Here is a 72,089-nt window from a genome sequence, read left to right as displayed (position 1 = left end):
CCTACATGCACTAGCCTGGAACCTGAGGGGTTATGGCCAAGAACTTGGGCTAATGTTATCTCCCACAGTTAAATGGCTGAACAATCATCCCAGTCTGGTCAAGGCTAGTAGGGGTCACCAGATGGCTGAGAGATCCTTGGCAATGGGCTGGGCATTTCAGCACACATCCTTCAGAATAATAATGAGGGGAGAAGGAAATACAAAATACCCATCTCTCCAGGGTCCTGAGCTCTCACCAGATCTCACCAATCAGACCAAAAACTACTTCTTTGTGACACTGATTTTACACTTTTGGGGTCATAATGTATAGTGAGCTATTGGGCATACTGCTAACTGTGCTGCTGGGAAACAGAAAACCCAAAAATTATGTAATTTTTTCCCTCCATCTATCAACACAGGGTATCTAGTTGTTTTCACACTTGTATGGAAAGGAGAGACTGTCATTTTGCTTCTCGTGACTTGCACTTTAAGAGTGTAAGAGCATTTCACAGAGAGAGTTCAACCCATTGTGTTGTGACTCAACCCCAGCCAGCCACTAAACCCCACACAGCTGCTCCAGTCCCTGTGCTATCAGCAGTGTTTCCAGCACAAATCCAAACACAGCCCTGTGTTGGCTACTCTGAAGAAAATTATCTCTATCCCAGCCAAACCCAGCACACACACATGATCCTCCTGTCTTTAATACATTTGGTTCTTTGTGTACCACTGTCTGGTAATCACCATCCAAACCACTCTGTTATATTACATGTGTTTCTCCAAGAGGAAAAAAAAGAAAGGAGAGATATTAATAATGAAGCATTTTAAAGTAGTTAGCATGACACACTTTCACCTAATTTGTAAACCTCATCTGCCAGAGGAGCAGAGTTTCTCCGATGTCAATTCTGAGAAAGTAAAGATCCACTTTCTACTGACAAGATATAGTACATTTTGCTCAAAATGAAGTGGTATTTAGAAATAATCTGTGTATATTTTTAAAAGCATTAAAATTATTTAGTTCAAATAAGCCTCGGTTCAAATCTTTTGCTGTCTTACAGTGCAGTCAAAACCAGCAGGTAAGAAGTGTATGAATTCTGTGTGCTGTAGAAATAGACCCTAGAAAGAGTGTTAGAACTGTGATCTGACCACTCAAATAACCATTCACAAAGCAGGTCTCAGGAATAGGAGATTATGCATGTTCTCAGTATTAATACATTTTTAATGTGTTTCTTAGAAATGCAATGTATATTGAAAGCCTGAGAAAACCTATTCTGTGTTAAAGAACACAGAAGTTAAGAACCACTAAAGAAGTTCCTTCTGTGAATTTCTTTGGACTATGCCTAAGACCCTGAAGCTGAGAATGATTTTTTTGTGCAAGCTGTAGATATACTTTAGGGGTTAAGGCAATTAATCCTTTAAGGATATGTTCCAATCTCAGGCTTTTCTAGTCTATACAGTGTGGAGGAAAAAAATACCAGCACAGTTCATCTCAATTTCTGCATGCCTAAAAAGAGGAATATAATCATGTAGGTTCACCAGTCAGGTTACATCTAAATTCCCCATGGTAAATGAGACTAAAGAAATGCAAACTATTCTAGTGCTGTACAATTCAGATGTAGTGATAATGCCCTGCTTGTTATTACCAACATTCCACAGCAATTAGGGAATTGTGGAAGAATCCTAAATCTATAGGAAGAAAATCAGATTGCCTCGAAGTGTGGTCTTGTCCCATCATGTGACTGAAAGTGTAGGATTAAAAGAATCTCTATCTCAGTGTTTCTCGTTCACTTTTTAGTTCATAATTGAAGGCAGCTTTTTTCAACTGTCAGTTATGCAATTACAACACAGGTTCTTGCCCTCCTGTGTACCCTTCCCAGTCATCCAGGCTTTGCAGCCAAACCCTGCTCTCAGTTCTGCCTGCAGAGACCTATTCCTGTCAGTCTGTCTGTGATATTCCAACAATAGGCAAAGAACAAGTTGCTTAAATGTAAGAGCCATCCACCCTGAAGTGTTGATTCCCTTGAAAATGTGATGTTTCTTTTATCTATTCTGCTTTTTCAGATACAGCATGAAGAAAAAGCATAAACTTGGAAGCTCTGTGGTTTGAGTACATGCACAGAGGTACTTTTAAAACCACAGTTTCAGAGATTACTACTTGATACTAAAAAGAAAACAAAAACCCCAATACATCAACACACAGGGACTGTAAACACTCAGAAATAAATTTTCCAGGTCCATGATAAGCCCTTATACTGGGATAAAGTAATTGAGTAAAACCTCCCCCAATAACTCCTAATAGAAGTAATTTACTAATTAATTATTTTTTTCCCCTGGTAAACTAAAGGGACATAGCAGCGAGGCATTCTCCAGTTCTGTTGTCAATCCCTGCTCAAATATTTAATGTATATCTAAGAAAGTCTTTTTCCTTCACCATCACCCTGCCTGACAAGGAGAAAACCTATTTTCTTCCTCACCCCATGTAGGCACACAGGTGTGACATCCTGCACCTGCACCATCTGTACTAACTGTTGATGTGGAAAAACAGCAAATAAATTGGAACTGTCCTCTGATGATGGCCAGGCACACCCTTAAAGAGCACCCTTCCATAGGAGGGAATCAGGCAGAGTGAGAGCTGAAGGGATGCCCACAAGTGCAGGCAGAGCAGCCAGTAAAGACCATGTCATACAGTTCTAGACTTGCACATCACATGTCCTAAAGAGACCTGCTCTTTCAAATTCACCTGCACAGGCTTGCTTTCTTCTCCTCCAGTACTGCATGAACTCACTCAAGCTTTCAAAAATATTATCTATATATAAAAACAACCTGTGCACAAAAAGTTACTAAGAAAACAATTATAAGAGTACCGAGAAGGTAGGGCTTTCTTTTTCTTAAGCATTTGTGTACAATAAAAAGGACAGCTACTACATGGAAAAAAGACTGTGATCAAAGAATAAGATTAACCTCAATAATTGACAGTCTTACTTGAGGACTCCTCAAGCCAAACAAATAGAGGCACCTCCCTCTATTTCACATCTCACTTTATCCTCTCAGATGGGAGGTTCTGTAGGTAGAATGCCCTTTTTACACAGGGCCTATTAGTACACGGTCTAACACACTTTTTACCCTCTTCTAATTGAGATCTGTAAGTAGTGAAATACAGATTAAGTACACCTCTTTCCATCCAGAGCACTTTTCTGTCAGCTTGAAAGAACTGTCAAAACAGACACCTTGAATTAGCACAGAAGTCATACGTGCTGACATGTGTAATGTAAGCAGATTGTCCCACTTTTCCACCTACTGAATTCTTATTGCCAATCTAATTAATAGCCTCTGATTATTTCAGATGGTCACTTGGCAAGTGACAGTAAAGATAAAAGGCTGGGGCATGTTGTGGCATGTACTTGGGTTTTATCTGCCCCATTTCCAACACACTTTTCTTTGTGTATTTCTCTCCTCCTCTGTCACCCTTGTTACTCTTACAAACATGGCACCTCTGCTTCCCAGACTTTGGGAGCATTGAGACACACAAAACCCGGTTGAATTGGAAGTCAAATACATAATTTTGCTTTCCCTACCTTTTTCAATTTATCACCTCTGTTCTAAGTGTCCCCTCCCTTTTTTGCATCCCTTTTCAGCTCACCAATACTACCTGGTGCTCATTATGCCTGCAGGCTTCCCAAGCAGCCCTTGCCACCTCACACACCACCCACTGGAACAGTGCTGGTCTAGAGGTGACAGTGAGGGCTGAGGGCCATGCTGGGCTGGGCACAATCCATTAGCAGGAGGACAGCCCTCCCCTCATCCTGGAGATCCTGCAGGATGAGTATTTGAAGATACAAGGGGTAAAGCAAACAAAGAGGATGCAGATTTGGTACAATATTTGCTTGTTAAATATTTCGCCATATTCACACATTCTGGGAACAAATAATAGGCACTGAAGGGGCAGGATGGTGGCTCCTTTGCCAAGCACAAAGAGGATATATTTTCCCCTCCTCATTATCCTACTCCTTCACCTCAGACTGAGGCTAAACAAAGCTATGAACAACCATGGTGAAACAACAAGGGAAACTACTGGAGTTTTTGGATGTGAGATCATTTGGAGTTTTTATTTAGCACTGACATATTTTCAGTGATAAGAGAAGATGCACATATACACACACAAAAGAGGTCTCTTTCCAAGAGAAATGATATAGCAAAACTCTGATTGTAATTCAAGAATTAAAGCAGTACGTGTATATGTGATAGATCTCACAGAAGAGGATCTTTTGTGATGTTCTGTTACAAGGAAAACAAGAAAAGCTGCACAGACACGAGAGTGTGGGAGCAAATAAGAGCATTTCTGCAGAAAGGATCAGTTCATGGAGCACTGAGGGCATACCAAAGGGGCTGAGTGGGTCAGAGTACTCTGAATGCAAACGTGCTGGTTGTCAACCTTTTATACCCACTGTTCTTACACTCCTTACAACTGACTCATCTGCATTCAGAAACTAACACTGTTCTTATAAAACATCTGATTCAAATTCCATTTTACTCAGCTGGAAAAAAATAAGGAAATTGTGGAGACATCCCCAAAAGTTAAGTAAGGACCACTAAATGAGCGCAGAGAATAAATCCAGTTTTTATATTCTTTTAATCTGAATTTCCCTTGGCAAGAAAACTGACATAGTATGAGTAATAAGGTTCGTATGAAAACATAGCCCTTGTATTATAAAAATTTATCTTCTTATTTAAAGAGGAATAGCATAGCTGTGTTATTTTGTTTTATGCATACTCTACTAGAGTAGAGCAGAATTCCTTAACAAAAAGGCTCAAGAGTTAAACTATACCAAGCCCAATATTTCACAAAGGCCTCATTATGTTGGAACAGCTTAACATGCTGCTGGCAATAAATAAAATAATTGCATTCAGTCAGAGAGAAAAATAAAGACAGGGGCCCTAAATTCTTTATCAGCATAGGTCAAAAACATTCCCTCATTATTTGCTCCATCCCATTTTCTCTTTAGGAAGTCACTAGAGGGCATCATCACCTACCCAATCCTGCCTGCAGACCAGGTCAGATCGGTCATACCCAGAGAAGCTAAGCTGCTCTCTGTAGGAGTGCCTTCTGCAGAGCTCTGAAAACTCAGATTCCAGTTGTTCCCACAGCCCTTGCAGAGGGGGGTCCTGCAGGGGCACAATGAAAATGGGCTACTTTGGGTTACAGCAGAGAGGAGAACTCTTTAAAATGACACTACTAACAGACCTGCCTATCAACATCCTTCACTACTTTGTGGGATTATTTGTTAAAGTACTCCCGTACCAACTTTTCCAAACTGCCCTGACCATTTGGAAGGACAAAGTGCTGAATAGAACACAAGAACATGAGTAGCTTTGTAAGACCCAGGGCAGGAATCATCTCCCACAGATTCCCCATGGATAGGTCTACTGTGCAGCACTCCTAACATCAACCCAGCTCCTATTTTTCCACAAGGGCTCTTACAGTGAAGATGAGAGTTGAAAGATCTGGGTGTTGCATGAACTAAAGACATAGGGGAGAAAGTCCATTAGCCCCTTTCTTTATTTATCTTTTCTTTCTTGCTTCCTGTGCTTCCTAAAAAGTCCCACAGGTTATCATCTTCACAGCTTTGAATTTTCATCCATAAGCACAGTCCCCACTGTCCCAGAATCCTTAACAATATCACCACTTGCACAGCTTTCCTGGTGGTAAAGCATGCACATACAACCTGGGAGACAGGGAGCTTTTGATCCCTTGAATCTTATTTCAGACAGTGCTACACACACACAAACTCACACAGGGTAAAACCCAGGCACAGGCTACCCCCTGCTTATCATCCCCATGTCCCACTGCCACAGCTGGGGACTCGTGTTCCCCTGTCTGTGCACAGGGATGGCACAGGGAGCACCTGCTGCTCAGCTAAATGCAGGGCAGAAGAGTTTTTGCCAGTGTGAGGCCTCACTGCTGGCATTTTCCAAATTAATCTCTTCTGTGGGTGGAAAGCTGCAGTATCTTGAGAAAGGTCTTCATCCATGAAAGGACTTGGAAGGAAGATCCTTTTTTCAGGAAATTATGGAGTTCAGAGAGACTGTGGACTAGTGACACATTGGCTTATGGCATGTCAAATACACCTGTCTCACCAGGGTCTTCCTAGAGCAGCTTTGGACCACCTCCAGAGCCTGGAGCAGGGCAAAAAGCACCTGAATTTCCAGTGTTGGAAACACCTGTTCTACAAGAAACAGGTCCATAGGTCATAAAGAGTTTGTTTCATTTTGATTTTCACCTGGGGTTTTCCCTTCAAAGGGTGGGTACTGTGGAGCTGTTCTATCTGTGCTAGCTCCCAAGTGCATGCTTCAGTTTGGAGGGAATAAATAAGCAGTAGATGGGTAAAACCCCTGCCCTGCACTCTGAGCCATGTTGTACCTGGCAACATGTGTAAGAGAGCACCTTTGTCATCTTGTTTACCAAAATAGATCAAGTGTTGGAAGTACAAGAGGAACTGGAGGGGACATTGCTGTCTATCACTGAAATTGTGGAGGAGCAGAACTGTAAAAGGCAAGTAAGAGAAGCAGGTAGGTAGGGATGAAAAGAAGAATGGGAAAGCATTGAAACCACATCCCAATTAAAGAGGAAAAACATTCAGACTGAGGCACAAATGACCTCATCATCTTCATTGTCCAAGGCTTGGAAAAGATAACACATTTGTGTTAGAAATATCAATAAACTGCACTCAAGTGGAATCACAGTTGTGGGTATCAGAAACTTCAAATGTGGTTAAATACCTCTGTGAACATTCCATGTAACTTTGTGGGATGAAGGTTATCAATGTATTCATGGAACATCTAGAAGAAAAATCACACTAGAGTAAAAAATTACTGTTTTTTCTATATGTACTGAGAGGTGGACTGGAAAGAGTGGCTCTTACCTTCCTGTGTACAGACAATGGGAGGACACTTGGTGAGTATTATTCACTGAAGCAGAGGTACAGTCTCAGTCATTCTGACAGAAACCCACCCATTCCCAGATCTAGAGTGCTTACTCACAAGCCAGCATTTAGATATGCAAATAACAGCACATTGTTATCAGCAGTTTGTCCAATAATATTTCCTTTGTTTCATCAAAAAGGCGTATCAGTTTTGTGCAGTTGGCAGTGAATATGCAAAGAGGAATTTGAAAAAGCAGGACCAGCCAGAACAGCAGCTTCTGCCAGCCTGATTGCAGGCATGGCTGATGTCAGACCATGCATCAGAAGGTTAGGGTGCTAATGACTTGTTGATGTGCAGCCATCTCTGAGCAGGTATTTTCAAAGTAAGTGTTGTTTTTATACATGTTTCCCTATTACTCATGAGCTGGAAGTTTCAAGGGAAAATTTTGAAAACAAGATAAAAGCTCAAGGGGACTCAAGGGGACTGGGAAGAAGAGAAAGCTTGTCTGAATACTTACATTACCTACTCCAAAACACAGAAATGTGAAATACCATCTCCTTGGTCATAAGCCTGTTAAAAAATCAGAAATATTGGACACTTTTTCCAGCACCTTCAGTCCTGGAATAAGGTTCTTTGGATATTCAGCCCACAATGCGTTTGTGGTTCCTCTGTTTGCAGCCGACTCTGCACTCCTCTGTGCCCAAAGCACATCTTCTCAGCTACAGTAGTAGAATCATCGAATGGCTTGGGACCTTGAAATGTCATTTAGACCAACCCCTTGCAATGAACAAGGAAGAGTAATTTGTTTATATTCATGTATACATAATAAGCTTGCAGTCCTTGAAAAGAAGTTAAAACATATTCAAAAAAAGGGGAGAAATTTGAAGTAATAGATCTAACTAAATTATCATCCTGAAATAATCCAGCTAGTTTATCTTCTTTGGGGTTTTTTGACAGTCTTTCCTTTGGAGATTTGCAAGACAATTTTTAGAGCTTAATTAACTTTTTGCATGAAGATGAAGTCCTTTCATTTTGGAGAATTAATCACGCTTAATCTCCAGACACTAGCCATTATAACAAATCTGTCTGTCCACTGTAACAGCAGGATTATGAAAAAATAAATGGAAAGTGACATTCACATTAGCCTGAGAGTGTTTCTGGCAGTCACCAACTGGCTTTTCTAGTTGCTATGACTTTAACCCATCATCACTTTTTCATTACAAGTACCAGAGCAGTGCAGTAGGTTAGGCTGCCAAGCGGCTTTTTCAGGCATTTATTATGTCAGCAATGTTTATGTTTGAAATTATCAAGCCCCTTCTGAGTGAATTGCTGTCTTAAACACAGGGCTCCATGCTGCCAGCTGGAGACCAGCTGTGTGGGGCTGGTTTTAGAGTCAGTGTGCTTTGGGCACAGAGGAGTGCAGAGTCGACTGCAAACAGAGGAACCACAAACGCATTGTGGGCTGAATATCCAAAGAACTTTATTCCAGGACTGAAGGTGCTGGAAAAAGTGTTCTCACAAGGGACTTTGCATAAAACAAAAATGTGTGTATCTGTATGAGAAGGCAACTGAGCAAAAATACCAATGCAGTGAAATATGTCTAAGAAAGTGGGGGGCAGGGGGTGAAAGGAGGAAGGTGGAGGGGGGAAGAACAAGCTCTCTGTAGATAAAAGGATTAAGAACCATGGAAAATATTCCCATAACCATGCCAAAGAAAAAGAGATACATTGTTGGGTTTTGCACTTCAGCCAGAAATGCAATCAGTGTTTGCAGAATTCATGCAGAAATATGGCTGCCTAGGAGAGTATGTGTTCTGGGGTGATTCATATCAGCTAAATAAAGGTAATTAAAGATATAAAGGACTGAAGCAGTAAAAACAGGACTGAGCTATTTAACCAAGTGTGACAGCTTTGCATGACTGATTATTCATGAACTACTCCTAGGTAGTTAAGAAACATAAAATGTGATTCATTATCTCTAGAAAGAAAACAAGCTATTAAGAAATCTAACTTCGTGGTGTTCCTAAAACTAGTATAAATATTTGAATTTCTGTCTATAAAGTTTCTGAAAAATATGAATCACCCATTCATCCATTCACATAAGGCACATATGTATACATACATCTATTTCTTAGATGGCAGTTAGCAAGTAGGCATGAATATATGCAATGCAAATGCATATCCCAAAAGCCTTATGCAATTAGTTATTATTTCTACCTAGTTCTTACCATCTATTTTTATGGAGATCAACTCTATCAACTAAGGAATGCTAAATCAGCAGCCTTTATAAAAGAGAAATGATCCACCATATTATCCTCTGATCAGGTTGAAAGCTCTACTCTTCCCAGGTATGTAATTGTGCAGCACACTGAATTATGATCATAAAGTGTATTAAAAACTCTTAATTAACTCTTCACATGCAGTAATTTCAGCTCATTTACTTCATTAGTTAGCTGCTAATACTGAGTGCACTGGAAGCACATGTATGTGAGGGGGTTAATGTGAGAGCCACTACAACACTGAATTACTTGCTCATTGCACAGCACCTAGAAAATCCCTAATTACAGCTCACAAGCTTGTAATGAACCAAACATATATAATTCTATGGAATGATCTGTTAACAAAAAAAAAAAGCTTACACTAATTCTTGTTTATTCATCTGGACATCACAGCAGGATAAGAGATAACTGGTCATTTACATGTCATTTGGGCTTTTTGTTATTTTTTTAATTTCCCCTGCACTTCCTTCTGCTAAGCATGACTATTTCTCTTGGGTTGCTGGGATTTTTTTTAACTGATGAGGTACAGTATATAAATATATATTTTAAGGAGTCATGCCATTATAAGCGTGTTTTATTATGAGCCTGCTTTAAATTAAACATAAAACAAACACTAGGAAATTGCTATCAAAGGTATTTGCTATAAAACAATGTTGCTTGACTATAGAGTGCTGTAATTGGATATTGCTATAGTTGCCAGTGTGTTTGCAGTTGAACTATTTGGGTGTTATATGGAAGGTATTTTCCTGGAACGTCCAGCTGAATCAAACAGTAAATTTCACAGGCTAGCTTAAAACAGTTTTTCTTTCAGGGTAAAATAATGGCACAGCTTCTCCAGGTCACTTTTGGAATTACTGCATTTTAGTTAGGTTTTCCTTTATCCTATGCTACTCGTATTGAAGAAGAAAAATAAGATACTTTATATACCAAAAAACCACAAAGAAAAGTATCTTGGTTTGAGACCACTAAGCCACCTCCAACCTCCAAAAACCTCCAACCATACCTCTAAACCCCCCTCATATTGATTTCTACAGTTGTTTTCCAGCTTTTGTTTTGTCAGTATTTCATGAATAATTGATAGTAATATTTCTAATATTCCTAGGTTTGTTCATTGTATTTTGATTACAACTACAACCTGGAAACTTACAAGTTTCCAGGAACAAAACAAAGCTTATATTAAAAAAATACTTTATGGTATATGAATATGGAAATTACTTTTAAAAATTGAGTGGCCCTTTATAAGGTTACTGCTATATCTGACTCCACTGCCCTTACTCACTTTTCTTTGCCACCAATTAATACTTGCAGCTAAAAGAAAAGGACAGATTTTGCAAGGAACTGCAATGTGATGTTTAGCTTTCTCTGCTTTCACTGGCTAAAGATTTGTTTCTCTTACTATAGCCTGAGGACAAATAGTCATCATAACAGCATATATTCTCATTTTCCTCATGGAAATTTTGTGGAATTTAATGTATAATCTTTCTGTAAAAACTTTAAAACCCTTAGGCAGCTCAGCTACAGCAATATCTCTCTTTATGGATCATTAGGGTAAATTACAAAATCTATAAAAAAAATTTGTATTACTTGAAAATATTTTTACTGGACTTTGCAGGATTTCCTCCCTTCATTTGTTCAAGATGACTTATCCACAGAGATTAAATCCAGTTTTGAATCTATGTCCTTGAATGTAGTAACAGCTGTAACACGGTGTAAATGAAATAAAGGCAGATCTACTTTAAGAAAAACACACGTAATTATGCAAAACATAAATTAATGTTATGCTTGTAGGATTAGATGTGGAAGATACTTGTGGAGGTTGTCTATGCTGCCTCTTTTTTGTGAAGGTTTGAAACATCTAGAGATAAATGTAGCCAATACCAAGAACACCATCTATGTTTCATGTGGTACCTGTCACTGGACAACAGATCATCCTGTTTTCTGCAGAGCACCTGCTCTGCATCATCCTCTAAACCTGCTTTGTTCCAAGACATCTTTGTAGCACTGGAACAATTAGCCTCAGTGTTGTTACACTGCAACTTCATCAGCCCAGGAGAGGAAGATACACGATGCAAATGATGACCTGAGGACTCGGGAATTTAATATGCAAAAAAGACCACATGCAAACTTCAGTGGGGAAAGATCCCTGTAATATGGATGAGTGCTGGCTTTAGAGCAAGATGGAGTGATCCTGCTGGAATAAGTCATTGCATAAGTGTGGAACATCCTTCTCTGAACTTCTGGATTCAGACAGCCTGGCTCTGAATGTGCAACACTGACCCCAAAATTTCTTTGTGGATAGTCACAAATACTCTGGAGGAGAGCCAGTGGTCTGGCTTTTAGCTATTTAAGCTATATGACATGAACGTTTTCATTGTGTGATAAAAATTGTTTGTGGCATCTAATAAACTCATCTGGTTCATGTAGGTATTCACTGCTGTTATTATTCCTGTGGTTAATAGTAGCAGTGCTAATAACAATCTGCCAGTCTTAGTAGAGACTGGGCTTTGTAAGGGGAAAAAAAAAGGCAGAACAAGTCTCAAAGAATTTATGCTGGAAATGAAATTTCAAAATCTATTTATTTATTTATCTGAGGGGTCACGTGTCACACACTGCTGCCACACACTGTTTTAAGGCAGAGTAGCATAAAACAAAAGCAAAAATCAGCTTGTTTGTCTCTACCAGCATATGACCTGGAGAGCATACGAAGCTGACACTCTGCCTTTTCACTGCCTCTGTTGCAGAGCAATAACAGACAGACAGGTGTGGCAGCCCATCATGCTGTTAATCTCTTTTATCAGCCCAGCATGAATGCATAGAGCTCATGAATCAGAGTCCAAAGGGTGGATGTGAGAGAATTATCTTGCTGCTACCTGTAGAAATGGAGGTGGCATTTCTCCTGTAAAGCAGGACCATTTAACCCACACTGGTCCTTGCCCTCCAGACTACAGGGGCCCCTTTGGCTGGGAAAAAGGAGCAGAACAAATTCAGCCCTGCTAGGACAAGGAGCTATTCACTTGGCAGGGGTAAAGAATCTCAAATTCTCATCATAAAGGCAAAAACCACAGTGCTGCAAGCTCAGCAAGGGCTCAGCTAGACAGGCCTGGGGTGCCAAAGGGCCAGGTGGTTTTGTCACCCTGCTTCTGTAGGACTGCAAAGCCCATTCAGTTTGCAGATCCCGCCACGATGTCCCTGCAGGCAAACTAAACCCTGCAGTGCCCAGGACCATTGGCCTCCCTCTCTCCATGCAGACTTCTAGTGGGGAGCAGCCCATCCTAAAACATGCTGAGAACTGCTGGAAAAGTGTGCCAGGGATGTTGTGAAAGTGTGATGGCATAAACCATCAAGCAAGGAGTGTTTCTTCACTGTTCAATTTAGCAGCTCAGATATAACCACAGAGGCCATATGTGTTTACTTCCCATCAGAGCTTCCCAGAATCATTATGTTCAAGTGCCAGGTCTGTGCAGAATTGACTAAATACACCTCTGCTGACACCTCATTCTCTTCAGCAGAATTATAGGAACTTGGTCAGATACAAGAAACATTACTGGCTTGAACTCTCCCAATTCTTGAGACTTTACAGGAAATATTGAATGGGAAAGAGACCAGATACAGTAAAATCTTACATAATTCTCTCTCTCCCCCAGCCTGGGTTAGGTGTGATTTCTGAAGGGCTCCAGACAAAACATTAACTTTTTGCTTTTTTTATCATTACTCTTTTGCTTCAGCTTGAAATTAAAACCAAAAAGGAAAACAAAAGTTTGCTTTTAGAAACAGATAAATACATAATGCTTGAATGGGTAAAGAAAAAAGGGGATTTTTCTTTAACCAACTTGCCAAAATTAATTTTGCAGTGAAATTATTCTTCCCTCAATCCTGCGTTTCCTTCTTCAATTGAACTTACACTGAAATAACACTCTTAATCCCCAAGAAGCATCAATATTTTTGCTGTAAAGCATTGCACAACTTGTGGTATGGACTAATGCCATGCATTAGCCATGAAGCAAGGTTTGACGTAGCTAAAGAACATCAAGTACAATACCACGTTTTATCAAAACCAAACAGCAGAACAATGCACACAAGGCTCTCACAAATATACCAGACCCATCAGATTTCAATCTGATAAAGTCAATACAGAGAAGAAATATAGTGTACAGTCTGTCTTTATTAGCACAGAAACAGGCAGAGCAGTGCCAGTCTCCCTCTGCAGCTGTTAACCCAACAGAGAGCAGGACCAGCCTCTTACACTGAAATAGTGGGAGTTTGGAACTTGGAGATCTGTGGTTTTCCACCAGAGCTCACATCCCTCAGAAATGCCCTGGAAGGGACTTGCTCTCCCCCAGGCAGACAGACCAGGCAGCATTTTGGTTTCCTGGGAGCACCTGTCCAGAGACCTTCAGCAAGAGACTGACCTCTATCCCCATCTCTGCCTGCAGCTGGAAGGGAGGCACCCACATTGTCAATCAGTTTGCTGGCAGGGCATTAACATCCATCCTATGGCCTACTATGTTTTCATGGGTCCCTCATAGCAAGGGAGAAAGAGATTAAAAAAGAATGTGGGGTGCACCACAGTGAAAAGGTGGAGAGCAGGAGAGGCTGAGCCCTGGCCATGGTTGTTGAACCAGGGAGGCTCAGCAGTGCCCCAGCACAGCCATGCCTCTCCTTCCTGCACTGCCTCTCAGCACCAGGAGCACCCAGGGCACTGGGGGTGCATCCTGAGGCACACAGGAGGCAGCACAGAGGGGCCAGACCCCAGCTGCTTTCACCCAGAGCTTGGAGACCTAGCAGTGGTTGCATGGAGTGCTGCATGGGCTGATTGCCAGAGGCTTATCCCGTTTCCCAGGAAGGTTTGGCTGTTGGCCATGTACACACAATTCAAGTGCCACCAGTACCTGGGCACACCAAATGGAACACAGCTGCATGCCCCCCTGGCACATTCTCTAATCACATGGGTTGTCTACCTTGACAAGATGGGTGCATAATTGTCCATGTGCCTTTCATTGCCCAGTACAGAGGCAAAAGATCTGATCAGATGTTTCAGTTTGTCTGTCAGGGTGACAAGCAGTACCATGCAAAATTGTGCAAGCCAGTCCAAACACCAGAAGCAACATCATCCTTAAAACAGAGATCCACCTAATTATGTAAGAGGCTAGCCCTGCTAATTAAGGAGCTACAACAGCCCTGGGCAGCAGGTGAAAAACCACAGGGGATGGATTTCTGCTGCACTGTGCACAGGCAGTTCAGCAGAGCAGCTGTGCTAATTTTGTGGCCATCCTGCTTCCACAAAAGCCTGTCCCCAGCCTGGCTGCTCAGGATGACCCAGGGCACCTCAACACTGCACCCTGTCCTGAGTCACACCTGAGCTGAACTTGTTGGCTCTGATGTAAGGGGAGCCCCAGGACATCACAGTGATTTTCTTGAAAACACAGCTCTTACCAGCATTACCATGTTCCTCACTTTTTCTGCTCATTTTTAGAGAACAAGTATGAGATGCACCTTGCAGAGGGCCTGACTGCACTGCATAACCCTGCACAGTCCATGCTAGGGTACACAGGGTGGGTATCACAGGGTTTGGGTTACACTCCTTAGGGCCCCATCTTCATGGTTTGCATCCTGGCTCATGCCTATGGTGAGGGCCCAGAGGGAGGTGGGATGGAAGGAAAAGCATTGACTCCCAACACTGAAGCTCAAATAACTCACCATGGCCATGTTTAATAAAAAGAAATAAACATCCTCAGTGTTAGGTACATGGTGGTTGAAAAAGTTAGGAAGAGAGTGAAGCTCTAAAGTGAAGATAATTAAAGAAGCAAACACTGCTGAGACTCATGTTGTGACTAGTTTGCAGTAGAGCCAGGGTTTTTCTTAGCCCCATAAATATCCTAATTTACACACCAATCCAAACATCATTTAATGAGATGTATGGAAGTACTGCAAAAAGAGCCTGCCAGTTCTCCTAACTTTGGAGAGTTATACTGCATGACTGATTTTCCCCACCATGTTTGCTCTCTCAATCATGATTGAAGCCAGATAACACAAAAGGTATGTTCAAATGTTTTAAAAATGAAGCTTTTCTGAACCATTATTATATTCTGAAACATTCGTTATAAGTGAAGATTTAGTCTTCCTGAACAGGTTTGTTCAATGTAGCAAGCAAAATAATAATTTTCTCAAGTCTCATTTTAAAGGGCAGGGAATGAACATCTTTTTCATTAAAGAGGAGATTTACAGAGACCATAGGCTGCTCTGATTTATGACTGGGCTGTCTGGTGTATGTTATGGCTTGGATTGACATGAAGCCATTGTAACTTAGAGTAAACTAAAAAGGGACTATAAATGGAAAATGTTTAAAAGGCCATTACATAACTGAATAAATGGGCTGAAAATCTTGTCTGCATGCCTCTCCCACACACATTAGCTGGGGATGACGGTTTCACCTGAGATTGAATCTCATCTGTTGCCGCTATACGGATTGCCAGGCTACAGCAAATATTACTAATCACATCTAATTATTTTTGAAAGAACAGTGGAGGAAAACAAATACAATCAGATAAACTTGCTCCTTTTGCAATTTCACCAAGTTTGCTCTAGCATCATTACATGTAACCTAGACAAGAAAATGTTAGGTATTAATAAAATTATCTTTTCTATGTAGAAACTGGAGGGGACACTTAACCTGGGCACAAAGCTTTGCCTCCCAGGCACTTGGCTTCACACCCGCATTTCAAGGTAAGCATTGGGTTATACCAGCCACCAATAGAGAAATCAAGAATTTTGCAGCTCACATGGAAGGAAATGCAGGATCAGAACTGAGAAAGAAAGCCATCAGGTATGCCTTCTGCCCAAAGCTCTGCCCTGTTACCTCTGGGAACGTGCATGACTGCAGCCTGTAAACCAAGGGAAACAAAGTCACCACAGGAGAAAGCTGCAGCTCCTTTTGGCCACCTGATTCAAAGCAACCACAGCATTGCTGAGCAAGCACTGGGGGACAGGGATAAACTTGTGTGACCTACAGGGACTCTGCCATGGGACCGGCAAGTGCCCAGCCTCCACCAGGCACTGACTCACTGCTGGGATATTGTTCAGAAGCATTGGAAAGGCCAGAGATCCTACAGCTCCCTAGTGACCTGCCCTTGCTTTCCCAAATCTTTCCTCCAAGCCTTTAAAAGCAGCTTTTTGCTGGTGTTTTCTTGGGAAAACCTCTCAAATACTTGATCACCTATGTTTATTTATAAAATTCTTCCACTGTTTCAACTACCTCAAAAATTTCACCCATCTGCCAGGTTTTTGTTTAGACTATATTCTTCTATACGATGAAGACAAATGTATTGGATTAACAGAAACAAGCCACAGGAATGTCCTCATCCTGGCACTGCCTGTGTGGCCTGGGACAGCCCCAGTGCTCCCCTGTGCCAACCTGCAGATCTGCCCTCATTAAAATATGCTGTTCCTCTCTAGGCCAGGCTCAGTTATGTGATGGGTGCTGTGATGATGGTTGTGAGGTGCTCAATTACCAACGAGTCCCATTTAGGGATGGTTTTTTTAATTCAAGTATCCAAGTGCATTGCCCAGCAACTCTGTGCATCTCTTCTTGTCAGCTTCTGGAAAGGGTTTGATGTTTCTCCATCAGTTGTGATGACTGATTCTCCACGTGCCTCTACATCTTCACTTTACAACAACAAAGTAAATCTGTTATCAGCTAATAATTAAATAAATATTAATCTAAGGTGCTTCACATGAATGCAAATAGTTGTTTGTGAAGATTTCTCCCATAACTAACTTGGCACGCCTCTTAATTTTTATTTTTCCTGACATCTTCATTTCACTGACAAATTCACCTGAAATCCAGACTGAAAAGTTACATCACATCCTAGATTCTGTAAAGAATAGAGAAAACTCTCAGTGAGAGAAGTTCCCAGTTTCTCTGCTACAGTGATTTTACAAAGCTCTTAAAACATGGCTGAACTATTTGGTATGGCAAGAGGCAATCCTATTGATTCATGGTTAACAAATTGCCCTCTTTCGAGAGAATCAAGATCAAAGTGTGCTTTCATTAGAAATTTAAAACCTTGGGGGGTGTTGGATAACTGAGCAGTGAGTAATTGGGATATGGAATCTTTCATCTGCAGCAGTCAGCTCCTATTCACAGCTCTCGTGAAGAATCACTAAAACTTCTTGCTGGATGGTGCCTACGCAGGACCATCATCCCTGGAGCACCAAGTTGGTGTCTATCAGGGCTGCCATCTCCAGCAGCATCTCTCCAGACCTCCTCCTGTATCCTGCAGTTGAGAAGGGGTGAGGCAGGAGCTGATTTTAAAATGACAATAAAATCTACATAAGGAAAATTTTACCTTAGCAGTTTCTGGAGATAAAACATTTCATGCCAAAATATCATGACTGCTTCTGGTCTCGAGCAGGGGAGGACAGAGTTATTCACAAGCCATAGATTTTTTTCTCAGAATGATGGAAATATTCAGAGAGTCTTAAAGCTGTATCATAACTATAAGCAGATCATTCTGCCACCCTTCCTACATTGCTGAAATCAAGAGTCAACCCATGAACTGAAACAGCACTTCCTTGAGAATTCATATCTTTGTGATAGCTCTGCTTTCTTTTAGCTTTTAAATTCTCTTCATTGATCTTTTAGGATTTCTGTAACTTTTTTTTCCCCCAAGAGTGAGCACATGCAAATTATTTTTCTGCTCTATTTCCCTCATTAGTAATATCTAACTCTGCAGGCTTGTGTATTTAAATCCACACCTATAGCATATCTTGTGGTCAAGATGCCAACTCTTCTTTCACATACATTTAATTTCCTGGGATGAAATGCTGATTCAAGTGGACTTAATAAAGAAGTAAATAATTTAAGCATGGAAATGAAGCTGTTGCATGTGAGAGATCTTCCCCAGGCATCTCACCAGTGCATACCAATGGTGCAGTTTAATCTCTACATCTTTTGTTTGGTCTGATTAGGCATATCCCAGTTCCTATTAGGCATCAGGAAGAGAGCAAGTTATCCTCAGAAGATAGCAGCATAAGACTGAGTCCTTGATTGCTGATATATCCAAGCCCGACATCATTGCATGTACCTGAAGATGACAGAACCAAGTGCCAAATCCATTTTGCTGTGGTCTGGCAAGTGCAGGAAGATGTTTCCCTCTTGTTAACTCTTGGGTCATCATCTCTCTTTTGATTTTGCACTGGAATTCTCCAAATGCCAAGGTAGAGAGAGCCTTGTTCTAGGTAATAGAATTAACTTAGTAGTGCTAAGTAAATTAGTCATTAGCACTTATCTGTTGTTGCTACGAACTGATCTGATCTGACACCACAGCCAGCATAGGCTTGCTCTTTCTTTGCATAGGATTTTTACTCTTCCTGCAGTGTCGTGCAGAGTGTGCTGCTGACCTGCAGTGTTTGTCTGCTGACTCTCCCAACACAGGCACTGCACATCCTGCATGTCCCAAACCCACATGCAAACACAAAAATTGTTCCTTCACTACAGAGGATCCTCAGATAATTGATCTTAGTAGGCTGCAGCCAGGCTTTTGTTACTACTTTCCTACAGAGCAAGTATAACTCAGCTTAGAAGATCAACACTAAGGCGTTTTGTTTCTATCAGCTGCATTTTGGATGGCTAGATCTCCTTTCCTTGGTGCTTTGTTGATAGTGATATGGAAGTTCAATAATAAGATTTCTCAGCTTTTCTCTTTAGCTGAGAACTCAGCTGAAGACTAAAACTGGAGAGTGAAAACAGAGAATGAAACTATTGCAAAAGAGATGATCTATATGTGAAAAGGGGAAAAAAAAGGGGAAAAAATGGCACAAACTCCTTTAACTTGTTCTGTTTCTTTTGAAACCAATTCCACACATTCACCTTTCATTGGGTGCCTACCAGAAGAATGGGATCGGCTAAAAGTTTCAATTTTCAGGAAACGAAAGCCAACTAGGCAGGCTTATTAACTGGTTGGATGATCTTTTCTGTCAAACCAGAAATGTCTATGTTACCTTTCATTTTTTAAGGTTAAGAACTTTTTCTAACAAATAAATAAATAAAACCGATTTAACCTTATTTTTCTAACACTTTCAGCAAAAGCATTTCACAAGAAATGAGAGCGCTTTGTGACAGCTAAATGAAAGGAAAGGACAATCCCAGAGCAGGGCAGCTGCTTGAACATGGCAGATGCATTTGCATTCAGGGTCTATTCATAGGTCATTGAGGAAGTTGATTCAGCTCAAGTCTACATAGGCATGTACATAAGCATCTCAAAAACACCAACTAGAGATTGCCATTCTTTCGTATATAGAAATGGTGTGAGGATTACTGTACTTCTGTTTCTGACAAAAATATTTTGAAGACAGGATTGAAAGGTATTTTAGGACACTGCACCAGGCTGGGTGATGAAATTGTGTTATATGCATACAGGAAATTTTTTGTTGCATCTTTCTGTAGCTAGGACAGCAGTTATCTGCAGCACATGATGCTGCCAGTGTAGCAGCATAGACCAGTCTAGGTTAATGCTCTCCACAATGTAATGAGAACAACAACCTCTCAATTTCTTTTAACATTTGAACTTTCATTATCACTCACCTGCAGGGAAACAGTACACAGTAAACAATTACCTAGCAGGTTAAAAAGGTGAGGCTCAAACATGACTCAGAGTAGGTCGTTGCGAGCTGTTCTCCCACCTGTCCTCTGCAGCTAGTTTGAATACTGCACATATTTGCATTTAAAAGGTTTGTCCACATGCTACTCTTCTGTCCAAGAAATGCCTATGATTTCTTGCACAATATAGAAAAAATTGACCAAACACAAGAGTGAAATCCTAACAAAAGCCAACTTTATGAACTCTCAATGCATGTAGCTTGGTCAGAAGATTTTGAAAAATATTTTTTTCATGGAGACATTTGTGTTTCATTGGTGCTTACATGATTCATGAAGACATACTGCAGAGTCATAAAAGGCCAAGCTGGAAAAGATCTAAGATGATGCCAGTTCATCCTTCACCCAAAAGAAAGTTCATCTGCACTTCCCTAAGATGTTGGTCTAACTTGTTCTTACAAATGCCTGCTGTTTGGATTCCTATCCACACCATCACAAATCTCTTGCATACATGTAACTCAAATTTCATTCATTATAATTCTGGCTTGTTATTGCTCTTTTTGTCTCACTAGTAATGGGGAAAGATTCATCTTTTTTTGTCTCACAACTTTTTACATGTTTGAAGACTGTTACAATCCTTCTGTAAAATTACCCTGGTTTTCCAAACTTTCTTCATAAAATATCTTTATTAGCTCTCCAGTCCTTCTTGCTGCACTACCGGGTAACTGGTTTTGTTTGGGTTTTTATTTTTTTTAATTTTAAAGGAAGTACAGTGTCCAAAGCTGAACATGTTGCTGCATCTAAAGCTAGTCCCACTTCTGCTGAGTAGGCTGGAAGGGCAGTGTTGTTATCTCACAGCTGTCACACCTATTTATATGTTCTCATCTATTTTTTTCACAGCAGCATGGCACTGCCAACTCGTTTATAACCGGTGAGCCACTGCAACACTGCATTCCTTCTTTTTACAAAACAACCATCCAATAAGTCATTACCACCTCATATTTGTGCAATTTGCATATTTGTGCAACATATTGAGCCATTGCTCTTGCTTTTGTTTGTCTGGAATGGCCTTTTACTTATTTACTTATCACTTCTCTAGCGTATCATCGTGATCCTGAATTTTCACCCTTTCCTTCAAAGGGCTGGCTGGCATGACCTACAAACTCAGCAAACTGACTCTGTTTCTTCATAAGCAAAGTCATTAATGAAAATACTGAATAGTACTTGGCCCATGAAAGATCACAGGGGAGTCACATTTAATTCAACTTAGTTTGACAGTGAATCACTAACAGCCACTCCTGGAGTACAATTTTGCAATGAGTTTGAGCACAGTTTAGAGTAATTTCATTAGGATCCTGTTTTCATGCTTTGTTTATGAAAGTATCTATGAAGCAGTCAAAAGCCTAAACATGTAAACCTTACATGTTCTCTTTCCTGTTTATAAAGAAATGTCAGCCTATCACACTGACACAGCATAACAGTGGTTGGGATTGTCCTTGGAAATCCATTGTGGCTTTACACGTGTTTTGCAAATAGAGTATGGGTAGCAATTTTGGGGAAGCTGCAGTTACACTTTCTGACCTACATTTGACTTGGTCCTCTTCTCCTCACCATCCCCTTTTACAGTACAGTTTCTGCTTTTACATTTTCAGTTTACCATAGCTCTGATTTTCTTCTTTGAACACACTGTTAACTCAAAGATCACCTCAAACACCTTCCCTAAACCACTTGAACAGATTTTGGAAAGACCTGCTGATGTGAAACATTCAGTTCATATTCTTTAGTCATTCCAGTCTGAGGTGTCATTTCTTTTTTTCTGATCTTGATTTTTGTGGGCATGCTGATCAGGAGTCCAACCAAATTTCCAGTGGGAAAGTTTCAAAAGGCTCTCACTAGTCAGATGGGTACAGAGAAAAAAGAAAAAATAAAAGAAATCTATTCCAAACTAAAAAAAAATAGCTTTATATATATATTGCAGTATATTTTGTTTAAACTTTTACAATATTTTAAAAAACAATATGTTAAAATTTTAGCAGTCATAAGTCATGGTTGCTTTTACTTAACTGCAACATGCTTTCTGGATAAAAATTAGGCATAAAACCAACCCAATGCAAAAAACATTGTGATTAATTTAAGAACCTAGTATTCCTTTCCTGTTTTTTCCCCTGAGTCATGCATCAAGAAAAACCTTACTAGCAGAAATTTTCCACTTTCATACCATGCTCAGTTATATAGTTTCTACATGGTGAAATAAAACTTACAGGCCCAAAGTAGAGTTAAAAATTTATGAGAAAAAAACTCCAGAGACCATTACCCGACCTGTCTCATCTGTGGGTTATACTAGGTCCCTGTGGCAAACTATTGCTTTCCCCACAATTAGATCAGAAAATAAAGCTGTATAATAAAGCAAAAGGCATTGCAGAAATGGTCTTTTCAAACATATCATGCTCCAGAAATAATTCAGCAAGAATAGGTGTTGCAGCTGCATCTCCCACACAGACATCTGTCATAAGCCAACTTTGTGCTTCAGCTGCAATCACCTGAAGCACTGAGAAAGATTTGTGGCTGGATACAACATGGCACAGTGATGAGCTGCAGAGTCTCTGTCTGGAATGGTTGGCACCATCCACTACAAGATCCCTCCAAATGACTGAAACCAAAACAGTTCTTTTCATATTCCTGTGCACACAACAAAGTCCTTTAATAAGTAAGCACATAGCACGTCACAGAGGTATGAACACATCACTCTGTTTATCAAAAGCAGAATTTAGGAGAAACACTTTTACAATTACACTAAAGGAAAGAAGAATGTAGCCTCCAACTTCATTATCTCAAAACAATAGCCAGAGGAAAAAAAAATAAATCAGACTTTTCCAGTGAGAAAATGAGAGGACACATCCTGAAATGCTTGGCAATTTTGAATTCCCACTATATAGGACAATTTCTCTGGGAACACACAGATATATGAACACATGTGACAGACAGGTCATGGGTACATTTCCACATGATCCAGATCATAGCTAGGATTTATGCTTTATTGCATTTGGTAGATAAAAACCAACATAACTCCAAAACATCTCAAGATAGTAAAACCTGAGCTCTCCATGCTATCCCTTTCCACTGCAGTGCATTACCTGCCTTTTCACCAGGACATAGCAGGAAAAGGAGGATGGGCACTGTTACTGCAGTATCTTGGCCTCCCCAGCTGTAAAGGGATCCACCTTCTGCTACCCAAACATTTGGACCATAGACCTCTTAGTACCTCAGTCAGGATATAAAAGGACTTGTAGCTGTCTTGCTTCAAATAAACCCATAAACTTACTCAGAGTCATATTTTCTTTCCTAATTTTCCTGGAAGGAAGCAGCAGCATCTATTCCTCACAGGGCAATTCCCCATCTGCCCATGTTCACCACCTGAGGCAGAGAAGCTTTGCTGTCTCCACATCACCTCTGTGCCCATAGCAGATGTCTGGCCTGGACATCACACCCAAAACCAAATGTGTAGTTGTTGCTCAGCATTAGGTAGGAGATGCATTTTTCTGCTTCACTCCTTTGGGCAGATGTGTAAGCCCTGGGAAGAATCTAGCCAAGAGAAATTAATTTGTTGCAACCAAGCCTTTGCAGGGGTGTGATGATCCACTCCACTTGTGGTTTCTTAGGATTTTTTTCAACCAAGCATTTTCAGTGGGCAGAGGAAAGAGGATGTGGGAACTGGCAGAGGAACTGAACTGTGTGGGTTGATTACAGAGTATTTTTTTAAAAAACCCCATATTTCCTAGCATATCACATGAACACAAATAATGCAATCCCAAAAGTTTGAAACTGAAAAAATACGTAACAGCTCACAGCTATCCTATCCTGCTGGCACCAGTCTGTTATCTGCAGTTTATTTTCCATCTTGGTTTTTCATTGATAGGTGATTGCTCACTGCCTCTGAAAATCAGGCCCTACTGGTGCTCAGTGACAGGGCCTCAACCACTTCTCTTAGGAGAGATGAGGTAATTATTCTCAGATATTAACCGGCAAATACAGCATCCAGAGTTCAAAAGGACTTGATGCATCACACTGCAATTTCATTCATAACAGTTATAATAGTTTTTAATTCTGATTGTGCACTGCAGCATAGTGAGCATGGAACAGCTCTGCAGACCAAGCAGCTCCAGTTACTCAACCTGCCCTTCAGAAGGACAAGTCAAGAAGCTATTCCCAAAACTCATCTTTGCAGTTTCTCTTTTTAAAGTTACATTCCACTACTTATATCTCTTTATCTTGGTGATACAAATAAAAAACACCAACATTGTCCCAAACCCATTTATCAGTAGTTTTGATTCCTATTCTTCCCTCACTCCTCAGGCACAGATGTCAGAATTTCAGAGATCCTTGTGACTCATGTGACCTGCTCACCATCCTGTGAGGACACTCACTAGTAGGAGGTATCTTTCTCAAACAAATACCCTGTGTTACTGACTCCCCAGAAAACGTGGCTGTGTTGCTCAGCAGAGGAAGTTTGCAATACCCCTGGATTGCCACATTTAGTGTGAAAAGAGTTTCGTGCCCCAGTCTCACTGGTCCCTGGATATTTGTGCTTTGATAAGCACACAAAACACTCTTAAGGCCAGAGAAACAGCATCATAAAAGTAAAACACAAAATTATCTCATTACCATACAAAATTAAAAGAAAGGCGTTGCTAATTTAGATATTTACACACTTCCTAGGTTCTCACACGCATGCACATGAAGTCTCTCCATGAAGCAGGCGATCACTTGAGGTTTCACAAATTGGCTTACACTGAAAGAGTTGCTAAAGGGGTAGGAAGTCATCTCCCACTCCTGTTCCTCTGACTGCAGGTTTCCAATTGCTCTCTTGAGTTGGGACTAATGATCCTGTGGCCTCAGCATATGGAGATCTAACAAAAAGACTTACCTTGTTCATTTCAGAATAACTTCTGGATCTGGCAGTGCTGGTACAAACACTAGGCAACAAACAGGCACAGAGAAACAAGACAAGGGAGCCAGAGCTGCCCTTTCAGCAGGATTTCAAGTCAGCTTGAACAGGCTATGACTATTATCTGCAATCAAGCTCAAGGTGTTTCACATGGGGGACGATCTGGGACATATGTTTGTGATAAGGCTCAATTTCCAGCCTTGCTTTCCTCCAAGCTGAGGAAAGGCTTGCTGGTGTATGCCCTTTGCGGCGTGGGGGATCTGCTTAAAGCTTCTGTGGTCACAGGTCTCCAGTAACTCTTAACCTTGATATCCAAACAAAATACCAGTTTTTAATAGCTCTCCCACAGTGTTGCTGGCTTTTACAGTGTGACTTCTTTTTCTGAAACATAAAGAGTCCTTAAAAATGCTGATGACCCTTGGGCGTAGCTGCATGGAGTTATTATCTTGTGAAACCATTTATTTAAGGTGACAGCAAAGCTTATTAGCTGGCTTTGTTCTTAACCTAAGTATAAACAAATGGGTTATCCATGCATAGTGAATTAAATTCTTTCTACACACCAGAAAAAAAAAAGTTTTAACACCACCACATAATTTTTCATTGTATGTGTATTTAAAAATTACATCAGATGAAAAGTCTGGGGAAGTAGGAGGGCAAAGTGCATGTGTGTGTCAGAGTGGCAGCAAAGTAAAAAATTGGATTAGCTTTATCATCTAACGCTAAACTTTCTTGAAAGTAAATATAACTTTTATTAACCCTTCACCTCCAAACCTACTGGAAAAAATACAAAGTGTCCATAAGACAAATATGACTGCATGGCAGCTGCTGGGTTTGCCATGTGTCCCCATGCAGAGTGCCCTTCTCCATGAAATGCCTCCTGGCATGCCGGTGTTTTCAGTCTGAACATGCTGAAATGTTTCACTCATGAACTATAAAATACTGAAAAATATTGGTTTGGCATGAATAACTGGTGATTCATCAGCATTTGTAATTGTTTGGGGGTATGGAGGTAGTCTTGGATTATTTGTATTCTGATTTCACATGAGAACATTGATATGAAACAGCAATAATTGAATCTGATAAGCTCTGGGGAGCCTTTCCCCAGGAGAGGAGGTACGATTTAGAGAGAGATACAGGAGTACAGAGGGAATTCTAGAAGGATGCACGGGGAGTTGCAGGTTGCCTCACATCACAACTCATAGATTTTATATACTCCTAAAATGAGTGATCATCATCTCAGGCAAAGCTAATTACCTGAGACATTATGATTCTATCTGCTGTGAGCAGGATGAAATTCAAGGTGATGTGTTCTCTTTTTTTTTTTTTTTTTAATTAATTGTATGTCTATTTAAGCTTTCTTTGAAAATACATGGATCTTAGACAGCATAAGATTCCAGTCTATGAGTATTTGGTGATGAATGTTGTTTCTCCTTCTGTCAGTGTTTGGGCACAGGCTTCACAGGATGACTGTGTTGAGAAGTACCACAGGCTACAGGAGGCTGGGCAAGATCAGACCTGTGGTGTGAGCCTCCATCCTCTCTGAAATCCAGTGACTCCCTAAGACAGCCCCTGGTTACAGATTTGGGTTGCACTTTTGAATCTCCCCACTTTGGCAAATTAACCACCCATAAAGACATGAACTAGAGCCAGAGGGTTTGGTCTTAGAACTCAACAACTCAGAAGACAAACACTTTATATCCCCTTCCAGGGAAAGAGCAGTTTTGATGGGTACAGTCAGTGATGTTACAACCACACCGCTTGAGAAAGGGATGTGAGAAAAAAATGGAGACAGAAGTGGACAAATAGAGAGCAAAGCTAGCAAGACTTGAAGAAGGGAGAGTCCCCTTCTCCCAGACCATTTCTCCAGCTGGCACCTGTGTCTTAGCATCCTCATGTCAGCAACACCTCCAGGAACTTCAGCAGTGCCAGTAACCCTCTGACCTTTCTGCAGCACTCACAAAAGCATTTGCAATGCATTCTTAAAAGTCTCCAGCCCCTCTTTGCTTTGGCACATCTGAGAAATGCAGATGAAGGTGTACAGTGGCTCTAGACCTCAGTACAGGGAGAGCCCTGCAGTCTCCAGAGGCTCTGCATGGACTCAAACACAGCACTTCTCCTGAGCCCTGCAGTCTCCAGAGGCTCTGCATGGACTCAAACACAGCACTTCTCCTCACCTCTGGCTGCTATGAGGCCATCCTGTGCCGTTCCCTAGTGAGCTGTGAAGTACAATAATCCCCTTGCCACACAATGCTGAAGGCTTCATTATTGTCCAAAGCTTTCAAAACACAGGCAGGAGCTTTAGGAAACAGGTTTTAAGGTGTTGAATTCAGCCTCTCAACATACTCAGGTATAAGAAGGGGGCTTTCACAATCTTCATGCTCTGAAGGTCTCTTCACCACTCCTACAGAGGGACCGGGAGGCTCCCTCTCTGCAAAATTCACAAGATGTGTCACTGATAGTGGCCAACTTCACATCTTGTTCCCAGGGACAGTATAAATGCTAAATAAGGGACCAAGAATTTAGAAAGAACAAGCTACAGTTTGCCTATTTGCTTTGAAATACCTGCTACAATACAGATCATCCATCTCCTTCTTCATTCCCCATGTTGAGACTGAATCTTATTGTTGAATTTCAAGCCAAGATGAAAGCAAAGAGGATATCATATCCTACTGAATACAGAGGGGAGAAATTCTTCAGCAGAAATAATGCTTCAGTCATTTTTCATAATTAAATTTGTTTTAGGTACACAAGATGATGCAGTACACAGAGGAATATTGCTATAATTTCTTGTTCTTCTAAAAGTTATAATTAAACTTGTAAACACTAATTTGTGTTTAATTTTTGCGACCAACTTGTGATGGAAAGACTATAAATAGACTGACTTAGATGTTATTAAATTTTTTTGCACATACAGCCTTTGTATTTCCACACAGAATTTTTGGTGCATTAAGACCTGGTCATTGACCCAGTCACTTCTTCCTGCTTTATTTGTTTCTTTCCCTATCATTTTCTTTAACACCGAAGTGACTGAAGGAGCTAAATATCTGGGGAAAGGGTGGTTGTTGGAGAAAATTCTTGGCTTGCTCAAAGTTTAGGACTTAGACTGCATTGTGCAAATCTTCATCAGCAAGGGAGCAAATACTGAAAATCCAGAGAGATAACCTTTCTTTCAAATTATTGTAACTAGCCCATTTTTTGGAAGCTATTATTATTGGTAACTCTTAATCATCTTTTTTTTTGCTAGTATCAGATTTCGCTTACCTGAAGCAATTCTCACTTGTCCTTGATGCAGACATACACCCAAATTTATATCACGTTAAGATGTAGGTAGACTCTGTTTACAGCACTCCTCTTAGTTATTCTCAATTTACATAGGATTTGTAAACTGAATTTTGCTTTGAGTTTTTATTTCACATGGCCTTAGACTGCAGCTGAAAGCAGCAGCTTTCTTCGATTTTAAGTGACAACCAAAGAAGAGTTTTGGTTTGTTTTAATTTTTTTTTAAATGGGGGTGTTGGGGGAGTTTATTAGGTGTGTAATAAACTTTTGTCTCAAAATTTGGCCTCAAATATTTGTTTGTCTCAAATATTGGCCTCAGCTTGCTAGAAATAAAAGCTCCAATCACTTACTGGAAAACCAGCTGTGCTCATTTAAATCTCAGTCTGAACTTGCCTGAAATCTAGTTCCAATTCCTTTTGAAGCCTAATTTGGGACTCCCAAGTTCTTAAACTATGACCACTCTTGGGACACTGATTTTGCATGCTAAACATGGGGTTTGTACTTGGGTTCAAAATTCAAACCCATTCTCCTATTTATGTGGACATAATATTGGAGCCCCTTTGAAATTCCAGGTTCAAATATAGGTTGGTTCAATATAGACTGAACACTTCCAGAGGCACCATCCTCAAACACCCATATGCATCATTTCAATGGCAGGGGAACCACTCACTTAAAATTCTGCACGGTTGCAGATTAGAGCATGATGATGAGGCTCGTCCTATTGCAGTGAAGCTCCTGACTGAGATTCCAGCCCAACTCCAGATGTGATGGCACAGCAGCAGGCTCAGCTCTGTGTGTCAGACTGGCTGCTCTGCACCACCTTGTGCTGCCAGCCCGGGACACCCAGCAGGGCACCACAGGGGCTGCAGGGTGGCCGCACAGGGCACCCTCGCACCCAGCTGGCACAGCCACAGCCCCCAGACTGCAAATGCCACAGGAGGAGTCTGCCCTGACTTGCTTTTAGCTGTAGGCATTTTCACTCTTTTTACCTCAAACTGCAGAGTAAATCAGGAGAGATGTCCCCTTTTCATAGCCACCATTTAGATGGAAAATAGCACAAAGGACAGGATTTTTTCGTTTCAGCTGCTTTGACTCAGTAAAGGAAATGCTCGGTTTGAGTAATGGCATCCTTAATCAGCCTAGCCCTTGCGCACACTTCAAAATACCTTGAAGTTAAATCAGTGCTGAAGTAAGGCCTTTGTTAAGTTTAGCAGCCAAACAAGAAAGGCAATCTAGCTGTGTTGACATAATCCATTATTTCAGTGAGGCCTGTGAGACATAAAACAGGTTTGGAAACTGGGTATCTTCACAATAGATCAGGTCTTCAACATATCAGTAAATTTAAGCTATTCGATTTTGTTGTAGTTACGGCAGTCCTTTCATAAATATTAAAATATTATTCAGTACTGAAAGAATTCACATTAGTCACTTCCAATCACAAGAAATAAAAAAGGGAAGATAAAAATTAATCAAATATATTCTTTCATTAGTGTTTTATTTGAATTTATATCATATTCACAAAAATAGAAACAGTCTTTAGAACCATTTTGTGAATACATTGTCTCCAAGCTGAGATTTACAATGGCAATAGTGAAATATCTAACTTGGATTTGTTTCCATACGTAGACATTGAAGACGGTGCTGTGAGAAGCAAGCAGGAATTATGCAATGTGCTGCAGAAAGAAACATGAAAATGTAACTAAACATTTTAATGTCTATGTAGTTCAACAGCCTACATACATTTTCTCAGGATGTTTTTAGAGCAAGTTGCTCTAATTTTGTGCAGAAAATATTGAGAGTGCTCATGCCAACCCTTTGACGTTGTGATTTGCATCTGACTGTATAAATACAATATACTTTCCTATCTAGAGCTTTATACATACGAAAAAATATAGTACAATAAAAATCTATACACATGGTGCTACCAGTTCAGCAGCTGCTAACTTAAAGGATACATCTAAAAATATGATTGCTCAGCTTCTGAAACACAAAATAAAAGAGCAATCAGAAATGCTTTTTGTTTAAATAGCAATTTACATAAAAATTCATCTCTTCATTTTCTCCGTTTGCTTAGGTCTGGTAAAAAGACTCTCTTTGGTTGGTTGCATCTGTCCTTGGCAAGAACTGTAATTTTAAACAGTCCTTTGTGTTTGTCTTAGGCAAAGGTTTGTAAAACAGAGTAAATGTTGGCTGGCTTCTGTTCCAGCTTTGCTATTGTAATGCTGAATGACAAGTACCTACAACACTGCAAAGTTCTGCAGGGTGGAAACAGAGACTTGCATGATTTCCATGTGCTGAAAGATGTGACAGTGGAAGACCATTTATACTGCACCCCAACGTAAACACTCTCTCAATATATACAGAATGCTTGTAAGTACAGTTTTGTCTTTCAAAACCTTTCAAAAGCAGGTTTAGCTGCTGCTCAGCAACCAAGTGGTGGCACGTATACATCGCAGGTTCATTTTATCTCCCAAGAAATTTTGTGAGAGATCAAGTAGAAAGCAAATCCAAGAAGTATTACTATCCATTGCTATAAGATAAACATTAACCTAAGACAAGGTACAACTGCATTGCAGATTTGTGATGGTACCACTGATCTCAGATTTTCACCCAGGGTGTGGAGGTGGTGTGAAGAGCATAGAGCAAAGGGCTACAAACAACCATCAGGTAAGGGGAAGAAATGGTCTTAGGAGCAAAGTGAAAGTGCTCTTCTTATCTGGTGGCCTGATCCTTGTTATATGAACTACAAAGTGATGGTAAAGGAAGTGAAATGTAGCAAATCAAGCTAAAAATTAAATTATTGAGTTTGCAAAAGCAAGCAAGGCTAGCACAGACAGTAAAAAAAAAAACAAAGAGAGATTGACAGAGAAAAAAATGCTTTGAAGTACACAAGCTTATTATTTGATTTGTAAATAAGATGAAGCTCTCTCCACCCAGGTTATGAAAAGTAAAAATTGTCATGTATGGGTAATTGATGGTGACAGCTCTCGCATACACAGTGTAGGTGGTGGTGCTATTGTTTAACGTGCCCTACATGTGTAGATAACAAGTTAGGCTCTCATGTTTGCCTACAAATTATTGCTAAGCACTTTTTATACCCTTCATATTGATACTTCTGTTGTCTCTTGGTTTCATCTCTATTTCCTTTTAAGACAAACAAAAATAGAATATCCTGCAACCTCCAGCTGTATCTTGCTAATATGGATTCAAACCCAGGGGATGCCTCAGGAAATAGATATTGGATGGATTTAATATGCTTGATTTTCTTTTTTTTTTTTTCCTTTTCTTTTTTTTTAAATTTGGACTTCTCAGTCCCTGTTATTGTTTTCCAAATTCCAATCCCTGAAAAAGTAATTTGAAATTGATCTTGGTTTCACCTCTGTTAACATCACCAAGACAATCCTGTTTCTCGACTCCCACATCTCACGTACTCAGTGACCTGGTGAAGTGCTGCCTTCTCTAGATTTTATTTCCCTACATTCTGCATATGCTCAGTGCTGGCAGAAAGCATTTGTGAGTTGGAGAAAGGAAAAGCTGCTGATGAACACTCAGTGTCTGCATAGTGCTGCTAGAGGTGAACCCAAAATACTGACCCAGATCTGAATGTCCCTAAAATTTCAGTGTCTTTATGTTAATAGGGTTTTTCCTCCAAGAATCCCAAGCACAAATGACAAATATAAGTGCAGTACAGAGTTAGACTTGAGGAAAGCAGAGGGAACTAATATTTTACACACAGTTTAGCTTTGCATTTCTCAAAGGTTTTTTGAAAGTATCTGTCCAAGTGAGACTTGACCTTCCAGGAGGACCACAGCTGGGGAGACTGCTTCCTCATGCCAAGGGATTAATAAAGGTTCTGCTTGCCCACCTCCTCACTGCTCTATATGGCACACATTTGAAAGCTTTAATTAGAAGTGCAAGAGGGTGAGAGGATTACTAACATTCCTACTGGGAAACCAGTGCCTTTTAATAAGTTTTCCCACTCAGAAAACAATCTTCCTTCAACAGCTGTTGGTCCCCAAGATCAACACTCTTCCAGCAGTTCAGGAGGTTAGGGAGGACACTGAGTATCATGTAAGGTCTGGTCTTAAATGTCTGCCCACAAAAAAAGGTCTCAGTGGTGGAGGTAGTATGGGCTCTCCAAATACATGCTGACAGCCAGCTTGCAGAGCCACTGTTCTTGTGGCTGGGATAAGCCAGCTGAAGAGGAACCCACTGTCTAATTCAAGAAAAGCCGCTGAAAGCCAGCAAAGTATTAAAACACTCAGAAATCAGAGGCGGGAAGGAACAAGTGGTATTGGCCAAGGAAAGCTATAAACCATCTGACTATGGAAGAAGGCTACTTGGCTCAGAGATGCTTTACTGTTTCCTCCACTTATTGTTGCCTTCCAAAGTGGATTATCATACTCCCTAAATGCCCTAATATTTAGCTCCTTCCCTTTCTTTACATGACTCATAAATCACATTATGCCTGTATGATTAAAAAAAAAAAGAGGAAAACTTCACAAGAAGGGAAAAATAATCATAATTCTATAATGTTAACTTATATCACAGAAAACTGTGTACATTTTTTCCCCATACAGGACATACTTCAAATAAAATAATTTTAACACCAATAATGATAATGTTCTTTCTTCCCGACAGAAGTAGAATTGTTTTCTCACCCCAGTTTGATACATAAATATAAGAAAATAGTCTTTGAATATTTACATCCATGTGTTTTAAATGTTTTTTCTTGATGTATTTAATTTTCATTTTCTCTCCAACCACGGGCATTCTTTCCAAATTTATATACTAATCTCCGACCATCCACACGCTCAAGGATTTCTCTTTTGTAATAGTATCTGTTAAAATAAAAACAGAAAAAAGATATAAGAGTAAATTCACCTATGGTCCTAAAAGGCCACTGCCAACTAGACAATCCCTTAGACTAGCTTAAAAAGTCTTGATTTTCTATTGAGATATATATATATATATAATATCTAAGATCATTATAACTGAATGACAGAGAAGGAAAAATTGATGTTTTCTTTTTCCTTTATATTAATTAGCTTCTGAGTTTGAATTTCACCATGTTTCAGGTCAAAGCATATTGCTGTATTTATCACACACTCTTAGGAGATTTCACAGGGTTTTTTTCCAGATAAGCCAGGATCTGAAAATCAGACTGGGAAAGAACCTCATCACCCTTTTAAAAATATATTTTGAAGTTTCAGAGATTATGGAAAAATTCTCAAAATGTTGAATTAAAGAGGAAAGAAAATCCTAACACCGATTTTAAGACAATGGATGGTGGGTTATACCTAGTTTCTGAATGTTGCTGGAAATAACAAGCTCTCCAGACATTACTGGGCCATTTAAACATTCTCAGGTTTCTGCAACCATATTCCCTTCCTATGGATGGAGCCAAACAGAATTTACACATCTATTAGCAATTATTTGTGTTTTATATATCATATATTTTACAGAAACAGGAGAAGAAAAGAACATCATGCTACAATCTGAAAACTGGTGTAAGAGACTGTCAAAGAAAGCAACTTCTGCTGTTGAGAAATCATTTTTAAAAGTCAGACAAATCCTCCATCCAGTTGGTCTGTGCCACAGTCTTCCTCAGCAACATCCAGCTCACCTCATAGCCCGGCTGAGTTTCTCGTAAGTCATGCTGCTGTTGTTTTTCTTCTTTCCCCACAGCTGAGCCACAGCTTCAGATTTTAAAAATCTGAAGACACCTTCTGACCGGTCTTCCCACTTGATTAATCCTGGGTTTTTCTCAGGATTGAGAAGAATATCTCGGATAAATTCCCAAAGATGAGTTCCTCGAGGGTCTGAAAAAGGAAAGAGGGCAGGAAGGAGTGTCTCAAGAGCTCTCTGGGCTATGCTTGCAATTTTTATGTCATCTACAGAGGGTGAACACTCAGGCCATAGTTTCTGGAGCACACGACCCCCACCTCAGAGATATGCAGGTGAAAAACACTGGCAGCCTTTCGACTGCAGGTAAACGTTGGCCTCAGGCAGGTAGGTAGGAGCCCCAGCAACCAGGGGAAGCAGAGTCCAAACCTCCCACTGCTTCCTTCTGCCTTTGGCACTGTTTCTGCCCTAAAGAGAACATGCTTAAGCCTTCCCCTCATCTCATTTGCCCATTTCTCCTGATCTCTGTCTACAGCACAGCACGTAACCTGATATTATTGTGCGGCACATGAAACAGCTGAGATTACTGTGAAGGAGGCACTGAACCTCCTTGATTTAACAGACAGAAGGCACAGGAGGTGAACTGCCATTCTGCATGAATAAGTAAGTAAGAAGGTGTAGAGTGGATAGAAAGACAGTGACAAAACTGGCCAGCCAAAACCATGTGTAAAAAGGAAACCAAAAAGTTTGACCATGGTGTAGAAAAGACGAAAACAGATCTCCAAGTTCAACAGGTAGACCTCTCAGTTTAATCACAAATACATCTCACAGTTACTATAAAGATAGCACCAGAAAGTCCAGGTCAAAAAAAAAAAAAAATTAAATAAATCCATCAAGTCAGATGAAGTAGTTTACAAATGAAGAATAACAAACACAGTGACAAGGTGAGCCAGTAAGACAGCAGTCCTTTGGTCTGACTTCAAAAGCATGCAATTAGACCAAATTAAGAAGGAAACAAGCTAGTCAAAGATGTGAAGGTAACTTGAAAATGGTATGCAGTGCAGTATAAGTAGAATTAGATTTAAGTCAACGAATCCATTATTTTTCTTTATTATTATAATTGTTTCCTGGACCCATTAAAATGTGGTAGACTATCTGGACATCAGTAACTTATGGTCATGATATGGAGCAGTACTGAAGGAACTGGAAATGAAGAGGATCAGCCCAGACTGCCAATGTCACCTGTTTTATATGCCCAGGCTGTGACTGATGAGATGTTAGAATCACAGAATATCTCAAGTTGAAAAGGACTTATAAAAATCACCAAGTCTTACTCCCTGCTTCTTGCAGGACATCCCAGAACTAAGCCATATGACTAAGAGCATTGTTGAGAGGCTCCTTGAACTCTGTCAGGCTTGGTGCTGTGATCGCTTTCCTGGGGAGCCTGTTCCAGTGCTTGACCACCTTCTGGGTGAAGAACCTTCTCTGTTGTGCAGTCTAAACTTTCCCTGGAACACCTTCACTCCATTTCCTCATGTCCTATTTCTGGTCACTAGACAGAGGAGATCAGCACCTCCCCCTCACTGCCGTTCCTGAGGAAGCTGGAGACTGGGATGTGTCAACCTTCAGCCTTCTCTTCTTCAAGCTGAACAGGCTGACAGACCTCAGTTCTTCACAGGACTTTCTTCACACCAGTCTGGTCTGATCCTCTCATGAACAACCTTATTATACACACACACAAAAAAAAAAAACCCACCACCCAGATATCTATGTACAGATATGAAGTTCAGGAGTTCTGTTGGGGCAAAGCGACAGAACAAGAGTAAGAAGAGTCAGGAAGAGACATAATCTGGAGGTCATATTGAAAAAGGATGAACGCAAATACCACAAAATGCAGTGAAAGACCAATACTAAGCTTTCCTATAGCTTCCTCCCCATAATCAGGGAAATAAATAGGATGGAAAAGACATACATAGGATATTTTCAGCATCAAAAAATCTCGGTAAAGTATGTAAATGGAACTATGTACAGAAATCACAATTATGGTATCTTGTCTTCAGAGTCAGGTTGTATAAAAACTTGCAGAAAATGCAGGTGAGGGGAGCAGAGAGACTGTCATATCAGGGGATAAGAAGGTGGCAAGACTGAGGCACAGGTGCTTGCTTGTGATGTCGTGCGTGAGAAGTTCTGCAAGGAGATGCTGAGCAGGGTCTGTGGTGTGTGCTGCACCTGGCAGGCACAGGCACCAGCATGACTGTGCCCACGCACAGGCCCTTCTGATTAAATCCTGGGTCTTCCTCATCATTCCTTTCCTCCACTCCACCAGCCTAGCTCAATACAGGGCAGAGGAAGCTGGTCTCTGGTTGCTTCCCCATAGGCCCTCACTGATAAAAACAATTTGAAAAGTTTAACAATATTGAGTCCAAAAATGACGCAAACAAGCAGTACTAGATAGTCAGATCCTTTCCGAATTCATTCACAATAATGATTTAACGAGTTTTGCATTCAAAATGCTTCCTCTTCCCTCCCAAATAGGATCTGATTTTCATTTGTTTCTTTTTCCTTCAATCAACTAACCAACCCTTATAAGCATGGATGTTGACTTACTGTGCTTCTTGGTGTGGGACTTTGGGGTATGATCTTGCGATTTTTTTGCATCTGAAGAGTCTGCAGAGAAGGAAAATTAAGCCTATTTGTAAATTTGATTAAAGGCTTTCCATTGACTAGCAGGTTGAAAGAAATAAAACCACAAAAAAGAACAAATATCTCTTCTAAAGATAATCACTTTTCGGAAGGTAATCTAAGTGAGGAGGGAGAGTTTTGTTTTCTGTACTATATGTTAATCAGCACACTTCTCAAAGAGACCACTGATGAATAAAGAATGAATGCAGAGGTAAACATTTGACTTTTGAAAGCTAAATTTGATTAACAAATACCTCACCTCATATTGTGTGTGAGAGAGAGAAAAATAGGATGATCACATCTGTAAAAGGAATCCTGAATTGTCCCATTATCTTAGTCTTTGCTGAAGCACGTATCTTTGGGGGCTTATTTGTTTCTGAAGAGATGATCTAATGGGAAATGTATGTGCTGGTACCAATGCACAGAACACCTACCTGACTAAAACATAATGAACTGGCAAAGTGCTGTTGTTTAGGGGGGCAGGGTGGGGGAAAGGGGCTGCGCTGGTAGGAGTTTTTGGCAGCAGGACAAGCATATATTTCTCTGTGGCTCAGAGCCATAGGAACAAGCCATTTCTCATCAATGGTACTTTATCACCTGCAGCCAGCCAGAGGAGAAATAGGATTTCTGGCACAAGCATTTCTTCAGAAATGAAAAAAAAGAAGTTCCGCCTGTTCATGAATGTAACCTACCTCGCAGTCTGCACGTTCAACCCTCCCGCCCCCAAACCACCGCAGCCTGGCTCTGCTCTTGTACTTAATGAATAGCTTTCATCTGATTGCTCTAAGTCTCACAAAATCTGTGGGATAGACCTGAGAGGGAGCCCCTTCTGTGTTTGCTTTTCAGCATACCTTGTCCCTGAATCCCATAAAGCAAAGCTTAAGGTCCCACGCATGTTTTCCCAGCTTCTATGAATGCACAATTATCATACTTTTCATGGAAACCAGGCATTTGCATGGGAAAATGACTCACAGGAAATATTTATTTGCATAGAAACTTGTCAGATTTGCACAAGCTACTGCAGTAACTGCATGTGAAAAGGTAGATGCAAAGTTATTCACACACTTGCTTTATTCATACATAACTGGAAACATAAACTGAACAAGACCGTGGGGATAGGCCTAACCTCTGCTATTCTAAGTCTGATAAATTACTGTCCTTGACCCCCAAGCAGCAAACGTGCTCTGAGTCATTTTGCCTTCCCACTCTCAAAGAGCAGGAACTAGCCTGAACCTCACTCAGCTTGGAGGGGGGTGTGGTTTGGGGGAAGTAAAATGAGGCTTATTTCACTGCCTTTCCTCAGATTATTATTCCCCATATGTTATTAAAAGCCTGTGGGAACTCCAGGTAACGACTGCAGGACCCAGTTCTTTATTTGCCCTGATATAAATCCTTCTCATTTTAAAATCCCACAATTCGCTTGCAAATGTTTGTTATGCTCCACTTAGCTGGAAATTTATTCTTGGAAGTTCAGCTACCTTCTGCCTAGCCAGTGATTTATTCTGGATTTCAGCTGTGTAAATAGCCTCCTGCTCTGCCACAGCTCCTACGTGGAGACTGGTTTCAAACATGCCATGTTAGGAGGCTGGGGCCTGACAGATGAAAAGAGTTATGATGCAGTTTCAACAAAGCCGTCTTGCAAAACTTTTGACAAAAGGTTACACATTATTTGCATATGATTCAGGAATGAGCCATTTTTTTACGGGATATACAAATTTAGTTTTTACAGGAGGCTGTGCCCTTGGCGTGCCACCCTAGCTCTAGGCTTAAGCAGTCAGCAGATAAACACACCGTGCCAGGATCTGGACAGGTCCCCAGCCCTGTCAGAGAGCCCTGGAATCCTGGTAGCCATCTTGTGAGAGTGGGTGGAGGTGGTGGAGAAAGACAGGGTGTTTGGCTGGGGTTTTTTAAGGTTTGATGGTTTTCTTATTCTGGTCAAGTTTTCTCCCTCTGTACTTTTTTTTTTTTTTGGGGGAGGGGGGGAGGGTAGGTTTTTTGTTTGGTTTGGTTTTTGTTTTTTTGGGTTTTGGGGGGTTTTTGTTTGTTTTTTGTTGTTTTAGGCTTTTATTGTTGTTAATTCTGTTAATTTGTTACTTTTTTTTGTTAATTTAATTAATGTAGCTGAGTTCATTGCTTTAAACAGTATGTCACTTGGCCAATCCAGCTCAGGAGGCTGGAGGAGCAGGGGACGGCAGGCAGAGGGGCTGGGGCCATGGGCACATACAGAAGCACAGGGCTGTTCCCAGAGCAAGGCTGGACTACAGCAACACATTCTCCTTTCTCCTCCCAGGACTTCCAGTGCCTTCTCCCTCAGATCTCTGCTTGACGGCCTCCTAAGAAGAACCTGCCTTCCCTCCCCGCTTTCTCGCTCCCCTGGCACCTCTGCTTTATTCTTTCCCCACTGCCTCGCTCTCCCGCCTCCGTGCTGGTGCCAGGACAGGGCCCACAGGGCCTCCACCAGTGTGATCAGACTGCCCTTTGGCCAGGCACAGCTTTGCTGTGTCTCCTGCCCTTCAGCAGGCAGCTTTGAGCTCTTCCTCACGGAAGGCAGGGGGCACAGTGGGCACCCCGTGTCAGCTCAGAGAGGCTGCAGCAGAAGCCCTTGTGCCGGTGCGTTTGGGCACAGGGCTTGGTGCCTGCCCTGCAGCTGCCCCAGGCCAAGCCCAGCCCGGCCCAAAGCCAGCAGCCTGTCAGCATGAATCATGGGCTCACCGGGGAGCACAGCCGCTTTGGGGAGGAATGGGGCACTTGTTTGCCCCGTGTGCTGCACCTCAGGAAAGCGTGGTGTAGCTGGAATGGCTTGTCTCTCTGACACTAATGTTTACCCCTTTGACTCAGTCACTTTAAAAGATATGTGGAGATTACAGATTATTTGATCATCTTCCTCTTGACAGAGAGAAGACAGAAGCATTTCTTTAAAGAAAGCTATTGTAATAATGACAGCTAATAAATCTGTCAGAATCATCATTGCTTGGTTTAAAATTACTGGAGGCTCAGATGCAATCCTACGACAGAAGACCACAGAGACTATTACATGTCAGTAGCTCTGGGACAAGTGACAAACAATTAAAAATATAATTACAAGTTTCTTACCAGAAGATTGGTGACTAGGTGTCATCATGGAAATCTGAGCACGACAGAATGTTTTACTGTCCAATAAGTCTGGGAATTAAAAAGAAGACGTTTAAACTAATAGCCTCAGACAACAATAAAGCCATCTCAGAATGCATGAAGTATTGTGATGTTAGTTACCTACTGTGCTACCATAGCCACTGTCATAAAGATAATTCTCTTCTTTCCAGGACACCATTAATGATGGATCTGAAGGTAAAGGACCAAAAAGAAAATTAGATCACCAAAAGAACGTTTTTCAGCACAGAGGTAAATATTGAGCACTGAAAGAATTTAAAATGTGAAAAAAAAAAGAAGAAAAGCTGTCAAGAGAGCCAAGAAGTGAAGGGGCTATGTACAAAATTATTTCCTTTCACTCAAATTATGCATGGAGTTTTGCATATTCAGGCAAATGTATTTACACAAAGCACTGACTTTTAGAAATAATGTATTATGCTCTTCCTTTTCCTGACTAGTATATCATTTATGCCTGGCCTTGGAGGAGGTTTCCTATGCCAGATCAACTCTAATTCTACCCAATCCAGTCCTGAATTCTCAGCCCCTGATGATTATGACAGTGCATTGGAGCCACAGAGATGAAAGTGTTTTCAAATATCTAGTAAAAAAGAAGGATGCTTATGATGAGTGTTTATTTCTATAATGGTAGAACTCGAAAGTCCTCTCTGAAACACAGCTTATTGTTTAAGCACATAGTGAGAAACATCAAAGCCTAATCCTAGATGAAGGGCCATTTTATTCCAGGCACACTATGTCCCCATCCTTAACCTAAAAACCACCTTCATGATTAAAGAGGAATAATTTTTAGTGAACTTCTGGTCATATGGATCAATATAAGCAGAACAGAAATATTGTCTTTATGACCTGTACACTGGTCTGGAAATTACCTCCTTCACAGTGCATGTTTAAGGTCAGAAGCTTTAAAAATCTCTTTTTCTTTTGAAAGCAGGTCAGAAGGGATGAGATAGAAGGTTCAAATCTAGGTTAAACCTAATTTTTTTCATGTTCATATAAATGAAATCAAAAACCCCAAAATGAGTTACAGCTAAATAATCATGTTTGGCCAAGTTACCACTTATGACATAGGAATTTAGCAGGCATGCTAACTAATAGCTGCATGTTTGGGCACCCAGAGCTTGCGCTCCTACAATAGCACACACCCTTTGCTTGCTTGGACACCTGATCTGCCTAATGTTGCCTCTGAAAACAGGCCTTACACAGCCAGAACACGGGGAAAGTGTTCACCTTTGTTCATTTTGCCCTTTTTCAGTACCCATGTCTTTGCAGCTGTGATGATTTACTGGAGTGAGCCGGGCTTCCCCTCAAAACCACCAGCCCTGTCCCTGCTGCCTCACAAGAAGTAACTTTCCCAGCAGCTCTAATCCACAATTCCTGCTCCCCCACATGCAGAAACTTAACCCACTCCAACTGGCCGTGGTTGGCACCACCAGAGGCCCACCAGGCCATTCCTGATTCAGCTCATCCAGGAGAACCACCGGTCAGTTAGTCCTTTCCAAGATATGCAGCTGAGGTACTTTGCCTCATGTCTGGTAGGAGGAGGAAATAATATCACACCAGGATCTCATAAATCAGGACTTAAAGGATTACTGGAGTTACCTCTATGGAAAGCAGCAAGGCTGCCTCATGCACATCTCCCATAGCAGGAGTGGATTGCAGATTGCAATCCTTGCCTGCTGCAAGGAGAATGTGAGCAATATTCCTGGCTGGAGAGGCTGGGCTCCAACAGGTTAAGTGGATAAACAGGCTGACAGTATTTGTTGGAGACACCACATGCAACAGATCAGTATTTTTTCTGCCAGCAGATATCAAAACATGGCTCATGGGCACACCTACATGCAAAGAGGCTGGGACTAGTGGGATAGAGAGTGTGGATATGGACAGGCGTGATCTGGCAAAGGAACAAGGAAAATAATTGTGCCTGAAGAGGACGGTTGAATCAAGCTCAAGTTCTTTTCTCAGTTGAACAAAGCCCTGGGAGGAAAGAGATCTAGCTATAAACACACTCAGAAAGAACTGCAACAGCAAAAATGCAGATTTGATCAAACCAAACTACTGCCTGAATTTCAGTTTCATTGAAACCTGTGAAGAAAATGTAACATATAAAATGTAACATTTTGTTTTCTCTCCAAGCTGGTTTTTGGAAATCTCCTCGTGTTTTAAACATTACAGCACTTCACAACAAAATAATTGTTCTTCCTTTCTTTCTTCCTTTTTTTTTTTAATGGAGCATATTGTTAAAATAGTTGTTTTGAAATCTTTTGAATGAAGTGTAGAATGAAGTTCTCTACAAAGCTGCTTCCATGGAGCACCTAAAACTATTCCAACTTTGAACATCAGTGTAGACTGCTGATACTGCAGAGGTCTCCCAGGAAAAGTGGCCACATGCATTTGGTATTACCTGCAGAAGTAGGCATGGACTGACATCTGTATTGCTTCTTTAATTCTGCATGATACACTTTCTGTTTTATTTAACACCACTTTGATTTGTCTCCCTTGGAAGAGGGATCCCCTCTTTTCAAAGGACAATTTACCCAACTGCTACTCACCTGTTTGCTCTGTCTTCACAATGACATTATGAGATTGGTACATGTCACTTCCACACTGACCTGCAAGAAAGCAAATTGGCAGATGGGAAGTATGAGAATGAGCACAGAGAAATCAAATGTATTAGCTCCAAGCAGCAACTTCTACACTTGAGCCAGAGGGCTGATTTTGGAGTAGAAGACATTCCCTCTCTTCTTCATCCTTCAGATTTCTGCCTTAAGTCATATCCAAGAAATTTAGCAATACCATAAATGTGCTATAAGCAGAATAGCAAACATAGCAAGTATAATCTGCCAGGCAGGCTTCTGGGGAACGTAAATGACTTCTGAAGATCCAGAACTCAGACTAATGTACACATGTCTCTCTCTAGTATTTATTTACCATTCCATTTTAGGTGCTGGAGGTTGCTGTAAAGCAGTTGTCCTGCTGTCCCAGCTGCCTGAGTGAATTCCTGCAGGCTCATACTACACAGATGTTCCCCATTGATATCAAACTCCTGGAAAGGTATGCAGTTGGCATCCAGTTGGTTGGTATCAAGGAGGTGCTGCAGCCACTCCCAGACTTGAAACTTAGTCCAGTACTGTGGGTGTATTTCGTGCCACTGGGTTCCATAGAAGCTACTGGATACTGGAAAAGAAAAAAAATATTTGCTGTCTCTGATAGCATAATAGTCATCAACAATAAGATCTACAGCCAAATTGCATGTCTTGGAAGTCTGCAGATCTAGATGCTTTTCTCAGGCCTCAACATTGGCTCAGTAGCTATTGCTGGAGAAGATATTGTGGGGGTTTTGGCCTCAGTTTTCCAACTAAAAATTGGACATTATTTCATTACACACTTCTTGGCTGATTGATTCGCAGGAATTAACTTATTAATGTTGCTAAATACACCAAAGTTCTCTGAGGGAAGAGACTTTACAGAAATACTGCTGAAAAGGGATGTGTGGAAAAATTACTTTATTGCATCAGAAAATTATGGAAAAGCCTTGCAAAACTCTCATAAGGAGACATGATTCTTATTCTTATTCTTTGAATAAGAACTTAGTAGGGGCTAAATATTAATTATGGGGTTGGGAAAAAGAAAGTTAAAAGCACTCTCATAATGTTCCGCAGTAAAAGCCTATCAGTGTGGGCCATGGTTCCACGACAGAGTTGGCATTCTGATGGTGCAGATTATTGCTGTAGTCATGTAAGGTGGTTTCTGAATGTAGTTATAAAACTCATTTTTAGCTATGGAAGCTGCCTAATTTTCTTGTTAGAATGTCTGAGTCTTTTCTTGGCAATCTCCTTAACTCCTCTCAGTTGTATGTCATTGCACGACAGTAATTTGCATGTGCAAATGGAAGAAATTCTACATGGGACAGGATCATTATGTAAGATAAGAGCAAAGGCAGGATTGCTTTGGTCTGTCCTCACAGAGTTCAGTGCAATTTATTCCCTGGGAAAGGAGGAAAATGGACCATGCCAGACAGAGGTGACAGTGAGATAAAATGTTCACAAGTGCAAGAAGGGTTTAAGGCTGAGGGCATGAGACATTACAGAGGGAGGAGAGACTGCCATGGCCTAGCTCTGCAGGGACCTTGCTCCAGGATATGGCACCAGTCTGTTCCCAGTCTCCTCTAGAAGAAAATTAACCACACAGTGAGAAACACTGACAGCAGTGGATATTGCCAGAGGACCACAAGCACCAGAACTGGCACATTTTAGGAAATCACCTTAACTCAGGTGCACTAAACCTGAGGCTTCTTCAGCTGAGGTACAGGACAGTTTCCAGGTAACAAAGAAACAATACCCACAGTTATTTAGCTTTCTTTATCAATATTAGCCAACAAGGCTTGTGTAAGTAACTTAGGGAGTTTGCAGGACTGTTCCTCATCCTACTGTTGAAGGATGTGGGGAATGAGTGTGGAAATTATTTAAAATGTGGTATGTCAGAGAAAAAAGGTATGCTGGAGCTGTCATATATCCCCTGAAAAGGAGATTAATTTGTATTCTTATCACTTCAGAAGAGTAAAGTGATTTCAAAGGCCATGAGAATCCTAATGTTAGCAAAGATACTTTCGTGAGAGGAGAAAGTAGCTTAGGTAAAAGTAAGTTTAGCGGTGAGTTACTGGGCAGGCTGGTCTGAGCTTTGAGATTCCTGTACCTCTAAAGCATAAGTGAATCCTGAGGAGTTTCGCCCTGCAACTTGGATATAGACCCCCACCATTTGCCTCCACAAAATCCTATGGAAGAGTGAAACTCAGACATTACTTTTTTCGTGTATGACACTGTTATAGAAAAACAAGCACATTTATTAAGCACATGTTGATGTATTCCTGTGTATTTAGAAATTACACAGCAAAAAGAATAAGCATTTCTTTACGTGGGAACTTTAATTGTAAGGTTTGTTGTAGTATTATTTGGATCAAAAGGACAAGAGTAGCATATGATTGTCCACGTAGATTTTAAGTTTTACCTGTCCATTGAATAATGAAGAGAATTCTAAAAGTATGTCAAGCACCTATAGAGCTACAGGTTTATATATATTTTTATACTGAGAGAATATATACGAATACATTTTTATATACCCAGATATATAATCAGAAAACAGTAAGGAGAAATAAAGAGAAAAAATCACAAGCCACAAGCTACCTAGTGCTCTAATGCCAGTCTAATTATAAAGCTATCTAGAAATTTGAATCGAAAAAGCAAATACAGCAAAGGAGTAAAAATATTATTCCCCTGGAAAGCCAAAGGGGTGATTAGCATTAAACAGTAATGTTGGTTCAGAGGAAGCACAAGGGGTAAAGGTACGAGAGAAAGAATTCTGGACTAAGAGAGAACTTCTGGCATTTTCAACAAAGTTAAATTTTAAGAAAGAGAGCCAGTAAGGAAATGAACAATAAACTGGTCCCTATTGTAAGTTCAGCTTTTTACAAATTAAGTAACAAATGAAAATTTTTCTTACCAGAAGTGAAACTCCGGTAAATTAGTACTACTGAAAAATAATACTTGTACATGCTTAAAGGTGTAGCAGCCCCTTTGCCCTGGCTTTATTCCCAAAAATACTGCTCAGAGCAGTTCAATTCCTCCTACCATTGCATGTGGAATATCCGTCTGTCCAGGAAGGCTGCTGGTGGAGTAGATTGCTGCTGGAATTGATACTCATCCTGCCAGCTCCTTCCAAAATCATGATCTGTAAGTGAATCAAACAGCTTGCTTAGTGAGCGGTGTCTAGTCCAAGAGGTAAATGGCAAAAAAAAAAAAAATCCACTGAAGGTGAAGCAAGGAGGCCAATTCCATTTGTAGAAGACACAACTGAAATCAAGAACATGTTGACACAACCCCTTTTCCACTGCCACAAAATCTCCTTATGATAAACATTACCATGATTAATTTGCATACGCAAGAAGCAAGTTTCTACAGCTGCCCATCCATAAATGAATAATCTGTAATCAGAAAAGAAGCCGAAAGAAAAGACAAGGCTCCTGACAGAGCAATACATGAAAACTGCCAAGATTTGAGAAATGAAATACTAAATAGTTTTACTTTTTTTTTTCTGCTTTAAAGAGAAATGTGATTTAAACAAGTTCTTCTCTTTTTTTCTTTTTTTCTTTTTTTTTTTTTTCTTTTAGGAGAGAGAAAGAACTTTCCAATAATTGCAAATGAAACTATACGGTAGACTACAAGCCATGCTCAGAAAATCCTTCACACAGAAGGATACCCAAAGTGCTACAGGGAGGTAGCCTTACAGGGAATATCTTGTCAGCTGACCCAGTTTCTTATCTGATCTGTGTCAGCAGTGTCTATAACACTTCTTGGTAACAAATATCACAGATCATACATTTCAACCAACCAAAAAAATCAGATGGCCAAAGATCTTGTAAATGAGACAGCCATTCTTGTGGCTGTCTGTACAGAATCAATATAGTGGAGTGACAGCACCCCCAAGACCGCATTCCCTCTTTTAAGCAAAATTTCCTTTCCATGTATCTTAGCATTAGCACCATGAGTAAAATTGTCCTGTACTTTTTTTTACTTTAAAAACTAAAAACCTACTTGTATGACATTCTAGTAAAATGTTACATTTATCCCATGTTTAACCATTCCAATTAAAGTATACAAAATTCCCCAGTGATGGGTACTCTTGACGTTTTATATTATCTTTCAGTGGTGTGAAGTTGTAAAGCTTAAAAATATATATAATAACCAAAGATATTTGTGAGGACATCGGGAAAGTAGCTTGTTAAACATTACAAAGGCTTTGGATTGTAATTCTTATATACACAGGGTTAAAAAAAAAGAAAACCAAACCCCTGTTCAAAAATATTGAAAGCCACAAAGTCTGTAAAAACAAAACATTAGACATCAGGATGGCATGTGCATGCAACTAGACTTCACCCTAGAATTAAAAAGGTTATGAAATACAAAATAGACTTGTGAAGGGTAAAGTCACTGGTCTTGGCTGTTTATCCACTGAGGCCACTGAAAAACATCCACTGAGAGCACATCCGTACCCCCTACAAGCTGATGCCCAGCAACCTTTTTGATAAAAGACAAGGAGTCAATAGAAACACTTACAGCCTTGGTTTTAAAGGAGCAGTCTGAAAATTACCTGGATTGGTATTTTCCTCTGTCATTTAAAATAAACCATGTAACTTAAAACTTACAAGTACCTATTTCTTCCCCCTCCTCCCTGCATCCCCCTACCCCCGATATGTATTAGAGAGGGAAAGGGAGAGAGGTTACTGACAATTGCCTAAAAAACCAAAGCCTTAGAAAGTTTATCACAGAGAATGGTGCTTTACAGTGTAAAGTAGTTTAGGGCTTTTTTTTTTGGTAGATAAACAGAATGGCAAAATCAAACCATGGATGATTTGTCAGTCTCTTTCCACTTTTAATTCTAGCCAATCTGTGATTCAGTGACCACTAGCAAGGAGGATTTAATTTCTCATAGTAGATGGGTTATAAAACATTAACAATTGAGAGAGATTCTTCTTGTCCCATTCTGGCAAAATGAAAGATGATTATCACATCAATCAGTACATTTATACAAGTTAGAAGACTTTTTTCAGCCCTGTGTAAAGGCCATGTGACTTAGTATTGTGAGTGAGAAAGTGTGAGGAAGAATTTGAATTCAGTCTCATGATTATAAACATGTTCAGCCTATAATGCATATAAATTATATACTTGACGTGCAAGAACTTTTAAGCAATAACGTATGCTTGACAGTCAATACATACACTTCGGAGGCTATAAAGGTTGATGATGTATCAAGTTATTTCCTTAAATTTGGTTTAAATCATTAAAGACAATTAGGTATGAATGAATGAAATATTAATGAAAAATACCTTATTACAGTATCAAATAGAGGTGAGGTAAAATGCCATCTATTCTAGGAAAACAATAAAAATTGAGGATTAGGAAAACACACTTAGAAACTTAGTTTGTTGAATTAATTTCTTTTTAAAAAATTATAATATGCAATTCATAACTTAAATTCATTGAACTGAATTCACAATTTCAGAAGCTATCTATCTCAGAATTGAAAGTACTGTGTTATGTGGTTTTGTATTCCGCAACTTCTGTAGTTTCTGGAATTCTACACAGAATTCTTAACTTGTGCAAAAGGCTTACAAGTACATCTGGGAAAGCGTACATATGAACTGAAATTATTTCTGTGTAATTTAGTCCTGAAAATTCAGTTAATTTTTTCTTCTTCATAACTAATCGGGTGAATTTCCAAACCAAAAGATCCTATGACGCTTTTATTCAGCAACTGAAGCTATGGATAACTAAATAAACCAAATCATGTGTCTTGCACAGTTTTTCCACCCTAGCAGTAACTGAAACCAATGCACATTAGAGATCTGAAAAGAAGAACTTTGACAGCCTCTTCCTGAGATATGGATTTTAGTCATTTTCCTTTAAAATGTCCTCTCCCTGTCGCAGCCTAGCAGACAATTGCTCTTTGCCGTATCCCTGAACATTAATATTATTCTCAAATAATGTCCATGGAACTTGCTTTACAATTTAATTAATCAATCATTCCAGTTTGGGAAGCTAAATAAATTATCTCAACCTCAATACTCAATTAATTTCTAGTATCACCTGTAGGAACAATTGTGCCTAAGAAGGAGAATTTACAATATGACATTAATCACAGAAGAAGGACTGGATTTAGCTTTAACCTAAACTTTGCCAAAGTTCTGTGTATTACTCAAGGAACAGGTTTTTTGGTGTCTTGAAAATTTTCAGGTCACCTCCTTTATCTTAATGCAAGGGTGTTCCTTCTTTGGAAATCATTCTAGCACTTTGTTCAGGAGGATTATAAAGTCCTACTAACAGCTTCCACACCTTTGCTTGGAAGCATACAGCATTATGCTCAACAATATTTTTTGTATGAAAACTAAACTGGGATTTTCTTCATGTCATCCTATATATGCCTTTCTTTGCTAAAAATTCATGGAAGATTTATGCTTATAGCAGTGGCTCATCCCACACTTGAAAAGAGTTTGAGTTAGGATATTGGAACCAGTGTGTTCCTCATTAGTCCAGGGCCAAATGCTCAAATCTCCCCGGCATACAGACAAACCCGGTTAAAGGGTGTGAAACCTCAAGGGGAAGGACACATAAAATGTTCAGTTTTCTTTTAATTATATTCCATGTATCAAAGTGAGTTGTGGAACTAATGAAGCCTTGTTTCCTATGAATGTGTATCTTGTGGTTGGATTCTCTAGTGTCTAGTAAGATGTGAGTGCTGATTGAAGTTTTTCCCACGGTTGGGGCATTCATAATATCTCATTGTCTCAAAGCAGTGAGCTCAAGCGTCACTCTTTCTTTCAGATCAAGTATTAATGGATTTTCCTTCTGTGCTTGGCAGCCAGTTTTCATTAATCTTGTAAAAACTTCATATCTCTGGGACTTCTACCCCCATATCAAATTTAATTAAAATTGGTGATGAAACTCAAAGACTGTTACAGGCCATATGTAAAAGCCAAAACACAGAATTACCAGGAAAGCCTCATTTCCTCTGGAAATTGTATTAAAAGGGTCTCTTGCTGAGCTTATATTTTGGAAAATAAAATAAAAAACCCCTTGAGATCTTTCCCTCTACTATGACATGGTACATTTTAAATGAAAGCATGGATGAAATATCATTTGAATATATAATCACATGTATTTTTATAGACATACACACACAAATGTCTATGTCTGCATGGCAGGTGTCTGTACACATAATGCCATTCTGTTCCCCTGAAGAGGTGCTGTCTCTGGAGTTATAACACTACGCAAATAACACTTTACTCAGCCAGCGCAGTTAGATATAGTTGTGCACTGGTGTGCAGCAAAATTCCTTCTAGAGTCCTATTAGAAGGGATTAATGCATTTAAAAACAAAATCTTTCACCAACATTCATTATATCAGGTGGTATTTTAAGACTAAACCCTGAAGGTCTCTCTTAGTAAAAGCTCTCACTGGAGTCTGAAGGAGCTTTGGCTGAGCCACAACCCAGCAAGTTGGCAGTAGAAGCAGGTCATTTGCTCTGCTCTTCTTCTCTTCCATGACCACCTGAGCACTCTGAGTAAACAGCAGGTAATGGAAAGAACAAGGAGCCATGGCCTGCCTGTGGAGCAAATCCAGCATTACAGAAAAACATATTTACAAATCCTTGAACCTTGAACACTGTATAGTGCACTCTATGCGAATTATTTTATTGCACTACAGGTGTGCTCTGAAAATAAATTACTCTGATCCCCATTTCCACATTCAACACAATGAATCTTAACAACCATGGAAAGAGTTTCTCCTTTCTTTGAACCAGAATCTTTTGAGAACAGCTTATATTAAATGACATGAAAATTCCAAACACAGGAAAGGCGAATAAGCAGTACAGAGAAAGTGATTGAATCCTGAAGTAGTTCAGTAGTACAGAGTGATTGTTCTGATATCAATTTGTATAGCTGCTCATGGGGACAACTCTGAAATGAACTAAGGGGGTGTGGAAGGGGAGCCCATAAGAGAAAGGGGTCCACAGGGGACGGGGCCCCCAGCCATCCTGCTGGCAAAGCACTCTGCTCAAAACACAACACTCTGCTCAAAACCATCCCGCCATCCATCCCACTGGTAAAGCACTCTGCTCAAAACACAACAACAACGTCTAGGGCAAAACAGACTGAAACTACTAAGCCATGACTCCACCTGTAAGCTATGCAAAGTCTAAGAGGGACTTCTAGCTGAGACAAGCTCAGTGCAGCTCCTCCTGGCGTGTCCAAAAGGGTGGATCTCTTTTGGCATATTTACCTATGGGATTCTTCCCCATTTTTCCCCTTTTACCATTATGGCTGAACTTCAAATGTAGATTTCACCTGGGTCTATTTTCTTTGAAGTGTGTTATGTACACAGTGAAGACACAATCCCTGCTTTTCAGGGCTTGGAGTTTATGGAACAAGTATCTACAGAGTATGTTAAATATTTTAGATCATTGCTGCATCTTGGATTACAGTCAAAGACTTACACAGTGATCTAAAATAAATAATACCATGTGTTAATTGCAACTGAAGAGTAACAAAGTCTGTATTTTTAATCCTTTTCTTGAAAAATCAAAAGACTACTAAATGGGCAAAGTTTTCAAGACATCGCAAAGGACATGCAGGACATAGCACTTGTCCACATAGTGGACTTGTTTTACACATACGGCTGCTTTGGAAACCTAAATGCCTTGTACTTGTAATGTATATGATCAATTAGCTGCTTTGCATTCCAACCAGCTATTTTACACCTCCAGTGGTGGTAAGGGCAGGCACAAACTGAATATATGAATGTTGAAAGCCTGTTTGCATGTTACTGTGAGCTTTGGGTCTTCTGTTATGGTTTTTTTTTATTCCCTTTCATTTAATGTGCATTACTACCAGGGCTCCAGGGTCCTAGTCTGAGCCAGTGTGTCTATATATACAGCCATGGCTGACCCAAAGATTGCCCCGTGATCTTTATCTGTCTAATTTGCAAAGGTCTCAGGTTCATGCCTGGTGTCTGTGCCAGACTCCTACATAAGGTATCATCCTTGCTCACTTTCAGATGTGACCTTTTCTGCAGTGTGTTAGCTTCTCTTCTGGCCACGTAGATTCAATTGTAGCTAGCACACTACAGGTTTCTTGTTTCCTTGTGTGTAGCTAGCACACACACTTCCTTGTTTCCTTACCTATACTGCCTACAGAGCAGAGAGAAGCCTCAAAAGAAACAATTCATCTGCAGGCTGATTATGCACAGGCATCTGTTTCACAGCAAAAAGTTCAACTTTGGACCGCTCTGCTGTGGCCTGCAAGGTACCATTCAGGTGACAGTCTATGCAGCTTCACCTGTTTGATGATAACCTGAAGACTCACCACTAAGAGAACTGAAAAAGTCTTAGAAAGATTTGAAGAAAGTTCATATGAAGAAACACTCTGATCACACCCAGTATTTGTTGTAAAACATACTGAGCATTTAATGCATTTCATTTTTAGTCCATCTCATGTGCCCTTTGGGCCACAGTAACAAAATCTGGTTACTGAATCACATTATGACTATAAAGTTCAAGGAATCATTTTTATAAAAACTTTACTAAATAATCTCCAAAATTTTTAGTATTCAGGATTCTGCTTTGGGTTATTTGGGCAAATCTTATTTCCTACTACAACTCTTTGAAGTGCACGATTCTTTGCTTACGTATTTTTGGAGTATAGAGCTGTGGTTCATATGCATAAACCCACCTTTACATGTGCAAAACTGGTGAGCTCTCAGTAAGCTTTCAGAGACTATATTGAGACCTTGATCATTTACTGTTGTGGGCTTTTGGAAAGGAAGACTTTGGTTTATTCTTTTGTTTTCTTTGAACCTTGTACATTAAATGTATACATGAAGGTAAACTGAAAGACCAGAAAAAGGAAGATGAATGGGAAAGGAATGTTTAACATATACCTACATTACAGATAGGATCGCGATAAACAAAATCAAATAAAGCTTGATTGGAATATTTTATTACTAAAGATCTTATTTTCATGATGCACTACAAGGCAACTTTTGTAAGAGATATGTGGTGGTTGTTTAAACATGTTCATATGGATGCTTCAAAATCTTGCATATATATTTTAACTGAAGAGAACCTTGGGTAGAAAAGTTAGGATCTAGATCTGTATCTGGGCTATCCCTCTGCTCCAGGGTTTGGGTTTGGTTCTTATCTCTCTTTTAACGATGTAATTTAAAGACAAAACCATAGTTCAGTTTCCTTTTTGAGAGAGAACAAAGTTCACTTTATGAATGCAAGGAAAAAAATTACTTGATGATATGCAAAGTTTCATAGGTTGTTTTTTCTCTGACCCCTTTTTTTCCCCAATAATCTTCATATGAACTGACTTCAATTTTCAAGGTACTCATTAGTAAAATGAAAATAAAAGGAAGAATTTTATAAGAGGAGATATTTGTTTGTTTGTTTTTCTAAATCAGAAGCAAACAGAAGGCATATTGTGAACAGAGAATCCTCAAGGCATAGATGTGTCTGACAGTGTTAACTACCAAGGGCTTGTACTTCAAATTTTCCCAATTGTCATGTTACTTTAGCAGAGAAAACAGTGAAATGCAACCTGCCACTTAACAAGGATCTGGTGTTTCAGATCCATACTTTCCTGTCACATCACAGGCTAGATGTGCACCTTCTTGCCATGCCACTAGTTTTTTAATATGAAAAGAATAGTATCATCATTTATTTTACTGTCAAAAACTTCATCCTCCTTTTTGCCAAAGTTCTGTGCGCAGATCCATATTATAATATTAGAAGTAGCTATCATAGAGCTGATACAAAAGTGAGTCAGGAAAAAATTTATTTCTTGTGATAGATATTTGGATTATATTTGCAGTAATGTATTCTTAGAATGTTTGGAACAAGTAGCTAGATTCACTAAAAACTGGCCAAAAATAACTGGCCAAAATAAGCTATTTTCCTTTTTATTTTTCAGAGTTGGCTTTGACTGGTACATAGCAATGCTTTCATTACTGTCTGTCTGCACCACCTCAGCAAGTTCATGATAATTTGGGTCAACCATTTTTTCCTGAATATTTAGAAGTCATTTGCCATAGATTCATCAGGCTAGCCTCAGGGATACAGAGTCTTGGAAACACAATAATGGGAAAAACTGCCTTTGCTCTTTATTCTTCTTTCAGCACTTAATACCACACCTCATGGAACAACTCCATACCTCCTTTCATGTCCTTCCTATCTCTCTGGTACATCCTTCCTCTAACCAGGAGCCAGCTCATCTCCCTAATCTCCTTTTGCTAAACACCTTTCTTTTGCTTACAATACACTAAATATACAAATGGCCAAAAAGCACTCTAGATGGCCCTGTAACTTGACAAGCCACACGTCTATAATTACGCATGAACCTCATCAGCTAACAAAATATTACCATCATGTTCTAACACCTTCTCCTTCTCCCTTGGCTCTGGTTCCCCAACCACTTCCCTCTACCTTCCACGACAGCTTCTCTTTGCATTGCTTTAAAGACTAACAGCGTATTGAGGGAAATGTTTTCCATACTGCTAATATAGCCTGTGTGACTGTTCAGTTGTTAGTGAATAATGACAATAATAACAGTAATAATTGTGTTTGTATTCATGTTTGGCACTCATTAGATGCTGACTCGGTGCTGACATAACAGCCACTCAGATACATGCTGCAGCAGCAGCCAGTATTTCATGTGGAAGTTCACTTTAACCACTATCACCACCAACACCTCTCTTTTGTTATGGGACTTTTGTCTGGTTTTCAACAGTAACAACCACTAATTTGCCTACTTTAAAAAAAAAAAAAAGCACAATTGTGTTTTTTCTCTTTTCCATTTTGTAAACTCTTTTTCATATGTTTTGTTTTAATAAAGGGCCTCTACCTGGAAACTGCAAAGTTCCTCTTTAGGGCTGGTTTCTGAGAGAGAAGCAAACAGAATAAGGAACTTGGGATGGAGGCCCGAAGCAGCAAGATGCCTTGGGGAATGTGCAAATTTTCCCATTGGACTACTACTTTTTATATCAATTGATTCATTCAATCAACAAACTGATTGTACTTCTTCATTAAATATGTGAGGGCTGCAGCACAAATTAACAGAGAAGCTGGAAATTAAGCACAAAGAATTTTATGCTAAACTATGCAGCTTTCTGGGGATCCAGCCCAGTTGATAGAAGTATTTATACCATGTTACAACCCACCGCCTGACTAAGCACAGCATGATCACACTCTTTTGCTGATGGGATAGGAAGAGCATATTTCAAAGAGAAGATGTAGCAGAGCTAATGTAGGGTTCATGGTGGGAAGAGTCATTCTGCAGAGCTGCCATAGAAGGTTTTTAACTCCTCTACCACATACCCTCGCATCAAGCTGGGACTTGCTGATCCCACCTGTGGGATAGCTCCATCCAGGATGCTTGTTTGCCCTGCATTCCTCCCCAGACTACCAAGTATCCCAAGGTGAATCTCTGTCTGCAAAGGAAATTGTCCCCACGTGGGTGGCTATCACTGAAACATCCCAGTGGGACCCATCGACACCATTTCAGAAAGCTGCTTTCTGACCATTACTTTTGCTACGACGTAGTCTTTCACATTTGTGTTTTCAGTAAACATTTACTTGGAGCCCAGCTGTATCCATGCAGTTTCTTCATATTGTATTTGTTGAGAAAAGAGTAAGAGATTGCAAGACCACTTCCCTGGTGTCCCACTCCAGTGGCTGCACAAGGGCTGTCTGCTGCACTGCTGGTGGAGCAGCAGGCTCACTTCCCCCTTGCTCCCAGCACTGTGAGCCTCCCAGAGCCACATGTCACTGGGACAGTACTTTACATATGTGCCACCACCTGTTTATGCTCACTGCCTTTATTAAAGCAAACAGAAAATAGGGAAATGAGGTTTCCTTGCTCTGTAGCCACTTTCTACAGGTAAGTCAAGAAGCTGTGGGAAACGATGTCTCTCTCCCCACCTCTGTAAAAGCCAAGAACACCTTCCCACTTTCCTTGTCTACCTCCTGCCTGTGGTTAGAAGAGCAACGCTTCCGTGGCGTCGCTCCTTCTCACCTGGCACAGCAAGAGCTGCCCATCCTGTTTCCATTGATTTCTCCAGTGGTTGCGTTAAACAATACAATGGAGTATTTATGTGTCAGAGTTAGGAGCAGGTTATTAAGTAAAACCCACCGTAAATAGAGCCGTTAATTCAGTTGCTGGCATGGCTCTCTGTTATCTCCTCAATACCTCCCAGAGGGTATTAGTCTTACCCTTTCGTTTGAGTTGGCAGCAGAGTTATTTTTTTGCACCTGCTGCTCTACTCCGATAACAACACAGGTCAGCTTTGATTTGCTGGAATATAAACAAAAAAAGCAAAGCCAGGCATCTGCCTCAACAGCCGGGGCTGGTTTGACGGTAGAGCTTTTCCCACTGGGTTTTGTACAAATGTGCTCTTTCAATTCTTACGTGAACTCTCTCCTGTTTCACATCCTTTGCTACAGAATAACCTGGTGTCAGAAAAGAGCTCAATACTATTCTTTTCTATCAATGGAACCAGTCAAAGCAACACTCAGTTCTAGGACTAAAGTCAGAAGTATCATGCAAAATGCAGTATCAAAGAAAAAGCAGCTAAGTGGTTCAAAAATTACTAGGAAAAAACATCAAATTAAGTGTAAACAGTAAAGTGACTTTCTTGAGAGATAAAACCTGAAAGACTGGGAGGGTTTGCTTTCCCATATGAACCCACACACTCTCCATCTCTTAATTTACTATTTCACAGGAAAAAGAAAACCAAAATTGAGTCCATGAGAAGTAGGTACTCAGCTGGGAACTGAGCTACTTCTAAGTTCTTCTGAAAATTAAGCCTACAGGGCTCATCTACTGTAATAGCATCTATGGTGATGGAAGAACTGAAACACTGACAACCACGGAGCAGAAAAGGAAGAGTCCGCACACACAGCAAAGGCAGTAAATAGCACAAAACATAGAAATGAAGGAAGGAACCAGCAGTGCATCCTCATTACAAATAGGAAAACAGAGACATTGAGCTGAAATTATTCACTTAAGACACGTAACAAGTCAATGGGGAAGTCAGCCTAACTCATATCTTCCAGCTCAAGCTCCGTTGCTATCCATTGCATCACGTCTCTGGGAAATCTTTCAACATGCAGATGAGTTAGGTTGAATGTGGGTTTTTTGAGGGCAGGGAGAAGGTATTCAACAAGAGAAAGAATTCTCAAGGAAAAAAAAGGAGACCTGTTCAAACTGAAAACAAGATTCTTCTATGCATCATGGCTATTATATGAATAGTAGAGATTTGAATGATAAGTTAGCCAAAGAATTAAACCTGCACTTGAAGTATTAAATCAAAAAAGCTACCCTTGACCTATGTATGATCCTGAAAATGAGTTAGGAATTCCTAAGCAGAGCTGGCTGAATTTCAAAATTTCTGTTCTGTGGAACTGTGGCTATTTCTACAGGGGTTTTTCCTTCCTTCCTTTTTGTTTGCTTGTTTGTTTGTTTGGGTTTTTTGGTTGGTTCGTTGGTTGGGTCTTGTTAGTTTTGTTGTTTAGAGTTTTTTTGTTGGTTGGGTTTTGGGTTATTTTTATTTTCTCTTTTAATCACAATGAAAGAAAGGAATTTTTAAAAGAAAGTTCCCTGGCAACAGGGAATCAACTGACATGTAAAAAACGTATATTCAAGTTGTTCAAGCATCAAATGTGCAACTCTGTTATGTGGAATTGTTTGTGAAAGACAGAAATGTGAAGCATAAAACTGAGGTACACAGGCAGTAAAATTACCCCAGAGCAGCTGCACTGGGAGCAATAAACTCCCCTAACATGCCTGCTGTGCACATGGTGACCAGGGAACCCTCTGCAGAGCCCAACCACACTAATCTTGAAATGCAGGCAGCCTCAAAACCAAGCTAGGATGTGAAGTTTGTGATCCCTTTCATTCTTTTTCACAGAACACCTCTGTTCTTCATCTTCCTCTTTTACTTTTCTTTTTTAAATTCTTCTTTCCTTTTTTCCCCTCTTTCTTTATTTTTTTGCCATTTAATTAGTCAGACTGACTGACCAGGACAAGTAATTTTTCTTCAATACACCATAATCCTGTAACCAGAAAAACAGAATAAAATATCATCTTCAAGTATCTATCTGTGGCACAAGAATGCCAGGTCTTACAGTGACTGCAGATGTGGACTCTGGGAGGGAGGCTGGAGGAGTCAAAAATCAGAAAAAGAACTTTGCTTCCTCCAGTTCTTTTTGTTCCCCTGTACTGCTATGTATCTTAGTCATCAATGTAACTGGAAGAGATTTCCCAACAAAACCAATGAAAATATTTCCAGGCTATTTCAAACAACTATTTTCCTCAAAAGTGGATTTTTTACCACGGAATCATACCTATTTTAACAATGTTCTGAGAAAGGAGTATTATCAGAGATCCTTATAACAGCTATTTGCAGATGCTGGAGAGTTTTTTCTTCTTTACTTTATATCTTTAATGATTAAATCTTCATTAGATTTTTAAATATTTAAGATGTTTTATAGCATAAGAAAGGCTGATGCTTTGATCTGCTGCTTATAGTCCACAGCTTGGGAAGGGCGGCCCTGGGCACCCTAGCTCTCAGGCCATACACGTGTTCCTGCAAAAAAAAAACCTACTGCAGCACAGGGCAAAACCTGCAGGCATGCAAGTGGAAAGGAGCTCTGTCTAGGACTCGTGGCATGAACAGCCCCTCTCTCAATGCCAGCCACTTACTTTTACCTACGGACACAACAGACATGCCAAATACCTACAGCTGTGCATTTTAAAGGATTTTTAAATCAAGGAGCCATGCAGATTAGAAAAGAGAATTGGTTGGAATTGGAGAAAAAATAATCTAATTCCTCTTTTAAAAGTTACAGGAAGAAAGCCCGTGGAGGAGATAAGGGATTTGCAACTCTTACGAGGAGCATTTGAAGGAATTGGGGTTTTTTAGCCCGGAGAAAAAAAGGCTCAGAGGAGACTTTATCACTCTCCACAACTACCTGAAAGGAGTCTCTTTTCTCAGGTGACAAGTGACAGCATGAGAGAAGATGGTCTCTAGTTACACCAGGGGAGTTTTAACTGAATATCAGGAAACCAAAAAGGTTAGCAGGCCCTAGAACAGGCAGCTCAGGCAAGTGATAGGGTCTCCACACCTGGAGATATTTAAGATACACATAGATATGGCACTTAGAGACTTGGTGTAGTGGTAGACTCAGCAGTGCTGAGTTAATAATTGGACTCAATGATCTTAGAGATTTTTTCCAGCCTAAATTAATCTATAATTCCATGTATTTAGAACAACATGTTTGTTATGACTGTTGGAATTAGCAACAGGAAAACAAAGAAATTTACAGGATTGACTCTTATCCAAATGTATTTAATATTTTAAAGAAGGAAAGGAGGTTTCTACTTGTTGTTACAAAGTATTACAGCTCCATCATTAAAAGTCATAGAGAGGGTAAGGATATCTGCGAGTCACTAAATGTAGAAAAAAACACATCTATTTCATTTTGTACATTCCAATTTTTATAAGTCTATAAGGATATCTTACTCATCTAATCACCCATTAATTCAATCTTCTAAAACTTTTTCATCTTCCTCTGTCAGGGCAGGTGCCTGGGAATATTAAGTCTTTTATGTGAGTGCTATGTTAGATCTTACTGCAAAAGAGATGAGAACAGCACCCTTGAGTGTGTCAGAATTTGACTCCCTGATAAAGCCCCTCCAATCTATGAGACAATTGCTTAACCAAGCATACTTTGAAAGTGCATCATCAAGATGCAAGCTTTTAAACTATTGTGTAATAATAATTACATGTTGCAGTAAAAATCATTAAGAAAGTTTGGGGGTAATCACTATATCATGAACTTAGTCTGATTCCTGACCACAGCATCTTGGGCAGTTTTACAAGGGTTCTTTAACTATATAGCAACATAAATTAGTTAACTGCTCACTGCTAAATGAAAGAAAACCTGGAATGGTTTTAAAAAACAAAACCAATTCTTCTTGTGATGGCACTACTAATTTAGGCAATAGAATACATTTTTACACATAGTTTCTTAATCCTTACAGACTTACAGGGGCTCAGAAGACTATTCTGGCTACATCTGATTGTGAGTTGAGAAAATATCTCAAATATTTAGGTCTGTATCCTTCCTCCATAATAGGCAGGAACTTTTATTCCATGTTTTTGTAGCTCCTTTAGGTAAAATTACTTTTTTTCCACCACCACAAACCAATTCTCTTTTATTACCCCATCTATTTGGTCTATAACCAGTGATTATCCAGTTCCAGTTGGCTGTTCTGTCTGCTAGGTCTCATACTCTTTCCTGTGAAGCACATTTCACAAGATCAGCAGAGGAATAGGTAATGATAACCATGTGCAATGTCAGCTTTTGGAAAGGCAGCCTTTGAGAGCTCTTCCTCAGAGGGAGACATGCAAAATGCCAAATGCCAGTCGATTGCTCCACTGGCTACATGACTCCATGTTTACTCATTCTCACCTGTCTGTTCACCAATGACCAACAAACGCCCCAAGTATTCTAGGCATTCATGAGGGATTTGGTGCAAACTGCATCCCCAGTAGAGCTCAAAGGAGCCCTCATACTAAGACTCCTGGTGACTTCCTCAAAAACAAAAATAAATCCTTACTTTTTTTTGTATACCATCTGTGAGAAAAAATCCTTCTTTGCTTATCCTTCTGATCTGCAGTGTTATTCGTGAGTTTCACTGTTACCAAGTCTACAATGTACCTTTTTCTTGAACATTTACTGAAATACTTCTTGGTATCATCAGAGACCATAACACACGTAGGCTGCAGAGTGTGCTGAGGCAGGGACAGTGAGGGAGAGATGCAGCCATTCATGGTTAGAGATCTTGAAGTGCCCTTGGACACCAGCTGAGCGGCTGAAGCCAGAGCGCTTTGCTGAAGATTGTGTTGAACTTCACCAAAGCTCACCAGGCGCTTATCATTAGGAAGAAAATTTCATGAGCTTACGGCTGAAATTCAGTAGTAGTGAAGCTATGAGATGGGACAGACACTTTATTAAACAACACAAACTATGCTAGCTACAAAAATAGTGTTTCTGCTCATTTCCTTGTGGACATGAAAAGAAAAAAACCCTTTACATTTTGTTGTACCACATCCTAATATTGTGTGTCATTAGTAATGACAAATAACAACTAAGTTTGTGGCGGTTTTCTTTTTATGTGCTGCTTGTTGCAGGAATGCCTATACCTCACCAAGAATACCTACTTTACAGCTGTAGGAAGGCTAATGAGAAAGAGAGCTCTGTAAGACCAGAAAATCTTACAAAGGGTGGGCACATTGCCCTCAGATTAAGAAAGGGTCATTGATCTCTATCTGTATCTTGATCTCAGCACACTGACCAATTTTTAAGCCAGACAGTTCTGTCCTGGAGCACCCACTTTCCAACCAGTAGGTCATTGCCCTAGTTCACAGAGATGGTATTCATGGTATTGCAGAAAGAGGTCAGACAATTTTGTGAGGATTGAATCTGAACAAGTTAATAGGAACAGAAAGCATGTGACTGTAGACTCCACAGAACAGATCTAGGCTACATTACGGTTAGCGAGAAGTTTTCCTGGCTTGGTCTTGTCACTAAGTGAAACATGTTTATAAAAAGCATGGAAGGGGTGAACAAGGAAGGAAACCTAAGCACTGATTCTGGAAAGGTGTCATGGCTTGTGGGCAGTTCTCTGAGTTTGCTGAGTCAATAAAATCATTAATCCTTTTCTGTGAGAATTGTACATAAATACACACTTTTTCAGCAGGTGTAGAATTCCATCCTCACAGGGGAGTTTGGCGCAAATCGCTGTGGGACACGCAACAGACTAACATATCCCTGCTGCCTGAACACAGACGCACATACAGAAATCCTTCTTTTTCCTCTCTAATATCTCTCCATCTGTGTTTCTGGATGATTATTTTTTTAGTTTGATCTCTTTCCACTGCACCTTGCTACCTTGCACTTCCCAGACAGAACAAGTACAGATGTTAACAAGAAAATTCATTGGGAATGAAAAAAAATTAAGGAAGTTGAGTGGGAGCCAAATGATTTGATTTTTCACTTGTCCAGCTGTCCCATTGTTTCCACCACTGCTGATAACCCACAACACCCCGAGAATATCGAAAGTAATAAGAAATTACTATGGCAATACCACAGCATATTCTCTCAGGTGACAAAAAGGTAATAATATCCCATGTAAAGCAGACCACATTCTACTACCTGATCTCACCACAACTGGGGTAAATACATGGTTCTCACGCTATAGGTGGCTGTGAAGCGTGACCTAAATTGTGCTGGGGCAAGCAAAGAGATATTCTGATCTGAGAGCCTTTATTATCAGGACTTGGGGAAAATGTGTATTTTTACCATTGTTATAGGCTTTACAAGTGACACTTGAAGTAGAAAAAAAATAGAAATGCTAAATGCAAGGGAACAGTGACTCTGCTAATGATAACCTAGTGTCTGCATACAGGACCAGTGCTCAAGGGGGAGAAGGGTGTCTGGAGAATGGCTGCTTTAAGAAAGCCTTGGGCACACTTCATAAACCCCTGAACTGGAATTCCCAGTATATTGACTCATAATATCTCTGTTTGGCACTCTACAGACTCTGATCCATCCTGACTTCCAAATTTCACAGCTAATGTTGAAAAATTAGAGGAGAGAATTGAAGTGATTAAAGGATGGAAAAGCTTACAGTGAAACAGGTTAAGATCCTTCACTGTACTGCAAGTGTCTCCATGAAAAGGAACAGGCTGTGGAGCTCAGACTACCACAATTATCAGAGACTAGGCTAAGAAAAGACTTGTCCCCAGCTACCTACACAAGGAACAGAAATTTCCTACCCAGGGGAACTTCCCAATAACCATCAAAAGACAACAAAATCAGGTGGCTGAATGTTAAAACAAGACTGAAAATGAGATAAATGAGATAAATGTCAGACTGAAAATGAGATAAAATATTTTTAGAAGAATGGTACTTAATTGCTGAGGCACTTGAAAACATTCTGGGGAATTTCCCATTACTGGACTTCTGGACTTTTTTTTCAAGATGGGAAGTTTTCTAAAATATATGCTCTACTTGAAGTCACATAATTATCTCTGAAAAATTCTGGCAAGTCTTACGTTGCTATTGCAACAATCACTTGGTTTTGAAAATTGTATGGGGCAGGAATTAAACTGTCATTGTGATATTTGTAAGTGAAACACCTTAATCCTGTTGTTTTTCTAGTTTTAATTGCAGCCTTTTTCTTTGATTTCTGCATTTGCATTAAATATAAAACTGCTATATTCTCCAGCTCTGATATTTTCTACAGTGCAAAATAGATGTCACACAACTGGCTTAAACTACACCCTGCAAATTTCCCATCAAAGCAAAACTTAAAGGAGCGCATTATTTAATATTACTGAAGTTTTCACAAATTGCAGGAAATACTGGTGCATGTTAGATCTGCTGATCCACGGCATCAAGTGAGACAAGTATAAATAAAATGACTAAATGAAACTTTATCCTCAAGGTACATTTCTGTCATTATGAGCTTGTTTAATTCTAACAGTTTTTTGGTTGTAAAAAATGGCAAAGGTAGGAAAATAAGTATAGTTGAATGTACTTTAAACAAGCAAACACAACATATGCCTTTAGATAGTAATCAAAAAGCACATTACTGATATAATTGAATAACTCTATAACAATATACACACAAGTATGTGCCTAAAATGTCTCACAGGGTGAAATGCAAACATTTGTCACTAAGTCCATTACACATATTTCACAAAATCAACACAGATTTGGAGCAACTTTTTCTTCACATTCTCTTCTACAGCTACTTTAACAATTGTGTCTATACCTTAAGGGGCCAGTTCTGGTTCTATTAAAATAAAATTACCATTGGAACAGAAACAAATTAAACAAGCAAAAACACTGCGGGCCTCACACTATATTTACCTACCCAGTGCCTGAGCTGGGTTCTGTGCAGTTTTTGCTTAGACTGAACTAAGATCAGCAGAACCTCCTTCATCACACAACTGCCAAGAAACTGCCTTGAGGCTGAAACCAAGCCAAATTATAAATGTACTTTAGGGTTTTTTGTTACAAACACCATGCCCATCAACATCCTCATCCCTAAAATGAACCAAAACACAGTCACTGTGGAGTGTATCCCAGTTCTGTGACACGAGGACTCTCCATAGCATTGAGAAAGTCCACTTTTTCACCTCTTGTCTTACTGAACAGATGACAACTCTGTTGACAAAAGCAGCATATTTAGGACCGGGAATATTATTAGATTCATCATAATAGAAAAGATTCTCAGGATCTGGCCCCATTCAAACATAAACACAACAGAAATACTTAAATAGAAGATACAAGTTCAAACCAGGAAAGCAGAAATCTTTATTGTAACATTAAAAAGCCTTTTGAATAAATGACCTTAGCTGCTGTTCCAAAATGGGGAGCGGCTTGGTATAGTGACCAGGAGTCCAGCAGACAATTTTTTTTCTTTTTTTAATTATTGTCACTGGTGGTATTTTAAAGGAAGTGCATTAAAGAAAAAAAAATAAATACCCCAAACATCTTACCTCATTTAGCTGAAGATTCTGGAGTGGAAATCCTGAACTGAGGCAATGGGAAAACTGTCTACAGAAGAGTAGGTTGGTAAGCACAGGTACTAGGTTATGTCAACTAAAGACTCCCAGGAGTGAAGATAAATGGATGTGATACTAATTTTAAAACATTTTGCTGAACACTCAAGCAGCCAATAGGGGAATTCCTTAGGTCACTTCCTGTTCATTTGATTGGACCTGCAACAACAACAACCAAGATGAGGTTGAGAGCGTTTGCATAAGGCCAGCTCAGTCCTCGGCATTCAAAGAGAACAGGTCTAACCGGGTTACACGCGTGGCTCCAGAACAAAAGAAAAACCTGGTAATGGATGAGGGATTGATTTCTTTGTAGTTGTTTTTTTAAGACCATCCCTTCATTTTTATTTTATTTTTTAAATGGAGGTTATTTCAGGTAGATAGGGAGATCATAATTAGAATGGGGAGAAGTGTAAAGCAGGAACGTCCTAAATTAAAATTAGTCTGGAAATAACATTAGGAGATGGATGTGCTGACAGGGAGGTAGACTGGGTGAGCCCATGTGATGAGCTCAGACCTTTCTTTTATACATCGAGAATCCTGAAAAATGCATGAAAGGGCAGCCTATTGGTCTTTCAGCTTCTCTGGGTATTTGAGAGTAGGTAAGAAACAAAATGAGGGAAAAAATAATCAGTGTGTGGGTATATGGGGTTGAGTATGAAAGTTCAGCTATATGCAGGTTAGCAGGGCAGAGAATCAATAGATGTGCTTAGTCCAAAGTTTTCCTTGACCACGTATGAGTTACTCCTCCAGCCTGCAACCGTGAACCTGAGCAGGAAACCAGGTGCCCAAATGAAAATAGGAAACCTATCTGTTTCTCATTATTTCACTAGTCAAACAACGCACCAACATGGAAACAGTTAAAAATGCACTAAAATGTGGGTAGGTTCTGAGGTTTCATTAATTTGTATGTATAAACCAAGAAATGCTAAAAATTATTATTCAGTGACTGTTCAGTGGTCTGTGTGAAGTGAATTTTCTAGTCTTTGCTCATTTTTGGTCCCAAGTATCATCATAAATTTTCCCCTGACAGATGCTGACAGGATTTCTCAGTGCTAGATTTACCAAGCACAGGAAATGGATTGTCCTTCAACATCCAGAGATACTATTAATTATTAATCAAGGCTCATTGTCAATGTAGGGGAAATATTTCACAAATACAATTTATGCTGAACCTTATTTCAAGATAAATAATGGATCTCAGACTCAAGGAATGTCACCTTTGTTCCTATCATCCACACTACCACCAATTAAAAACTAAGTTCCTTTTGATCACATAGATAAGGTGCACCTGTGTACAAGTGTTGCTTGGGAAGATTCAATTATTTCTCACCCAGGCTAGGTCAAGTTCCATGGCTTCCATTGAGTCTCACCTATCAAAGAAAGTTGTCCCTGAGGAAGAAGGAAGACTGTAAATATCCATCTTGGAAAGCCTCATTGTCTTGCATACAACACCAAGGACTGAAGCTGTCCCTGCAGACAGCTAAGAAACTATTTTGATAGGCCTAGAACTTACAAGATTTCTTTACGTGTTCATGTCACTGAGTCCAAGTATTTGCATACCAAGTCATGTCTTGATGAGTATTTATAGCTTTCATCATCAAAATAATGCCTTAGCATGATATCAGCATGAACAATTAGTCCAGAGCAGGAAAAGCTAAGAAGCAAAGAACTAGCAAGCAGAAAAGAGCACTTTCCTTCCCAGGAAGGGTACCTTTAGGAAGAAAGTCTTACATTGTGCCACTGAGCAAAACATGGGAGATTAAAGAATCACACTGAAATTCATCTATATACTGCAGAAGCACCCCAGGAGGATGTGACCACTGGGTCACATCACAGACAGGGAAAGCAGAATTTTCCTATTGCTAGAAAGGACATCAGCAAAAGCAGAAAATAAATGGTTCCAGTGTGGTACTGAGACTGGAATGTCACTTTCTGTTTGTGTGACTGTTGGCCTTTTCTGTTTCAGCTCCTAAGGGCAGAGACAGCTTTGGTGGCTAAGACGCAGAATACTTCCAGACAGACAAAAAAGCAGATTGTACCAACAGGTCTGGACAGGGTGAAGCTAGCTTGGTCGGCACACCAGCATGCATTATTTATTACTGTGCTATTTTCAAAGGCAGGGTGCCACACAGGGTGGTGGCTCCCTAAATTTACTGCCCTACCTGGCCAACTATGCTGCCCCCATGCTCCCAAGTATGCTTATTGACACTTACATGTGGTTCAGCACAGAGAGGATTACGGGTGGCTTTTGGAGACAGCCAGGCCTTTCCCTCTGCATGTCCTTCTTTAGCACTGCAGCCACAAAATTAACATGAATTTGGTCCCCACACAGTTCTAGGTGGCAGAGAAAACATTAAAAACTTTATAACTAGGAACTTGGAGGCCACAATCACAGTATGGCAGAAGTGCCAGTGCAGATTCCCAGAATTAGTTTAATTATAGCCATCAAGCATCAAGGAAATTACCTAAATCTGTCTAGATTCTTAAATTGGCGTCTCTCACTGTAATGTCTGACACCTGATGAAAACAGACAACAAATGTATGGAAATTTCTGTTTTTTCATTAATATTAATCTCTGCTTCATTTGTTAAATTCCAGTGGAATATCAAAAGGTGGGTATAAAGCTGATATGTAGGTTAGACATGCCAGTTTGAGAATACAGAGTATTCTCAAATAATATGTGATTCCTGCCTTCATTCTGCTGCAACAAAATCAGAATGGATTCATAAACTTTGGAAGATAATATACTTTCTGTAAAAACATCACTAGAGAAGCCAGAAGAAATAGGAGAGATACTATTTCCAAGCTGTATTCTATGTTACAGGCAAATGCCACCTATTACTAAGTTTTCCCATTATTTAGGCTTGCAAGACCTTGTAATTTTTTCTTCACAGTTTGCTAAATTTTAGCCTTTAGCTCTTTGACTAAATTGAAATTTTCCATCATGGGCATTGTCTCTGCAACAAAATTTTGAGTAATTGTCAAAATTACTAGTATGAATATACTAATATATGTTTTTCTGACAAATTCAAAAAAGGCTAAGGAAAGTTCTGTACTTTGTATTTATAATTTGTATTTGTATTACAGCCTTTTCTTTGGACAGCTCAGGAACATTTGTGTTTGAAGCACAGACTGATTACAACAGCCTGTCAAATTACTAGTGTACTATTTACCATTCCAAATAAAATCCAACCAAAGTTAGCCAGTTTAAAGCTTATTGACAAATCACAGAATCATGAAATGGGCAAGCTTGGAAGGGGTCACAGTGGGTCTTCTGGTTCAACCTTCAGGGCCATCCCAGAGCACATGGCACAGGATTGTGTCCATATAGATCCTGAATATCTCTATTGAGGGAGACTCCACACCCTCTCTGGGCAGCCTGTTCCAGTGCTCAGTCACCCTCACAGAAAAGTTCTTCCTCATGTTCAGGTGGAACTCCTGTGCATCAGTTTCTGCCCATTGCCGCTTTTCCTATTGCTTGGCACCACTGAGAAAGGCCTGGCTCCATCCTCTGACACCCTCCTGTCACACACCAATAGACATTGATAAGGTCCCCTCTCATTCATCTCCTCTCCAGCCTGAACAGGCCAGACTGCCTCAGCCTTTCCTCCTAACTGAGATGCTCCAGCTCCTTAATAATCTCTGTAGCTCTCTGCTGGACCTGCTTCAGGAGCTCCAAAACTCTCTTGTCCTGAGGAGCCCAGAACTGGACACAGCACTCCAGATGTGCCTCACCAGGGCTGAGTAGAGGGGCAGGATCATTTCCCTTGGCCTGCTGGCACTGCTGCTCCAAATGCACCCCAGGATCCCATTGGCCTTCTTGGCCACTGCTGCTCATGGACAGCTTGTTTTCCACCAGGACCCCCAGGTCCTTCTCCACAGAGCTGCTTTCCAAGAGCTCAGCCCCCAGCCTGTGCTGCTGCAGGGGGCTGTTCCTGCCCAGGAGCAGGACCTGCACCTGCCTTTGTTGAATTGCAGAAGGTCCCTCTCTGCCCGTCTCTCCAGCCTGTCCAGGCCCTTCTGAAGGGTTGCACAGCTCTCTGGGGTATGGGCCACTCCTCCTGGCTTTGTGTCTGCAGGAACTTGCTGAGGAGGCCTCTGCCCCTTCCTCCAAGTCATTGATGAATTAGGTAAACCAGACTGGGCCCAGTATTGAACCCTGGGGGACCCCACCAGTGACAGGGCCCCAGCCAGACCCTGTGAGCTGAACATGACCCTCAGGGATCTGCCACTCAGACAGTTCTCAACCCACCTGACTGTCCATTAATCCAGCTCACAATTCCTGAGTTTGCCTACAAGGATTTTGTGAAGGACAGTGTTGAAAGCCTTGCTGAAGTCCAGGGAGACAACATCCACTGCTCTCCCCTCAAATCAAAATCCACGTGATGGATTCATGAGGCAGAGCCTCGTTCCCTCAGCTTTCTTTTGCAGCAAGTGTTCTCCACTTCCTGGCTTCCCAAGGCTTTCCTAGCAGATAAAATAGGCTATTCCTGTACATCCACCAACTTGAAAAAGCAAATTTTCCAATGGTCCTCCATTTGCTCCTGCAGCTACTCTCAGTACAGCTGGCAGAGGTCTGTAGGGGGAAGCTAAAGGCCTTGTTCATGGGATCAACCCAGAAGCTACTCAATGCCAAAACAGCCATCTCAGCACGCCACTTATTCAAAACCTAGGAACTGTACACAGGGAACAGAACTAAGAGAACATTATTAACCTTGGGACAGGTTGGGAGGCACAGTACTTAGGGCACAGACCACGGGGTACTCATTCAAAGGGAAGCTACCCAATACTATGCATAGAGGGAGTGGCCCTGAGCTGTATTTGCTGCATATGAATCAAACTTGTGCTGAAAACTTCTGTTCATTTGCTCATTAGTTTTCTTATGCTGTTCATCCTCATGGTATTTTAGGTATTATAGTTACACATGTACTTATAATGTAAATAAACATTTAATATATGTAGATTAGTGTATTACATTGTACTAATGCATTAGGACTAACATTACAGTATTAGCACAAAAACATTTATTGATTTTCATGAATCCCTAGTGGGAAAGTAATTTATTGTCCCTATTTTAATGGAGAATCCTAAAAAGATCAAGACAAAGGTGTTTATTAATTTAAGGTATCCATTTTCAGCTGCCTGAGCACCATGTATTTAAAACACTTATTATTCTATAGTTATGTAAAGTACTGAAAGAACATCTACTATTCATTCTCATTTCAGATTTTAGTACTTAGCAGTTCTGTAAATCAGATTTCTTTTCACACAGAAAAGAAGGAAAAAATGGTAGGTTTTTTTTTTTAATATTACCAAATAATGGCCTGAGTCTAGAAAACAGCCTAAGCATTTTGTCTGCATCTTTCCAAACATAATCAATCTCAAGAAAAATCCATTACAGTTCTGCCAATCACTGTCTAGACAAATTATAAGAAAGTAATGATAAGAAGGTTGGCAATGGTCACAGCAGAATATGAGCTTTGCAGACAATTTTGTGAAGATTCAAATTTTAAACCAATACAGCTATATATTTTAGTATTTCCACAGCTTCTTCACACACATAATAGTCATCAAGCAGACCCCAGCCTTCTGTTAGTTGATCTGATAAACTGAAAATCATTAAGCAACAAAGTTCCTTGGGTCTGTATGTTCTCCCCAGGAGAAGAATGTATCCTGAAAATCCAGATATGCCTCAAAAGAGGTACTGGATAACCTGATAAACAAAGGGATAAAAAAACAAACACCCTCAAATTCCTTTCCCACAAATACCTCTGCCAACCAGAAAATACCATTTAAGCACCACTTCTATTCCTGGAGAGGACCCCCACCATCCTTTGGTCTCCTTGCCACACAGATCAAGAGTTGGATTTTTTTCTTGAAAACATTGCAGTGGTTTCTCTCATCATGTCAATCTAAAGGTACAGAAAAGGCAAAATCAAGTATGCATCTGTGAATTGAAAAACTTGCATTAAAAAAGTTATGTAAGAAACTTTGCAAGGACCACTGCAAAACTGTCTATGCTCTGAGAGAGAGATTAATAAGAAAAAAAGGCACGGACATCTGCACTGAGAAATAGAATGGGGATAGGATAGAAAGAAAAATAGATATAAATAACATATCAAGTTTTCCATGGAAAAGATAAGGGTAATAAATGGCCAGAATGAACTGTCAGGGCGAACACAAATTGCTTATACAAACACTGAAAGAAAGAAAAAAATGCAAATCCTAGAGATAATATAGGCTTATAATTAATTATTTATTTGTTTTAGTCTCCTCAGTGTGCAGGTCAAACCAACTCAATGCACCATTGTTGTGCAAACCATTGGGAATAAACTTGTATGAGAAATAGGGAGACAAAGATTAATACTAATAAATAATATCTGTGACAAATAAAATTATGTGTAGCAATGAGGAGGCCATTAAATGCAGGGCAGCATCAATCATGTGTTGCTTGTGATTTGAAGGAAAAATGTTAAAAATTTGTATGGAGTCCACACTATCAATTGGTAAGAATCTATTTATAAGACTATCTTTTGCCCATATGAGCTGACACAGTCCCCTGGATTTCTGTGAGATTTTGACAATGCATATCTAATAGTATCTTTATATAGCTGTGTACACTGCCTATTCAGGACTCCAAAAGATTTAATTTATTATGAGGCAATACTGACTGTGCAATGCTGTCTCAGAGGAAAACTTCATAACTATGCAATAGAGGGTGTTAAACAACAGGCAGGGCAAAATGACCTAATGGGTCTTTTCTAGCTGTTGTGGTTTGAATCTCTTAGCAAACACTTTGAAGCTGACAGAACCAAAGCAAAATCATGAGAACATAAAGAAGGCAAACACAAAGTAATGCACAAAGATTAAAAAAGAAAGGAGCATCGATATCATGAGATAAACTTTTAGTAGGCCTCAAATACTTCTGCTGTTCCATTAATAAACCAGAACATGCTAAAACCATAAGGAATCAGGAGAAGCATAACCATTCCTGGGTGTTGTACCTCTCACTCCCAAAATTTGGTAATTATAGAAATTATAAGTTTGTACTAGGACAGAGATAGGAACTGGAGCACAGCTATAGAACTTAGAAGAGGTCTTGTGTCATGTAGATACTTTGAAATTGTAGTACAATTTTAAGGAAAGTAGGAGTAAGCACTGTAAGTGCTGTACAGTCACTCTAAGTGACTGTATTTCACTATATACAAAATATATCAAACATTTTAGGAAACCTGCAAGTGTGTAAATGGCTCCCAGACACAGAGTGCTGATTCTTATGATGCAGTGTGTTTTCCCAAATTAAACTTTTCCCGGTTAAGAGTGTTGGATTCCCTAAGAGCCCTATGGGGTCATTTAAAATCTAAATGGTTGGAACTTTCCCAAACTTAAAAACTGTTCAGGAAAGAGAATTTAGGTGGAGCTAATCTCTAGATTAGTTTATTTGGGTTGTAGGTCTCTAATCTCTAGAAGAGACCTACAAGGAGCATGCATAATTTCTGTTATGTACTGGGAAAGCAGAAAATTAAAAAATAAAGACAACAAGATGCTACCAGAACACATTAAGAGCCAATAAAATCAGATTAAAAAGGAATGGCAGGACCAGTTACATGAAAAAATTGGAATTGTTCACACTGTAATCAGCTACTTGCAAGGCAGTCACCCTTGTAATCCATACAGCCTGGGATAATGAAACAGAGATGAGGAGTCAAGGACAACCCTGGACAAAATTGCCCATGTCCAGATTTAGATCAAAAGCAGTGTAAGGACAGGATGGCACAACACATGTCCTAACTGAGAATACAGAGACAGACAAATTGAGATCCAGAGAAACTGACTGAGAGATGACAGATTTGATTAGTTAGGAGGGATCTATGGTAGCACTGCTACTCCCCTGGATTGCTCAAATTGGAATATGCCCAGCAAAGGCCCAGGACAGCATGAATGTGATCTTCAATGTGAGCTTCTCACTCTTCATGACTTTGAAGAGCAGGATTCTGGATGAGTGCATTTTCATGCATGTCTGCATGCATGTGAGTGAGCATTGCATAACTGAATGACTGCAGAGGGGATAAACTGAGAAACTTCTTATGCACTTTTCTGTCTTGGTGTATAAATGTGAGCTGAGTGAATTTAAAAGAGTACATTCATGCATTTGGGAAAGAAGACTCCAAGATTTCAGCATTTAGAGTCAGGCAATGGATATATCTGCCATTAGGTTAAGTTGGAATAGCTTCACAGAAATGAATGGAGGGGGGTCTAAGAGCTATATAGGTACAAAGGACAATAAAAACCCAACCCTTCATCGTTCAAGTTAGCCTTAGGAGTCTTACCAGAACAGATCTTTTGAGGGCATCTCAAAGCAAGCAGCTACCTGCAAGATAGAGATGTGAACAATTC

At 40.1% G+C, this 72,089-nt stretch overlaps 1 protein-coding gene across 2 annotated transcripts; it reads right to left on the bottom strand.

Annotated features, from left to right (window-relative positions):
• Positions 1-32,734: 32,734 nt before the first annotated feature.
• On the bottom strand, positions 32,735-45,171 carry EHF (ETS homologous factor). 2 transcript variants are annotated; one of them, XM_036384490.2, is made up of 8 exons: positions 45,072-45,171; positions 42,376-42,621; positions 41,997-42,056; positions 39,553-39,621; positions 39,394-39,462; positions 36,226-36,285; positions 33,620-33,815; positions 32,735-32,834 (listed from the first exon to the last, which is right to left on the bottom strand). In XM_036384490.2, the coding sequence occupies exons 1-8, from the start codon at positions 45,166-45,168 to the stop codon at positions 32,735-32,737; spliced, it is 897 nt and encodes a 298-aa protein (XP_036240383.1). In that variant the 5' UTR covers positions 45,169-45,171. The 2 variants fall into 2 exon arrangements, with proteins under 2 accessions (XP_036240383.1, XP_036240384.1); XM_036384491.1 differs by lacking the exon at positions 39,394-39,462.
• Positions 45,172-72,089: the final 26,918 nt, after the last annotated feature.

Source organism: Molothrus ater, chromosome 6 (assembly GCF_012460135.2).
Source record: "Molothrus ater isolate BHLD 08-10-18 breed brown headed cowbird chromosome 6, BPBGC_Mater_1.1, whole genome shotgun sequence".
NCBI lineage: Eukaryota > Metazoa > Chordata > Aves > Passeriformes > Icteridae > Molothrus > Molothrus ater.
The sequence above is the reverse complement of the archived record's forward strand: the minus strand, read 5'-3'. Positions and strand labels throughout refer to the sequence as shown.

Bases quoted from the DNA above. Each gene is read 5' to 3' on its own strand.
- EHF (XM_036384490.2), bottom strand. From the start codon at position 45,168: ATGATTTTGGAAGGAGCTGGCAGGATGAGTATCAATTCCAGCAGCAAT. The intron at 39,463-39,552 runs GTAACTAACATC...TTTAATTCCCAG, and splicing joins TGGCTATGGTAGCACAGTAG to ACTTATTGGACAGTAAAACA. The intron at 32,835-33,619 runs GTGAGCTGGATG...TTATTTTAACAG, and splicing joins AAACTCAGCCGGGCTATGAG to ATACTATTACAAAAGAGAAA.